Source organism: Tachysurus vachellii, chromosome 7 (genome assembly GCF_030014155.1).
Source record: "Tachysurus vachellii isolate PV-2020 chromosome 7, HZAU_Pvac_v1, whole genome shotgun sequence".
Lineage (NCBI taxonomy): Eukaryota > Metazoa > Chordata > Actinopteri > Siluriformes > Bagridae > Tachysurus > Tachysurus vachellii.
The window spans coordinates 22,353,964-22,422,639 of NC_083466.1; the positions used below are offsets into that span (position 1 = coordinate 22,353,964).

At 39.8% G+C, this 68,676-nt stretch overlaps 2 protein-coding genes across 5 annotated transcripts in view; both read right to left on the bottom strand.

The window, feature by feature from the left end:
* Positions 1 to 34,298: 34,298 nt before the first annotated feature.
* LOC132848911 (galactose-3-O-sulfotransferase 3-like) lies at positions 34,299 to 60,636 on the bottom strand. 4 transcript variants are annotated; one of them, XM_060874992.1, is made up of 3 exons: positions 60,433 to 60,636; positions 38,452 to 38,543; positions 34,299 to 38,360 (listed from the first exon to the last, which is right to left on the bottom strand). In XM_060874992.1, the coding sequence occupies exons 2-3, from the start codon at positions 38,535 to 38,537 to the stop codon at positions 37,160 to 37,162; spliced, it is 1,287 nt and encodes a 428-aa protein (XP_060730975.1). In that variant the 5' UTR covers positions 38,538 to 38,543; positions 60,433 to 60,636; the 3' UTR covers positions 34,299 to 37,159. The 4 variants fall into 4 exon arrangements, with proteins under 4 accessions (XP_060730975.1, XP_060730978.1, XP_060730976.1 ...); XM_060874995.1 differs by lacking the exon at positions 60,433 to 60,636 and adding an exon at positions 59,394 to 59,564 and having other exon boundaries at positions 38,452 to 38,537; XM_060874993.1 differs by lacking the exon at positions 60,433 to 60,636 and adding an exon at positions 59,394 to 59,564.
* A 1,864-nt stretch (positions 60,637 to 62,500) lies between these two features.
* LOC132848912 (alpha-actinin-3) overlaps positions 62,501 to 68,676 on the bottom strand; it is a 33,260-nt gene continuing 27,084 nt past the window's right edge. Inside the window, exons 19-21 of the mRNA XM_060874997.1 lie at positions 65,068 to 65,133; positions 64,778 to 64,936; positions 62,501 to 64,537 (exon numbers count right to left, since the gene is read on the bottom strand). Of these exons, the coding sequence (XP_060730980.1) occupies positions 64,379 to 64,537; positions 64,778 to 64,936; positions 65,068 to 65,133 (384 nt within the window). The 3' untranslated portion in view covers positions 62,501 to 64,378. The remainder of the gene's footprint in view (positions 64,538 to 64,777; positions 64,937 to 65,067; positions 65,134 to 68,676) is intronic.

Below are 68,676 nucleotides of genomic sequence, written 5' to 3' on the forward strand. Positions count from 1 at the left end.
AAGTGGTCCTAGCCACATAAAATGCATCTTGTGCAGCCTAGTGCAAATAGTGTGGGACAAAAGTGTACAAACAGACAATACAAAACACTACAGGACCGATACACAAAATAGTGCTGACTAGTGGGCATACTGTATATTATACAGTACATTGTGCAAAAGTTCTTGTAACATATATACACTTAAATTGAAGCAGCAGTTGGATGAAGTATTGAAATGTGGTGTGCAGCAATTGACAGAATGTGCAAGTGCAGTTCACACCATTGAGTATGTGTTTTTGTGTGCGTGTGTTTGTTAACAGTTCAGTTCTGGTTGTTGAGGAGTCTGATGGTTTGATGGTGTGTGTGAGGGGTGCTGATGCTGTTGGCTTTGCAGATGCAGCGTGTGGTGTAAATGGGAAGAGGGGAGAGAGACTCAAATGATCTTCTCAGTTGTCATCACTATCTGCTGCAGGGTCTTGCGATCTGCGTGCAATTCCCAAACCAGCTGCTCAGAATGCTCTCAATGGATCTAACTGTCAAACATGTTTATGATGGAGGGAGGGAGGTGGGCTTTCCTCAGGCTTTGTAGGAAGTAGAGACGCTGCTGGGCTTTCTTGCTAATGGAGATGGTGTTGGATGACCATGTGAAGTCCTACGGCAGAAGAATACCAAGGTATTTGGTGCTCTTGACAATCTCCATGGAAGATGCGTTGATGTTCATTGGAGAATGGTACCTCTGTGCTCTTCTGAAGTCAAGAACTATCACTTTAGTTTTGTGAATGTTCAGAGGCAGGCAGTTAGCTATTGCACCTCCTCTCTGTAGGCTGACTTGTCGTTCTTGCTGATGAGACCCACCATGGTCGTGTCATCGGCAAACTTGATGATGTGGTTTGATCTGTGCATTGCTATACAGTCGTGAGTCAGTAGAGTGAACATCAGTGGGCTGAGCACACAGCCCTGAGGGGCCCCAATGTTTGGTGTTCCACAAAGTTCTGTTTTAGACCCATTGCTTTTCTCCTGATATATGCTACCCCTTGGCGCAAACATTCAGAAACAATGTAATAGCTTCCACTGTTATGTTGATGTTGCACAGCTATATGTTTCAGCTAAGTCAGATGAAAGTTACCAGCTCATTAAGATTAAAGATTTGTAATGTTTGTGTAATGTAATTGTGTAATGTTTGAGCCTCCTTCCTGTTCTCTCTTTTAGTAATGCTGTAATAGCAAGTCTTGCTATGTTTGAGAAAATATCCATTGTTAAAAGCACAAAATTGAATTACTACAAAGAACATTTAGTGTTTAAATCCTCATTTTAAAATCCTGGTACAAAACAGGTTTTAAAACATCAGCAGCAGAGCATCAGCTTCCAGCACTCTGTCCTGACTTCCTGTGCAGGGTGACTCAGTCATGTTGGCTGTTCAGCATGATGACGCTCCCCCCCTGTCTGAATCATCACAGGGACCAGTTCTCATGAGCTCTTCAGCCTAGACGACTCAGTGTGGGTGTGAAGAAGACAGAGAGAGAGAATATAGGGTAGATATGAGATGTATAGGTGTGGGTGAGTGAGTTCACATGCGCACACACACACACACACACACACACACACAAATCCTTTTATCAAAAAATCCAGAGCTGTAGGTTTGTAGATCTAAAATAATAACAATAGTCACTTATTTATGTGAGGAATTTGTTTTAGCGACAGAAGCTCCACAGTGTAGCAGAATGAAATATACAATATAGACAAATTGTATGTACAAATGTACAAGTGTGAAATGTTCACTTGAAAATAAAATATATAAACAATCAATATATAACAATCATTATTATAATAAAGTATATAAACAATCAACATAAATGAATGTATGATATCTGCGCTGTGTTCAGCACGTAAACAAATCTTTGAACATCACTACACAATGAGGGTTACAGAATAAGATATGGAAAAACAATCACATCTTTAAACATATGCATACAATTATATAAATATAACAATATATTTTACAATTATAATTACTTTTTCAAATATTTGTCTATATCCATTTTTTGTTCTCTGAAACCACCATATGCAAATTAAATACCTGCATGTTCGTCACATTAAAACACTGCTGTCACTGCTGTGACTGCTAATTTGCATACTATTTGCACTTTACTATATTCATTAAGGCAAACATGCGATACAAATGTGAGTTTATTCATTAAATCAACCTGCAGTTACATCAGTGTGCAGATTTGAGAGGTGCACCGAAGACTTACTGTAGGAGAGAGGGAGAAAGTGTGTGTGTGTCTGTGTGTGTGGGTCAGTGGGTGAAGAAACAGAAAGAGAGAGATAAAATGTAAACACACACACACACACACACACACACACAGCAAATTTGTAACTGGTGACTCAATGACTTATGCTAATCCAGCTTTCTTTTTGAACTAAAGAAAAGCCTCAGGCAATAAAGTCCCCTCACAAATAAAATTCCTTTCTTTTAAAATATACTTTTACTTTCCAGATTGTAGCAGCTCTAACTGAAAATGGGTCCTTATTGTTTTTGCTATTTGACCTTGGGGATAATAAAACAGAGAATAAAAACAATTGTCACAGACGCAGGATAAAAACGGACCCAAACGCAGGACAGCTTAACAAAAACAGGGTTTATTAACTAAAAAAGAAACACGAAACAGGACAAAGACAACAGAAGACAATAGGATTCCGCTCTGCACAAGGCAACGCGGCTCAATTAAATAATACAAATAATCATGACACATGAGGGACAGGTGTGCAGAGGCGGGGAGGAAAAGACAAGGGCGGGGCAGACACGTGAAAAAGGAACATAAACAAAAGGCACATGGAAAAAGTCCGAGTAGAGTCCTGACAACAATATTATTAAGGCTAAAAGAAAGAAGCATAAGAAGAAAGCTACAGTTGTGCTCGAAAGTTTTCATACCTTGGGAGAATTTGCAGGATGTGTACCATTTTTTAAAGAAAACACGAGTGAGAAGGCAAAATAAATGTATTTATAGAACTCAATTTAATATGTAAGGCATAACAGAATGGAACAATCATCAAACAAGACCTGACAAAAAGAAAGATAAGGAAATAATCCCTGTTCAAAAGTTTGCATACCTTCAGTTCTTATCTCCTGTATTGACCACTTTAGCGTCAATGATGGCATGCAGTCTTTTCCTAATAATTGTGTATGAGGTCCTTAATTCTCAGAGGTGGTACAGCTGCCCATTCTTATTGGCAAAATGCCTCCAGTTCCTGTTCATTTTTTGGTTGTCTTGCACAAACTGCATGTTTGAGATCTACCCAAAGTGACTCAATGATATTGAGGTCAGGAGACTGTGATGGCCTTCAGAACCTTCACCTTTTTCTGCTGTAGCCATTGAAGGGTCAACCTTGCCTTGTGCTTTGAATTATTGTCATGTTGGAACATTTTAGAGCACTCAATGTGCAGCTTTCGTTTTGTAGAATGCACACCATGCTTTACAGTGGGGATGGTGTACTTTTCACTGTAGGCCTTGTTGACTCCTCTCCAAACATAGTGTTTATGGTTGTGACTATAAAGTTCAGTTTTGGTCTCATCACTCCAAATGACTCTGCTCCAAAAGCTGTGAGGCTTGTCTAGGTTCTGTCTGTTGTACTGTAGGTGGACCTTTCTGTGGCATGGGAGCAGTAACGGCTTTCTCCAGGCAACTCAACCATGCAGGTCGTTTGTGTTCAAGTACCTCCTTATTGTGCTCCATAAAACAACACCAACACTTTTTCAGAAACGATGTTTCTCTAGGACCCTGAAGCTACAGGAATACACAGAAACAATACATGCAACCATATAGAACTAAGAGCTAAAGAGTAAAAAATAAACCTTTTCAAATAAAGGGCATGTATGCAAACAGACGATACAATACACTACAGGACATACCCATAAAAAAGCACTGAGCATTATCTGGTCTGTTTGGTGTGTGAAACATTTAGGCTGCATTATAAAATGGAAAAATGGACTGTGCTAAAATTGCATGATGAGAAAAACAAAGGAAAGAACTCTAGCTCCTGTAACATCCTGAACTCCAAGCCCTAAAGAACAACGCTGCAGTGACCAAAGCTGGATATTTGGAGACAAATTCTTGGACAAGCCTTTCTTCAACAGAGAAAAAGGAAAAGTTAAAGAAGATTTGATTTATTTAAATACTGTTGAGTCAGAGAAAAGGACAGTTAGCTAGAGGTGCTTTACTTTCTTTAAGGTGGCTGATGATGTAAATTGATGATGTAAATGAGCTTGAGGTCTTTATGTTCATCAGTCAGTCAAGTAGTGCAGGAGGAGGCATGTTTGTTGAAGTACTGTAATTTATACTGACGTACTTGTCCCTTAGTGACATGTTTTCAGATTGCGTAGGAAACCCTTCCACAATCCTACTAAGTAATGTGTCCTAGTTTGCACGGGTCAGTTTTGAAAACACAAGATCAACTATCAGAGTTGGTCTTACCTTGAACGCAGGTATCCTTCAAAGTCCCTCAGTCTAACAAAGGATCCTCTTCAAGTTCTTCTACCTAATCTATTGTTTGAATCTTTAAATGAAGAAGTCAGACTTCAACCTTCTTGTCTTTTCAGGGTCCTCACAATTTTTATTAAAAGGAGTGTAATACAGATAAATGTGTGTAATATATGTAAAGTAAAATAAAAGAAAATTACAAATTAAATCTCATTCAAATAATCAAACAGTATTAGATTAAGTGAAAGTAACTCAAATGCAAAGATTATAACAAACCAAGAAACACTCTCCAAGTGTAAGCTTGCATTTGTTCTCTGATGCACACAGAGTATAACATGCACTGAGCATGCCTACACTAGAATGCACACACAATGTAATTCAAGTCAAGCTTTTATACATTTTCAAGCCTTTTACCAATACACCATTCTTATAGACTTTTAAACCAGCATACTTTTCCATTCCTCTCTCAAAGTCAGTGACCTTGTGGTCAGCGTATCCTATGAGCATTGAGGGTTGACTTTTTAAGAGAGTCTTAATATAGCATATTCAGCACATCTTATCTTTTAACAAAATAAGCAATATTATTGCATATATATTTTGAAAGCAGAGAAAAAAAAAGAAAACTTAATATTCTTGATCTTGATCCATTCTTCATTTTTGTCTCGGTACAGAGTCTGATACTTCATCCATTGATTTCTTCAAGCTTAAATTCTTTAATTCATTCACCAGTTGTTTTATTTCTTCTGCTGCCTGTTCTCTTCTTTTTTCTTCTCTATGTCTTTGTCTCCTAGCTCTACATTTTATGGTATATGTAGCCTGAATCTCACTTTTCTTTTGTATGGGAATATGAGAGCAGGGTTTTGAAGTGGGATAGTATTGGTAAGATTGCTTTGTTGAGCATGAAGTTAACCATTCATCATTCATAAAGGTCCCTTTCTTACAACAATGTGTGTGTGTGTGTGTGTGTGTGTGTGTGTGTTTAATCATCAGCATAACAACAGAACATATAGAACATACCGTCTGATGTTTTTGTAGATAAAAAAAAAAAAAAGAGCAGGTGAAAAACCTAGGCATCATCACAAGTAGTCCTGTCTGTCATAAAGAGAAAAGCCTGAAACTGGAAGAGGAGAGTATCAGTAAGGTCAACAAAGTTCTTGCATTGGTGCAAGAGTATGTTACGGGCTAATTTATCAAAATCAACAGTCAGGTGAAGAGAAAAGAAAACAAACAAACCAAAGTCAACAAATTATTTGTAACCACGAGAACAGCAGTTTCAGGGATGTTTACAAATATGGTTTTACTTAATACCTTAAACTTCTCAAATAGGATTTGGAGGCTGAGTGGTGTAGCTTGCAAAGAAAGGGCAGGGTTTAAATAGAGCTATTAGAAGTGAAGAAAACAGAAGAACAGAAAGAACCTCTGGGCATCATTAGTCACTATAATAACTATAGTTATTAGTGATTAATTGCTTAACTTTCAGTGAAATGAAAACCCAGCCACTCCTCTTTAGACTGTGCATCTAAATAAACTATATAAATTAGAATGAATAGAACCAAATGTTGAGTTGAGTTCCATGTAATAAGAGTAAAAGTGCAGTGTGCATGATGTCAGTGTCATGAGAGTCTTTATGGTCTCCTGAGGGATCTATAAGCTGGACACGTCCATGCAGAGGATTCTGATGATCTGAGGGAAGAAACTTCTTCTGAGCCTCTCGGATTTATCCATCAGACTACAGAAGAGCTTCCTAGTTATGTTTGCCAGTTTGTCTGATTTCAAATCAGATATAATCTACATTCTCTGATACATGAAGTTTAGGAATATTTTTACACCCAAGATACTAATCTAGGGGCATTTAAATAATTTCCCTCATAAAAATACAAAAATCTACTCACATTCTTAAAATCATCTTGCATTTATTACAGACTGACCAAAGTCACCATATACAGTGAAATTTAAAGTTTATTTAAAAATAAAAACAAACCTGTCAAAATATCATATTTTACATCATACATCATATTATACATCATCTGTTTTAGCAACCACAGCATCCTCTAAAATTTTGCATAGCAGATTATTTTATTATATCAAAAACACCTGAATTCATGTGTAACTCAATATTATTCAAATTAAATTGTAATGAGAAAGTCTCTCTCTGAAATATGAATCAGCTATCCATGACACGTACTAAACCACATATTTGTGTTAAAGCGTGTTTAAACCAAAACCGAGCACATGAATACAATACAAAGACGAGGACTCCACACTGCCCAAAGCAACCCACCGGAATAAAAAGGGAGACAATGAGGAACAGGTGTGCTGAGGAAGGAAGAAGTATATAAGGTCAGGGCAGACATATGTAAACACATGGTACAAGTAAAAAGTCTGGGCATGCTCCTGACAGTAGCCCTCTCTAACCCCCATACCCCCGAGACGCGCCAATCTCGGATCATGCTCGAAAGTCCAGGGGGACAATGATCATGGCGAGATCCAGGATAGGGGAGCGAGGCACACAGCAAGGCAGGTGCGGGGAGAACGGCACACAGTGAGGCAGGTGGGGGGAGCGAGGCACATGGCGAGGCAGGAGGGGAGTAGCGAGAGTGTAAGCTAGAGATTCAGTTAGCTGATGACAGTAAAACTAAAACCTATCTCTGTAAAAACCTCACTGATGCTACTGTACTTATAGCTCAGGTTGGAAAAAAGCAAAATCAACGTTTAAATAAAGGTGACTAATGAGCCAATTATTAAATTAGTACGACCTGTGATTTATTACTGTTTATAGGCTTTTATGACAGTTTTGATTAAATATTTAGCAGCTAATTTTCCAGTGTTTCTTGCCATTCATTGTTAAGTATTTTTATAATAAAAACAAGTATACATGTATGTAGTTATCCATTAGTGTTGGTGATGGGGTCCATGGCTGACTGGTGTTGGGACAGACTGGAGAAGCCATCCAAGTGGAACAAGCCCCATTCAAATAGAGTAATCTGATTCACCAAGCTGTCTATCCCCAGAGAACCCTAACAGCAGCCTGGCCTGATCTCAGTGGCTGACTGCCTCTTCAAATCCATGAGATCTGCAGGAGAGTCATATTACACATTTGCACATCCACAAAAACAAAGTGTCGCAATTCAGAGCCATTTACCTGGCTAAGAGAGACACTACAACCACTGTGATTAGCCAGTAAGAGTTCGCTTTTATCCCAGAGTCTTGTTACACAGCATGGAGAGATGGTGTATACTCTGAAAAGCAAAGCAAGGGAGGGGGGGAGCATTCAGAGTATTGTGAGATGGACAGACAGACATTTTCCCAAAGGGTTCATGGAGTTAATGCAGTATTGATGCCCACTGACCATCTGCACTCTTTCTCTTAGTGCTCTGTACTGTAACAGGAGATACTCCCTGTACATTCGTATTTTAAGCTGAGACTCTTCAGCTAAATCTTGCATGTCTTTGAGAAACAGCTTCTCACTACCCTGTCATTGTTCCCTCTCTCTCTCTCTCTCTCTCTCTCTCTCTCTCTCTCTCAGCAAGCCTGAGCGAAATTAGACTCCAGTAAACCGACAAATAGGCTTAAGGACAACACTGTCAACTCACATGAGAACCTTGTCGTGGAAATATTTTTGTTAACTTTTTTCGAGATTGGAGAGATATACTGTCCTAGCAGCAGTAAAACCTGGAAATGAACATGCAACATGCAAAGATATTTGGCTAAGAATGCATTGCAATAACCTAAGCTAAGAGGCAACTACAAACAGGAGCATTAAAAAAAAGGCTATACTAGTAGATAGATAGATAGATAGATAGATAGATAGATAGATAGATAGATAGATAGATAGATAGATAGATAGATAGATAGATATTACTTAAGTTCAATACTGGTGTATTAACCTCTGTAAAGATGAATGACTTGTGTAATGTATGGTGCAATATTATCTGTTTTGGACCAGCACATTCCCGAGTAGGTTGGATACAACTTGACCCTATCTACAAAGGCTGGGTTGGTTTCAGGGCACCACTTTTGCATCCAGCAGCTGACAAACTATCACATGCTCTTATCTAGTTTACATACAGTACATGTGCTTCACTGGCATGATGTCAGAGTGCACAACGACACTTGCAAATTTACACACCTCTGCAATATTTTCCTTATGTATATGTCTCAACTGTGTACATTTTAACACTAGCATGAATAGCTATCCTTGAACTATCCTTGAACTCTTGATTAGGATTTTTTTTTAAATTCCTTTTAAATTTTTTAAATTATTTTTTTTTAAAGCTGCACAATTAATTGTTATTATTGATTGATTTGTTGTTGAATAACATAATTTTCCCCAGTCTCTTCAGTTGTATGGATATGGTGCATGTTACATCGTTAAAGACATTCTGCCCATACACATACTGTAGTTGAAAAGCCTGGATTTATTCATATGCTCAAAAAAAATTTGGAGATTCAATTTATAGGACATATCACCCAGCTCTACTTTTTTTCCCCTTCCCTGCTGCTCCCTGTTTGGGGTCACCACAGCAGATCACATTGTCCGTAAATTAGATTTGGTACAGGTTTTACACCGGATGCCCTTCCAGGGGAATCCTTCTTATTTTTATCTAGGCTTGGGACCGGTACTGAGAATTAACTCTTCAGTGGCTGGGTTAGCACCCTGCCCATGAATTGAACCTGGGCCGGGGCTTATGAGAATGCAGGATAATGCCGCTAGACCACCTGGGGGCACGGTTAGGACCTTAAGATCATTTGCAATATGTACATGAAGCACTTCATGTACAAACTACAACTACAGCTGCTGATTCTCTTAAAAGCCTCCAACATTAGACAATTTTAAGCAACAAATGGGCTTAATATTCTTATATTTGTTTTACAAGAGCCTCCTAATGACACATATAATATTGTAACTATGTTGTGTGATGCAGAATGGATTGCCTCAAAAAAGGCCCCATAGTTGTTATAAACATTTATGGCATTTGGCAGACACCCTTATCCAGCATGGAGGGGAGTGACATCTGCTCCACGCAGACTCTCCACTGGCGTCCCACAAGGCTCAGTACTTGGTCCTCTTCTTTTCTCCCTGTATACTCACTCTCTTGGTGAAGTTATTTCCTCACATGGGTTCTCTTACCACTGCTATGCTGATGATACACAACTTATCTTCTCTTTCCCACCCGCAGATGCCACAGCTTCTGACCGGATCTCTGCATGTCTGGCAGAAATTTCATCATGGATGACTGCTCATCAGTTAAAGCTTAATCCTAGCAAAACTGAGCTGCTCTTCATCCCAGGTGATTCATCCCCAGGTCATGATCTTGCTATATCCTTGCACAATGTTCTGATCTCCCCTTCAGCCACAGCTCGCAACCTTGGGGTAACCATGGACAATCAACTGTCCTTTTCCTCTCATGTTGCTAATGTGACTCGCTCATGTCGGTTTCTTCTCTACAACATTAGAAGGATTCGGCCATTTCTGTCCACACAGGCTGCTCAGGTACTTGCTCAGTCTCTTGTCATATCAAGACTGGACTACTGTAACTCAGTGCTGGCAGGTCTACCTATGAACGCAATTCGTAATCTGCAAATGATCCAAAATGCAGCTGCAACCTGTTCTGGCATACCACCCTGCTGCTGCGCTCCCTCCACTGGCTTCCAAGAGCTGCACGCATCAGATTCAAAACACTGATGCTTGCCTACAAAGTCAAAAATGGACCAGCTCCCTCTTAACTCAAAGCCCTCATCACTCCTTGCACTGCACCCCGCACCCTCCGATCTACCAGCACTGCTCGACTGGTTCCACCATCTCTCAGGTTAAGAGGCAAGCATACTACAAGACTCTTCTCTGTACTGGCACCAAGGTGGTGGAATGAACTTCCCCTAGAGGTCCGGACAGCTGAGTCACTGGATATTTTCAAGCGGCGGTTGAAGACCTACTTATTCAGGAAACACTTCAACTAGCACTTCTTTCCTTATCTTTCGCATATTTAAAAAAAAAAAAAAAAAAAAAAAAAAAAACACCTTTGACACTTTTTCATTGTAACTTTGAACAAATGTTTTAAACTCATGGTATCTTAAGTATGTAACTTAGTGAGCCAGCATTAATATATTCAATGTTAGAGATTTAAGCACTTATGTACGTCGCTCTGGATAAGGGCATCTGCCAAATGCTGTAAATGTAAATGTAAATGTAAATGTAAATGTAAATCCAGAGTGACTTACATTTAATCTCAATGAGTAATTGATGGTTAAGGGCCTTGCTCAGGGGACCAGAAGTGGCAGTTTAGTGGACCTGGGACCCAAACTCATCATTTTCCATTGTGACCAGTGGCCCAACACCTTAACCACTAGCCTACCACATCCACATGGTTTGTGTTACGAGTGTGTAAATAGCATGTAAAGTGTGTAGTCCCATTCCCACCATCATGTTCTCAGTGTTCCTAATCCACAGTGACCCAACATAAAGCAGTTACTGATTGACACACAAGCAGTTGAAAAAAGACCGAAGCGTAAGCAATATATAAAATAAAACAATACCAAAATACCGGGCTGAGGTCCCCAAGGGGAAGAAGTGATCACTTGCTCAGGTACGTTAGCCACAAGCACAACTCACAGGTCCCGGTGCACTCACGTCACACCAGCACCCCCAGTGTACACAAAACGCACACCCTCCGTGTACACAACAAGCACACCCCCAGTGTACACAACAGGCACACCCCCAGTGTACACAACAAGCACACCCCCAGTGTACACAACAAGCACACCCCCAGTGTACACAACAGGCACACCCCCAGTGTACACAACAGGCACACCCCCAGTGTATACAAGAAGCACACCCAGTGTACACAACAGGCACACCCCCAGTGTACACAACAGGCACACCCCCAGTGTACAAAACAGGCACACCCCCAGTGTACACAACAAGCACACCCCCGGTGTACACAACAGGCACACCCCGGTGTACACAACAAGCACACCCCCAGTGTACACAACACGCACACCCCCAGTGTACACAACAAGCACACCCCCAGTGTACACAACAAGCACACCCCCAGTGTACACAACAAGCACACCCCAGTGTACACAACAAGCACACCCCCAGTGTACACAACAAGCACACCCAGTGTACACAACAAGCACACCCAGTGTACACAAAAAGCACACCCCAGTGTACACAACAAGCACACCCCCAGTGTACACAACAAGCACACCCAGTGTACACAACAAGCACACCCCAGTGTACACAACAAGCACACCCCCAGTGTACACAACAAGCACACCACAGTGTACAGTACACAACAGGCACACCCCCAGTGTACACAACAAGCACACCCAGTGTACACAACAAGCACACCCCAGTGTACACAACAAGCACACCCCCAGTGTACACAACAAGCACACCCCAGTGTACACAACAAGCACACCCCCAGTGTACACAACACGCACACCCCCAGTGTACACAACAAGCACACCCCCAGTGTACACAACAAGCACACCACAGTGTACACAACAGGCACACCCCCAGTGTACACAACAAGCACCCCCAGTGTACACAACAAGCACACCCGAGTGTACACAACAAGCACACCCCCAGTGTACACAACAAGCACACCCCAGTTTACACAACAAGCACACCCCAGTGTACACAACAAGCACACCCCCAGTGTACACAACAAGCACACCCCCAGTGTACACAACAAGCACACCCCCAGTGTACACAACAAGCACACCCCCAGTGTACACAACAAGCACACCCCCAGTGTACACAACATTCACACCCCCAGTGTACACAACAAGCACACCCAGTGTACACAACAAGCACACCCCAGTGTACACAACAAGCACACCCCCAGTGTACACAACAAGCACACCCCCAGTGTACACAACAAGCACACCCCCAGTGTACACAACAAGCACACCCCCAGTTTACACAACAAGCACACTCCCAGTGTACAAAACATGCACACCCTTTTGAATAAATGAGCATCCATTATGAACAAGCCTGAGGCAACTTAGGCGAATGTGAAAACTCCCTTAAATGGAAGATGAAACCTTGAGGGAACCAGGCTCAAAAGAGAACCTCATCCTGAATTGAGTGACCCCAGAGAGTGTGAATATAAATTATTAGAAAAACCAGAGAGTGTGATTATAAATAATGTCCTTTCTACAGTCTTATTCAGACAATTTGGAGTTGTGTAACCAGTAGCAACTCATAAATTAGCTCACCATGTAAGCTCAAATTCATTATAGATTCAACACCAACTCTTCTGTGCCAAAGCATTTAAATGCTCAATGATGGAGAAACAGCATATGTAGAATATAATATTGTGTATTGATTAAGAGGATATTCTCCTCAAAGTCCTCATTGGATTGGTAAATTTTAGCAAGAAAAAATGCAGAACCCAATGGCCAAAGCCTGGTAGAGGGAAAAAAACACTGGTCCGCCTACACAGCCTTGTAACTCACCTGAGATCATTTGCATTTACAATTTGTTGAGTCAGTCATTACGCAAGACATTATGCAAGAAGGACATATAGTCTACTATAGTAGACAAAAAAGATTTTAAAAAATCATTTCAAGCTAGAAATAACTTTAATATTCCTATTTGTTTAATAATAAGCATATGGTGAAGCATATTATACATGTACAGATACATATCCATCCATTGTTGTGTATCCACAGATACAAAGCCATCCAAAGTGGATTAAATTATGCTTTGTGAGAAACTAAAAGTAAATAGAAAAGAAAACAGACAGAAGTTTAGTGTGTTAGTGTGTGTACATACGAACTAGCTTATAGGAAATATTCCTGAGAGATTATACTTACGTGAAAGATTCGATAATGTTAATTAAAACAGTAAAAAGTGGAAGGATAAAGGCCAAGAGTAACGTGTTTTTTTATATTGTAACCTGCCTTGTGTATGTGTCATGTTCTGATTGGTTGATGTAGTCATGTGTTATTCTGTTCTGTTTCCATTGCTTCCTCATGTGTTTTTAATCCTGTACAGTATGTTTGCCATGTTCTTTGTCGATTGTTTTTTCTGCATGGCTGTTGCGTGTGTTCATGTTTCTCATTCCATTTTGTCATTGCCTTTTCCAGGATTACTTTTTGTTTTGTTTAATAAAATCTTCACCTGCACTTGGTTCCACTGTCTCATCGTTCTACACATGTGACACCATCAAAGCTGCTACTTTAATTAATAAAAAATATAAAACATATAACTGGACTATTGTAATCCATTGTAATGCATTACTAGGTGGTTGTCCTGCATCTTTAATAAAGAGGCTACAGTTAGTCCAGAATGCAGCTGCCAGAGTTCTTACCAGGACAAGAAAGTATGATCACATAACCCCAATTTTATCATCTCTACACTGGCTACCTGTTTAGAATTGATTACAAATTGCTGCTACTCAGGTATAAGGCCCTTAATGGTTTAGCTCCCATGTATCTAACTAGTCTTCTAACACGTTACAATCCTTCACGCTCCCTGAGATCACAAAACTCAGGACTTCTGGTAGTTCCCAGAATATCTAAGTCTACTAAAGGCGGTAGAGCATTTTTCTTATTTAGCTCCCAAACTTTGGAATAGTCTTCCTGATAGTGTTCGGTGCTCAGACACACTTTCCCAGTTTAAATGTAGATTAAAAACTCATCTCTTTAGTCAGGCGTACACATAATACATCCCATAATATGTGCTCTAATACATCTGACCAAATGCACATTATCATCTAGTTCTAGCTAATATTATGAACAGCAGCTACGTTAATCCCTTCCACTGCTTTTGTCTTTCTATCCAGACTGAGGCATCCAGAAATTGTACCATGAGGGTGACATTGTGAGAATCCTGAAGCATCTAGAGATCCACCAGCTCCAGTTAGACTCTGTGATACTAAAGAGGACATGCCAGCTCCATGTGGTCTTTTGCACCAATACAACATTTATCAGACTATATTTATAATCACACCCTCCAGTGCCACCCATATGAGGATGGGTTCCCCTTTGAGTCTGGTTCTTCTCAAGGTTTCTTCCTCAAGGGAGTTTTTCCTCACCACAGTCACCTCAGTCACCTCAGACTTGCTCATTAGGGATTAATACAAAAACATTTAAATATATCTAATATTAATCTTGAATTTTGTGATTTATCAATCTTTATATTATGTTTTAGAATAACCTTTTGTTTTAAGTTTATGTTCTGTAATGCTGCTTTGAGACAATTGTAAAAATAAATTTGAATTGAATTGAATTAAATATATATCACCATGGCCGTGGTGATGTGACAATAAAAGTGACTTGACTTGATAAAAATCTTTTGTTTGCTGCTAACTAACACAAATTTTTGAGAGTCAGTCATGCATGTGCAGATGACCTGGTTGTAAAAGACGTCTCACAGACAGATGTGAATACTATGTTATGCAAGAATAATAATATTTAAAAAATAATTTTATGCAAATAACCAATATTCAGTGTGCATACATGTACTTGTCACTAGCCAAGAAAACAAGCTAAAAGGTAAATCTAGCCAGATTACGAATGTATTCTCTCCTCATACTGTATTTCCATATATAAAAACATTTTTAAATGTTCCTAACTGCAGCAAATGATACAAATATGTAATGCAAAAATGTAGTCTGAAAGCTGGCAATGGTCAGACGATGACCAGAGAGCAGTAACAAGTCCAGGCATTATCAGTAACGTAAAGGTCAAATCAGAGACACTTTTAGTAATTCAAAAAGGCTTGGCAATGACTAATCCTAAGAGAATCAGTGCATATACCTCACAAGAGTGTGTGTGTGTGTGTGTGTGTCCCTTACAACTGTAAGAGTGTGCTATAATTGTGCTTGAGTCCAGCTGTGTCTACCAGGTGACTGCAAATATTATAGGTTCTGGGTGTTGTAGTTCCTGGTGGCTATGTTTGTAGGCTAAACTACATTCTGGGAGGTTTAGTCAAATTCTGAAACAAAAACCTGCGAAGCAGAGCAATTGAACTCTTCATAGCAAGGACTACATCATGGAAATACACATATTAAAAACAAGTGGAGTGAATTTCTATTATCAGGTATATTAACATCAGGGCATTTGCGTCATAAGAAGTTATTAGAGAAAAGGAAATAATTTAAAACAAATGAAAGTAATATGATAAGCTATGATTCACTGCATAGGAGCTGTTTATCAAAATTGGATTGAATTTGGCTATTAGACCAGCTTTTGACTGCCAGTCCCGGAATGTGAATGTGTGAAATCTCCCACTTTGCACCCACTGTTTCCAGGATTGGCTCCAGTTCCACCATGACCATGACCCTGATGAGAACAAACAAGCAATGAATAAGGATAGGACAACAAAGCAGAGCTAAAAAAAAAAGTGTAAAATGTGTGCAAACCCAGGAACACGCAAAATGAGCTCAAGAAAAATTTAATTTGAATAAAGGCATTTAAGCTTTGTTATCTGTCCCTTAACCAAATGTTGTCACGAAAGCTGGCAATTTGTACACAGTAAGATGAGGATCTAAGCTTTATCAGATTTTATATTATGCTAAAGTCAACTGGGGAAAAAGTGAAGCCATTTTAGTGGGGGAGTGGGGAGGTGGGCAACCTACACTTCCGGGAGGTTTAGTGTGGAAAAGAGGTGGTTTTAAGTACTTGGGTGTCTACCATTGTAACAATGAGTTTTTAAGTAAAAACTGGGAAGGCAGTGTAGAGCACGTGAACAGCAGACTGAGCAGGTGGAAGTGGCTGGTCCCAAGGATATCCTACAGGGGGTGAACGGTGGTCATCATCAACCTTAACACGTCGTCCCTCTGGCACAAGATGGCATGTGTGGATCCGCCGCCGAACCTACTAGCAAACATCCAGGCCCTGCTGGTCGATTTCTACTGGGACGGTCTACACCGGATTCCACAAAGCATCCTCCATTTTCCCAAAGAAGAAGGGGGTCAGGGGCTTGTCCAGTTACCTTGCAGAACTGCAACCTTCTACCTCCGGTTTGTACAGAGACTCCTCAATGAACCCAAGACTTAGTACAGAGAGCAGCAGCCAGTGGAATACTACACTCGGTCAGAGGTCTGGGGCTTGACAGAATATTGTTTTTAATGGACACAAAAATGCTGGACGTTTCTGGAATACCAGACCTTTGGATTACTTTAACAGTAGACTTTTTATAATGTTGGACTTTTTTAAAAAACAGAACAGGGGCTGCAGAAATCTACACTGGCTGCTGGAGAAGCCTCTGGTGTATGGCGGACGTCTAGACATCTAGAGTGTGACCGTCCCTGCACTGTCCAGGACTCTCATCTCCTCAGGGATTGTAACACTACGGAAGCAAGTGAACATCACAGGAACAGACCTGTCACAGGCAGAGGACCTTGCAGCGTGTATGGGACTGCGGTCTCTGCACATTGTTAATCAGCTTTTGCACCGCTGGAGGACCTTCCTAACATCAGAGGAGGGACACTTTCCCCAGCTGAACATCGCTCCTGACCTTGACGGGTGTGAGGGTCCCCTCCTGGAGTGCCGGGGTGAGGGGGAGATGGACTTTGGGACAGTGTCGAAGAAGCTGTGTTAAGGTTTTAAATAAGAAAAAACTGAGCGGGCGTGTAGACACCCCATGGAGAAATGTTCTTTGTTTTAATCATGATATTAAACCTGAGTGGAGGGCACTGTAGGGGGATTTTACATTTTACAACAGAGGATTTTACATTTAATTCTTTCTGTGAACTCTTTTATCTACATTCTAAACCATGATGCTACATGTGACTGTCCATTCTGTTAACAGATGAATTTTTACATAAAGATGATTTTTCCTGTTTTTATTCACTGCTCCAGGTTACAATCTTTCTTTGTTTTTTTTACAGAGCATTTTTATGTTGAAGTATGTTGAAGTATGTCAAAAGATACAGGTTCAGGTGCCAGCTGATCAGTTTGATCTTTGGTCAGTATAAATGAGCCAAAAAAAACAATGTTGCACAAAACTCATGATGCCAAAAGAATTTTTAGATGATTAAAAAATCAAGAATTTTGATTGATTTTAACTTCTACAAAAGCATGAATGACAGATACCGTATGTTTGAAGCAGTGTGGTGTCATGTTTTAGCCCAGTTTATATACAGTAATTAAATTTTATTATGTATTATTTATTTATTAAGTCACTCTGATTTCTACTATAAATGACTTAAATGCAAATAAAGTTAAAAGTCAGAAGTCTCTCTCTCTCTCTCTCTCTCTCTCTCTCTCTCTCTCTCTCTCTCTCTCGATAGATTGATAGATAGATATCTAGATAGATATTAAATGAATAGAATTTAGTTACACATCTTTCTCCAAACCTTACAATGTTGAATCTGTTAACTAACCACAGCCTGCTAAAACACTAATGGAATAATAAAGATTAATAAAGTACTCCATTGTCCGTCCGTCCGTCCTTTTTTTTTTTAATTCATTTTTTTTTTTTTTACATTTCATGTTTTACGTTTAACTGTGTAGCTGGGGTCAAGGTTTGGCATCTGTTAATCTGTTGCAGTTTGTCTTTATATTCCTTTCCTTAACTCCTTTTGCTTCATTCATTTTCCTAGTGCTGCTGATTTGCATGTCATAATTTGTTTATTTTTTGTCTCCTTGACATTGTTTTTCACATATCTGCTCCAAGGTCTGTCTTTCTCATTGCACTCTTTTACCTCTCAAGTAAGTAAAACGAGTTATGATTCTGACTTTAATAACTGATGAGTTAGCCGAACAGCTCAATATAAGCATAAAGTTTATGAACGTAATCATATGCTCCTGTAGCAGAAGCATTGCATTGTTAAAGCCACATCCTTGTTAATGAATAACCTCCATCTCTCACCTTCTAGCTCATTTGCTTAGCCAGGCAATTTTTTCCATAATAGTGAGCTTTACACTTCACCTAAACAACCACACATATGCAAAGCTCTCTTTAAGCTGCTTCATCCTCTGCTGTTCTCACCCACATATCAGTAGCAAAAAATCCTCCCTCCAACCCCTAAATCCACACACATCCTTTCTTCATCTCATACTCCCACATGCTGACCTGCACGCACTGTGATGTGTAGCCATGCTGGAGGAAATGCTGCATTTATCACATGGCTCTGTGTTTCTGTGTGTTTAAAAAGGAGATTTTAAAAGATACGAATATCAAAGGTGGATGAAAGAGCCAAAAATGTATGTAGTGAAAAAAATAGCCATTACACAGAGTCAGATTTATACTGTAGAGCCACCAATCAGGCTTGATAATAAGATGAGATAATAAAATCCAGTTAAAAAAAATGAGTGAGAGAGAGAGAAGTCTTCAGTATGCATTAACATTCGCTAATATTTGCCATTATTGTTATTACACGTGCAAATCAACATATTTGTGTTGCATACTGTCATGTTTTCTCTTGTACTTTGTTTTTCAGTGTGGAATGCAGCCATCAATGTCAGGTTCACAAACCCTTTAATAAGCACACACGTGAAGTTACTTTTTGCTAATTAGCTAATTAGATAGATAGATAGATAGATAGATAGATAGATAGATAGATAGATAGATAGATAGATAGATAGATAGATAGATAGATAGATACTTCATTGATCATGGAGGAAATGCAAGCATCCAGTGGCAACATAAATAGCAATAAGAGTATCACAAACACAGTGTTACCCCCCAGAAGGGATCGATGTTAGGGATAAATAGTTATTTTAATTTTAAACTATACAACTTTTTTCTGTTTTTATACTTTTGTAAAGCTGCTTTGTGACAATGCCACCTGTTAAAAGCACCATACAAATAAATTGAATTGAACTGAACTAATTTTTTATACTAAGAATAAAGCTCTTTATTATTTGTGAGCTTTCCTAATTTGTCACATTTTCTTGCTGTTTATTCTAGGAAATATGCAACACCATTTTGATCAATTGCAAAACAAGAAGTCATCCTGATCAAATTTAAAGCTCATTAAATTGCTGATTAATCTAACTCACTGCTAACTGACTGCTAGCAGTGAACGTCTACTAAGTTGCCTGGGTTTATTGACTTATTGACTACGCACTATACTGGGGCATGACTGAAATCTCATAGCTTCATAATTTCGAGTCTGGAAAGTCAGTAAGAATCTTTTTGTTTAGCTTGGTAACTTGATGAATGAAGAGGAGCAATGAGATAAAAATATTTTATACGATTTCAAATCTTTTTTCAAAAACAGTGCATCTGCTTGTGAATGTTGTGGGGGGGGAAAAAACTGTATTCAGTTGAGATAAAAGGAAAAGTTGGAGATGAATTTCTAACCACTATATATAGGAATGACAGTGATAAATGTGTGTAACTTTGTGGTTGTTAAAGGGTGAAAGGTGGGGTCATGTAATGCATCAACTCTTTAAAACTCATGTGATGTGAGAACAAACTAAACAAAGCAAAAAAGCTACAGTATAAAGCAGAGCACACTGAACATCTGTTATACAACCTTACAGAAACTCTAATGATAAAAAGCAGTGGAGTGAATAATCTTAAATTCAACATCTTACCAAAATCACTTGCACAAATCACTTGGGCGAGCTAGGAGAACATTTTGAATCCTTTCTTAAGCATACAAAGCCTGAATGTTTCTACACATGCAGTATAGCAGAAGTACGAGAAGTTGTTCAGCTATAAGATTACAATGACCATTTCCAACTAAGCAAAACACAATTCCAACACGAATGTGTAAACATTGTGCACGCAACAAAACTGACTCAGGCAACCGGCTGTTACAAGCACAACCAGATTCTGCAGATTCCAACAATATAAGCATGAGCACTCTTTTTATTAACCACCAGTTATTTATTTATTTTTTGCTGTGTTCCATCTTCTCTTACTCTGACATGGTAATACTGTATATATACACTCTATATACAATATATATATATATATATATATATATATATATATATATATATATATATATATATATATATATATATATATACACCTTGATACACCATATACACCTTGAGTTTTTGATATACAGGATATCATGTAGAGCATGTTGTTTTAAGGCAGATATGCTCAAAAATAGGTCTAGGGTTGAACTGTCTAACCTTCAACATAAACCTAGAGGATAATGATCTAAATGTTAACTCCAACATTATTCACAATCCAAACCTGACAAAGATTTTTAAAAAAGGGACATTTACAAGATTTACCAGACAGACAGTCCGACAAACAGATAGATATATACTGTATCCACAACATAAGCAATAAGCAATAGCAATATCCACAAACAAGCAATAAGGTATGCAATAAATTAATTTAAAAGTAATGCATTTAAATTTAAAATGTAAAAAGTCGAATGCAAATCGGAGTGTTAAGGTGCATTGTGTACAGCGTGTAGCTCTCGAAACATCCTTTCTATGCATTTTACAACACAATCACATGGAAACTGTCATAAACCAGTTTTTTTTGTCTCTGCTGGGATTATATGGGTTTGAGTTAACATTAATGGCATTTGCCAGATTATTCAGAGTGGCTTATATTTATCTGGTTTACAAAACTGTGTAGTTGAGGGTTAAGGGGCTCACAACTTTTTGATCATTAGTCCAATTTATTAATTACTTAGCTGCCACCGCTTTTATGTTTATAACCTCAAATTTATCATCTCACAAAAATCCAACAGGAAAACCCTTTACCTAAACCTACAGTGTTATAGTCTGTATTTTGGATACTCCTACATTTAATCCTGACATTAAAACTGCACATGCAAACCTCTCCTCTCGTTCACTTTGCTTTCATCGTGTTTCATCCTGACATCTAAGTGCTTGCAGGTCAGTGAACTCTAAGACTAAATTAGAAATGAGGTTACATGCCAGAAACGGCTGCTTTAATTCTCTGTGTGCTTGTTAGCGACCTGCTGTGTCGGCTCTGTCAAGGCTGTACGTTCTATGCGAATGCAGAAGGATGTGTCTCAGGAGACGGGGAAATTTCTTATGCTTTTCCTCCTGCTCCTTTCAATTAGGTGTTAATCAGTACCACTGATTCCCTGTCATCTGTTTGAAGTTTGTTTCATTAAAAGAAATAAGGCACATTTTCTCCTCCTCTTCTGTTAGCTGTACTCCTTTTCTGCTACAGACCACACACACACACACACACACACCCACACATGCTCACAGGCCTCATTACTGGAAATATAAGGAGTAAAACACAACTCGCCCTGTGCTGGTATAGGAAAACATCTTAAAATGTTTTATTCCTTTCATACTAAAGCAATTTGCCAGGAGAAATTTTTTTTATTTATTAAAGAATGACAAATCGTGGCTATTTTTAAGTTTGAAGCAAACGGTGGATTTATCATTGATTAAGTTTGTAATATTTTACCTGTTCTGTTTGTTCCTATTTTGTCTTTAAGGCAAAGTAACAAGAAGTCAATGTCTATCATTCCCTTTGACTTTGTTACTTTGCCTTACAGACAAAATAGAAACAAACAACACACACCGAGAACATTTGGCCTATGGGTGACACATACTGTATTGTGTTGCCTTTTTGTTAACTCTCTCTTCATTGTGTACGACCGTCCCTCTATGGATCATTGTTAGCAGCCTCTCTTTTGAGCCCAATTCATCACAGCTCAATTTGACTTAGAACAGTGCAACACAAATGGTTCTGCTTCCGCCTCTAGTGTGTTCTTGGGACAATATTTTCGGCCTTCATTTACTCATCTACTTCGACTATGGCTTTCTGCAACAATGTTACTCTGGCAGTTCCTAGCTCAGTTGTGTGCTTGTGGCTTATTTTGCATGCTGACTGGTTCTGGGTGAAAGTACCAAAGGTCATGCTCTTCACTCCCAGAGGACATTGCACAGTGAATGAAAAACTTTTCTTCTAGTATCTTTGCAACAGTCATAGCCTGCTGATCCCTGGTAGGGACGGCTTATGCATAGTGGGTAAAATGTTCTGGTATTACTCGTACATTGGTGACACCCTTTGAGTTGAGACAAGAAGTCAATGCATACCAGGTCTAATGGAAGACTGTTCAGTTATCTTATCCACCCACAGGTGACCTGAATCATCATGTAGAGAATGCATAACTTGTAAGTGGTACTTCTCAGGTAGCACAAGCTGTATCCTTTCCTTCCCACATTGATTGATAGTGGCTCTGTACAGCAAGCTGTTCAGGCCTTAACACTATGGGTTGAGTCTTTTGAGGGGATAGGCATTTTACCAAGCTGCATTTCTCATTTCAACGCACTGATTACTGTGTCTTGCTCTTGAGCCATATTTAGGTCTGTGGCTCCATTTGGTCAACTCCCAGCAGAGCAGGGCAGGAATATACAGGCGGTATGCGTTCTGGTGGGATACAAGTCAAGTCAAGTCAAGTCAAGTCAAGAAGCTTTGATTGTCATTTCAACCATATATAGCTGTTGCAGTACACAGTGAAATGAGACAATGGTTCTCCAGGACCATGGTGCTACATAAAACAAAGACAGAGATAAGGACTTAGTAAGTAGTCCTAGACACATAAAGTGCAACTGTGCAACCTGCTGCAAACAGTGCAGGACAAGACAAATAAGACAGACAAGACAGTGCATGACAAAAGACAGTGCAAACAAAGAAGAATACAAGACAATACCAAAAAGACAATAAACATAAACAGCACCGACCTGTGTAAAAACTGTACGTTCAACAAATACTGTGCAGAAATACTGGAATGAACACAGTATTATAGCAGCAGTTACCTGAGATATTGTACAGGATTGTGCAAAACAGCAAACAACTTAAATGTGAGACAGCATGTGCGAAGAGCAAAAAACAGCATGTAAACAGTTTGATGGACATATATTGGAAGTATATGTATTTGGTGTAGGTCTGTGCAGTCCATACAGTTGATGTGCGTGCATGTGTGTTGTGCTCAGTACAGTTCAGTTCAGTTATTAAGGAGTCTCATGGCTTATGGAAAGAAACTGTTACAAAGACTGGTCGTGAGGGCCCAAATGCTCAGGTACCTTTTTCCAGATGGCAGGAGGGTGAAGATTGTGTGTGAGGGATGTGTGAGGTCATCCAAAATGCTGTTGGCTTTGTGGATGCAGCATGTGGTGTAAATGTCCATAATAGAGGGAAGAGAGACTACAATGATCTTCTCAGCTGTCCTCACTATCCACTGCAGAATCTTGCGATGCAGATCCCAAACCAGACAGTGATGCAGCTGCTCAGAATTCTCTCAATGGTCCCTCTGTAAAACGTAGTCAGGATGGGGGGATGGAGATGTGCCTTTCTCAGCCTTCAAAAGAAGTAGAGATGCTGCTGGGCTTTCTTGGTGTTGAGTGACCAGGTGAGGTTCTTTGCTAGATGAACACCAAGAAATTTCATCAAATTTCGATGTTCAGTGGAGAGTGGTCACTCTGTGCTCTCAGGAAGTCAACCCACCATGGTCATGTCATCGGCGAACTTGATAATATGGTTTGATCTGTGCAATGCTAAACAGTCGTGAGTCAGCAGAGTGAACAGCAGTGGGCTGAGCACGCAGCCCTGAGGGGCTCCAGTGCTTAGTGTGGTGGTGCTGGAGATGATGTTCCTGATCCGGACTGACTGAGGTCTCCCAGTCAGGAAATCCAGAATCCAGTTGCAGAGGGAGGTGTTCATTCCCAGCAGGCTCAGCTTTCCAATCAAGTGCTGAGGGATGATTGTATTGAATGCTGAGTCTATGAACAGCATTCGTACGTACGTGTCTTTATTGTCCAGGTGGGTGAGGACTAAATGAAGGGCCGTAGCAATGGCATTGTCCGTGGAGCAGTTTGGACGATATGCAAACAGTAGGGGGTCCAGTGAGGGTGGTAACTGGGTCTTCATGTGCCTCTTGCCAAGTTTCTCAAAGCACTTCATAACTATGGGTGTGAGTGCGACGGGACAATAGTCATTGAGGAAGGACTTTATAGACTTCTTTGGGATGGGGACAATGGTGGTAGTCTTGAGGCACATAGGGACAACAGCGCTGCTCAGGGAAATGTTGAAGATGTCAGTGAAGACATCCGCTAGCTGTTCTGTGCATTCCCTGAGCACCCTGCCAGGAATGATGTCTGGTCCAGCAGCCTTCTGTGTATTAACTCTGCATAGAGTTCTCCTCACGTCAGCCATGGATAGACAGAGTACCTGGTCGTTTCGGGGAGGGATGGTCTTCCTTACCATTACGTTGTTTTGCACCTCAAATCGAGCGTAGAAGCCATTCAGTCATTCATCTGGGAGGGAGGCATCACTATCACAGGCAGGTGAAGCTATCTTGTAGTTCATAATTAAGTGTATGCCCTGCCACATGTGCTGGGTGTCTCTGCTGTCCTGGAAGTGGCTGTGGATTGTCTGGGCATGAGCACGCTTTGCTTCTGTGATGACTCAGGAAAATTTGACCCTTGCTGTTCTTAGGGCCACCCTATCCCCTGTTCTGAAGGTTAGGCTTCTAGTTTTCAGCAGTGCAGTGGGGGCGGGGCTCCGCACGATACGCACCAGGAATGTTCGTGTAAACAAGATCCAGCGTGTTTTCCCCTCTCGTTGCAAAGTCCACATACTGATGGAATTTATGGAGCACTGACTTGAGATAAGCATGATTAAAATCTCCGGCGATGATAAACAGTCTGTCAGAGTGAACATTCTGCAGGTCACTAATAGCCCCATAGAGTTCACATAACACCTCTTTAGCATTAGCGCTGAGGAGAATGTACACTCCAACAATGAAAACCGTGGTGAATTCCTGTGGTAAATAAAATGGCCTGCATCTAACAGTCACAAACTCCACTAGCGATGAGCAGTAACTAGAAACAAGCACAGAGTTCTTACACCTTTCCGTGCTCATGTAAACATACACCACCACCACGAGCCATACTGCACAGAGCTGCATTTCTGTCGGCACAAAATGAGGTGAGCCTGTCTAGCTGAATGGCGGCGTCTGGAACTCTGTTGCTGAGCCACGTCTAAGTGAAAACAAAGACGCAGCAGTTTCTAAACACAGAGTTTCTAAACTCTCGCCGTGTAGTGAGTTTGAGTCGGATGTAGTCCAGTTTATTGTCCAGGGAGCAAACATTAGAGAGTAGAATGGATGGGAGAGCCAGCCGGCTTGGGTTTGTTTTTGCCCGCTTACTGTGCTTCCGCTTCCTCGTGCACCGTTCCTCGTGCTTCCTTTTGGCATCCCCTCTCCTGGTCTCTGATATCAGGCAATGCCTAGGACTGGAGGCCTGGTCTCCGCAGCAAGCCGAGGTCATGAAAACTTTCCAGCACATCATCGTGCAGGTTGGTTGTTGCACAATTTCTGTATTTTATTAGCTGTATTTATTTTGCCTAACTACTGTAGTCTACAAGCTTAGTAGACTTTTCACCTCCTGTAGAACTGGCTAATTGACAGATGGGAACAATGCTTGTAAATCGGTCATGGACTTCCCTTTAGCCATAAGAAATTGGGAAAGCATGTCTGCAATTCCAGCAGGGGCTACTGGTGGGGATGGCCCATATTTTCTCACCTTCAGCAGGCTACAGATCTTCAGGGCTATGAGTGGCATCAACAGTCTCTCTGATCTGAAAGAGTACAATAATGATACCAGAGATTGGACCAGGCCTGGTATCTCAAACACGCACTCCTCCGAAGATTTTCACCCTTTGTGCAACATTTTCAATGTGAGCCACCTCAGTGTTTTCTGGCACTCCAGACAGTAGAACAGCATGTGTCTGATCGATCCCTGCCTTCCTACACCATCTAATAAGTTCAGACTGAAGGAGAGGGTTACTTTTTAAAGACAGGTTTCAAGTCAAGTCAAGAAGCTTTTATTGTCATTTCAACCATACAGTATATAGCTGTTGCAGTACACAGTGAAATGAGACAACATTTCTTCAGGACCATGGTGCTACATAAAACAAAGACAAAGCTAAGGACTTAGTAAGTAATGCTAGCCACATAAAGTGCATCTGTGCAACCTGGTGCAAAAAGTGCAGGACAAAAGACAGTGCAGGACAAAAATACAAGACATTACACGAGAGACAATACATTGGGATGGGGTTATCCACAAATCTGTTGGCTAGAGGGAAGAGAGACTCCAATGGTCTTCTCAGCATTCCTCAATATCCACTGCAGGGTCTTCCGATCCAGGATGATGGAGTTTCCAAACCAGACAGCGATGCAGCTGCTCAGAATGCTCTCAGTGGTCCCTCTATAAAATGCAGCCAGGATGGGGTACCTAAGATTTTTCAGCCTTCGTAAGAAGTAGAGACGCTACTGGGCTTTTTTGGTGTTGGAGCTGGTGTTGAGTGACCAGGTGAAGCTCTCCGCTAGATGATGCCGATGATACCGATGATCCGTCAATGTTCAGTGGTGGGTGGTCACTCTGTGCTCTCCTGAAGTCATCAATATTCAGAGACAGGTTGTTGGTTTTACACCAGGCAGTTAAATGTTGCACCTCCTCTCCATATGATGACTCATCATTCTTGCTGATGAGACCCACCACGGCCGTGTCCTCGGCAAACTTGATGCTATGATTCGATCTGTGCAACATATATCGAAGAATATATATTGGTTTTATTCACAAAAATATCAACTTGGGTATCTTGTAAGTAGCCAGAGGGTATCTTGTAACCAGAGGGGGAGTAGATACCATATAAAATATGTCTCCTGGCTATACTTTACTTTCCTTCCCCGGCAGCACAATACTCTTCTTTGCTTAAAGAATCTGAAGAATCAGGGGCATAATTTATACAACAATCCCAAGGGAAACAAATAAATGGACAATATAGTAAAAAATAAGGTTGTTGTGTCCGGTGTTTAAACAATTACTCACAGACAAACACGTACTAAAATAAAAGGGTTTTTCCTAAAATTGGTGGATCTTCGCTCGATTAAACTCACAATATGAACACTTATTGTTTAATAGAACAATAGATCTTTTTTAGGAGATCTGTTTTCCAAAACTTCCAGAAACTCCAAGCACTCCAAAAGCTCATAACAGGCTTCAGAGCACAAATGGCAGTTAATGTTGCAACACAGTTAAGACATTAACGTTCATGGTAAAAACATACAATTTCACCAATTGCAAAATCAAATCTTTCAGAGGCTGAATGTCTCTTCTCCAAGGGAAAGTACACTCAAACTTATCTTAATCACTAAATGGAAATTCACTGAAATAGCATGAACACTTTTAAGTAGACATTAAACAATTATAACCCGCGGCTTGGGGTTATAACTCTCTCATCATTTTGTGTTAACAAACTTCTCACAAGCGCTCTCTCTTCTCCTTGCACAGAGACTTTTCTCTCTCTCTCTTTTAAATACTAATCATAATTCCCAAAAATATTTAACAGGCGGAATATGTTGACCAAACATCCAATAATCAAGCACACAAACCTTGATTAAAAATTCATACGTTTCCGAATTGCACATGCGCCAAACTTCTCACTTGGAAGGGTCATTCACGCATTTAAATAAACTGCTAATACAGAAAATAAATAAAGGAAAATATACTAAAGGAAAAAGAAATGCTTTAAGTGAGAAGTGTGGTGCATGTGCAGTTGGAAAATATGAACATTCAATGAGTGATGAATGGAGGGACGGTTGGAGGGGGGAGTTAACAAGAATCAATATTTGTTGGTTGTTTTTTTTTTCATTTAATTTTCTATTGTCTGCAGTAATAAGATGAAGAAGAAAGAATAAGAGAAAAAGAAGATGAGAGAGAAAGAGTTCATGAGACTGTCTAGAAAAGCCTGTGGTATAATATAGAAATAAAAATGTATCAGAACAATGTATCTTGTGATTTACCTTTCCAGCTGGACATTACTTTAGGAGATATTGTTACTGAAACCTAATCAACACCTTCTGACTAATCATCATTTAAAATTAACTGAATTATGTTCTTTGCTTTTAAATGTTCTTACCACAACACAATGGTGATGATCCATGGTGATGATGATGATGATGATGATGATCACAGATGCTTCAAGGAGCGAGAAGCTGTTCCCACATTACAAAACCGCTACAGAAACAACAAAAAACTTTTGTTGAAAAATCCTGTCTTGAATGAACACTTGACAGGATTCAGTGTGTCAAACAATCCATGTAAATGTGAATTTGACACCACAGGTGTTCATTTAACACCAGGGATTTTTCCAAATCTTTCCATCTGACATTAGTGAGTAACTTAATGCTGTGAATTCTGCTTAAGCTGAAAAGGATCTTTGTGGGATTAAAGAAGGTTAATGAAACCTAAAAAAAATAATTTTGTGGCAAAGGCATGCTTCTGTCATGCGTTTTATAGCTCATTAAAAGTGGATTACGATTTTGGGGGTAAACTCTGCTGGCCTTGTGTGTTTATTTGGCCAACAGGAATATCTGGCGTGGATCACATACTGATGTAATGGACATAACACCTACATTACTGCCCCGTCATCAGATCTGATCCAGTGCTTCATCACAAATACAGTTTAGGCTTTTTTGCCTGTTCATGTATTTAAATAAATGACAGAATTTTTCTTAAGTACAATATGTACAGTAGTGTTTTACATATCAATATAGTGCGACTAGTGTTATTAAAGCGTCTCCATAAAAAAACTTACAATGTTGATGTAAAATAGATTTACAATTACATTCTCTGTAATAATCACCCAGATTATTTTTCATATAATTTTTCAGTCATGCTCATCTCAATGTTTCTTCTTCATGACGTCTCAGGGAGTTCCCTTTCAAGGGATGTGGTGTCTGAAATCTCTGTGTAAAATTATGCAAATCTATTGGCTAAGGAGGTCATGTAACGAAGCAGGGCATGAAAGCAAGTCCATAAAAATCAAATCTATTTCACATTACTCCAGCTTTAGGAAATTCTCTGTATATGTTGGTGTCTATTGTCTGTCTTATTGTCTAAGACTAGGGCAAAAGATTATATGTAAAGACTTTATCATGGCAAACAGCCGGTTCTTTATGGAGCCAATTGAGTCATTGCAAGTGATTGCTTTTCGCAATCTCTGCTCTTCTAATCCATTTTCTGCCTGTTTAATCTCTATATAGCCATTGCTGTCTATTCAGCCATTGTGGGCCTAGATGAAAATGGGTATGTGGCGATGCCTAGCATGGAAGAGATGCATGCAAGCAATCTCTTCCCTTCATCGGCTGAATGGAGAAAGTCTGCACTCCCTTTAAGGCCCTGTCGGGTCTTGCTGGCCTTATAGGGAAGGCCTACAGTCCCACAGGTTAAGCTGTTGTGGTGTTGCAAACAATGGCAGTTCTGCAAGCGTACTAAGCTGACCTGCTGAAGGGACTTGTCTGTGGTTGGAAAGCAATCCTAACACCCGAGGGCTAGAGTTTCCTGTGATGCCCCTTTGGGGTCATCTCCACTGCTGTCCACACCTGACCACCCATTCTCCTGCTCTTTAAGTGTCGCTGGCTCCTGGGTTAGCCCCTGTCAGCTTGCTGTTTCAGGGCACCAGGCAAGGTAAGCACAGCAAGAGGCTAGCACCTTTCTCAGACCAAGAGGCCATAAAGAGTATTTCCCTTCCAGGTTGAGCCTCTGCCTTTACAGCTGTCTTTTCTTGGTTCCCATGCTGGAATTTACAAGTTCAATATGTCAATAGTCAAGGTCAGTGTGTCACAGATCAGGTCCAGGAACTGGTTTGCTACAGTATAATAATCCTAAATGCCTATCTTCACAATTAGGCAATTGTGAAAGAGCACAGAAGGTTTGCTTTCTCGAGCAAAGTGTACCGGTGCCGGGTTCTCCCTTTAGGCCTAATCTTATCACTTCCCCTCACAAAGTGCGTGGAGCCTGCTCTGGCATCATTGCACCCCAGGGCATCCATGTACTCAATTATCCAAACAACTGGCGTATCTTGGCTCAGTCAAGAGGCATGAGGCTGAGATGTCATGCTTGCCCACATGAGGTCCCTAGGCCCCTTATGTGGACAGACCCCGGTTCTCACCTTGGGACCCACTGTGAAGGTGTGTCATCATCGCATGGCTCTTCTGATGGATGCCTTACTCTTGGGTTTGGGGAGCAGTCCTAGGTGGGGGGGAATGTGGGGGCTATGTTTCTACCACTGAAACACTTCCTCATGAAACTCAGGGGCTGCCTTTGGTGGTCCCCTACATCAATCATTAGGGCAGTCTGTGTTTGTGTCCTCTGTTTAGATTGGCACACCAGATCTTTCCCTAGGTAAAGAGTTTTCTCTTGCTGAGAGTGATTTATACTCCAGAGTGCATGATCAGGGTGCAGGTTTCTGCTTAGGCATAGGCCAAGGCTTGAGAAATAGCATCTCCACCTGTAGAAGGTATAATAAATATGGCAAATTTTGGCCAGGTCGAAGTGGCATTGTTCACCTCTAAGGAGTCATTCCACTGTCTCCTGTGGCTTTCCTTTTTTTGGCATGGTGCAAATGACACTTTCCCTGATAGCTCTGCTCTGCTCAGGAGATTCATGTCAAGAGGAACCTCCTCTATCATGCACAGGGGATGATTCTCCACCCCTGCCTTTAAGATTTAGATCCTTATGGTCTAGCCCCTGAGAGCCCCTCTACAGCTCCTAGACTCCTATGTTAAACTTTTGCCTCTGGTGTAACTGGCATCATCAGCATCTAGTTCACTGATATGTGAGAGTTCCTGTAGACACAACTATTTGAGGGACTATCACTCTTTACATTAAATTATAAGTGGAAGCCACTGCTGAGAGTCTAATGCCTGTTCTCTGGCCTCTCACATTTTGCACTGTGCCAGGCATCTGAGGCTTTCCTGCAAACAGTGTCTCACCTCTTAGGACCTCTTAGTGGGTCTGGAGGGGCTGCTTTTTGTTAAATGGTTTGTGAGGTTTTAACACCTGAAATCTTTTGTATTTTAAGTTTTAGAAATTATAAAGTTGACTGAAAAGCATCTGCTGCACACTCCAATCTCCACTGAACCTATTTGAACCTATTTTCTACCGCTTATCAGAACTAACTCGGGTCACGGGGAGCCTGTGCCTATCTCAGGCGTCATTGGGCATCAAGGCAGGATACACCCTGTACGGAATGCCAACCCATCGCAGGGCACACACACACTCTCACACTCTCATACTCTCATGTGGCTTAGCGACAGAGATCCAGACGCCGCCATTCAACTGGACGGGCTAACTGTCCCGAGCCATCAGAGATGCAAAGCGTGCACATGCCCAGACAATCCACAGCCACATCCAGGACAGCGGAGACACCCGGCGCATGTGGCAGGGCATACAGGCGATCACAAACTACAAGACAGCTTCACCTGCTTGTGATAGTGACGCCTCCCTCCCAGACGCACTGAACAATTTCTACGCTCGGTTCGAGGTACAGAACATGCGCGTATCGTCCAAACCGCTCCACAGACGATGCCATTGCCACAGCCCTCCACTTAGCCCTCACCCACCTGGACAATAAAGACACTTATGTACAATGCTGTTCATAGACTTTAGTTCAGCATCGGGAATCGGGAACAGCATCTCCAGCACCACCACACTGAACACTGGAGCTCCTCAAGGCTGCATGCTCAGTCCACTGCTGTTCACTCTGCTGACTCATGACTGTGCAGCAATGCACAGATCGAATCATATTTTCAAGTTCACCAATGACACGACTGTGGTGGGTCTCATCAACAAGAACGACGAGTCAGCATACAGGGAGGAGGTGCAACAACTAACTGCCTGGTGTAGAGCCAACAACCTTTCTCTGAATGTGGATAAAACTAAAGAGATGGTTGTGGACTTCAGGAGAGCACAGAGCGACCACTCTCCACTGAACATCGACGGATCATCTGTAGAGATCGTCAAGAGCACCAAATTTCTTGGTGTTCATCTAGTGGAGAACCTCACCTGGTCACTCAACACCAGCGCCATCACCAAGAAAGCCCAGCAGCGTCTCTATTTCCTAGGAAGGCTGAGAAAGGCACATCTCCCTCCCCCCATCCTGACCATGTTCTACAGAGGGACCATTGAGAGCATCCTGAGCAGCTGCATCACTGTCTGGTTCGGGAACTGTATGATCTCGGATCACAAAACCCTGCAGTGGATAGTGAGGACAGCTAAGAAGATCATTGGGGTCTCTCTTCCCTCTATCATGGACACTTACACCACACACTGCATCCGCAAAGCCAACAGCATTGTAGATGACCCCACACACCCCTCACACACACTCTTCACCCTCCTGCCGTCTGGAAAAAGGTACCGAAGCCCCACAAGCCATCAGACTTCTCAATAACTGAACTGAACTGAACTGTACTGAGCACAACATACACACACATCATCTGTATGGACTGCATAGACCCTCACAAAACACACACACTGACACATCATACTGTTTACATGCTGCTTACAATCCATCAAACTGTTTACATGCTGCTTACAAACTGTTTACATGCTGTTTTGCACAAACTGTTCAACATTTCAGCCGTTTTTGCACATATTGTACAATATCTCAGCCATTTCGCACATACTATACAATATTTCAGTCATTTGCTGTTTTTTGCACAATTCTATATATTATCCCAAGGACCTGCTGCTAAGAAACTGTGTTCATTCTAATGTTACTGCACAAAATATTGTTTGAACATTCAGTATTCACATACAGTATTTACACTGGTCGGTTGACGCTGTTTCTATCACTGTTTATTGTCTTTTGTGTATTGCATTTTTTTGTACTTTTTTTATTGTCTTGTGTCTGCACTGTCTTTTGTCCTGCACTGTCTTGTCTGGCTTGTTTGTCTTGTCCTGTACTGTTTGCACCAGGTTGCACAGTTGCACTTTATGTGGCAAAGACTACTTACATGTCCTTAGCCCTGTCTTTGTTTTATGTAGCACCCTGATTATGGAGAAAAGTTGTCTCATTTCACTGTGTACTGCAACAGCTATACTGTATATGGTTGAAATGACAATAAAAGCTTCTTGACTTGACTTGACTCACGCACTCACACACTACGGGCAATTTAGAGATGCCAATCAACCTACCATGCATGTCTTTGGACCGTGGAGGAACATGGAGTATCCGGAGGAACCTTAAAAAACTGTAAACATTAAAGTTTGAAAACTTTCTAAATGTCTTAAAATCTCTAATCATTGTGTTTTCATCTTTGAACATTTGAAGTCTTTTGGCAGGAAATAATTATTGTTATGTCTGTAATGAACTCAGAAATTACGCTGAACTATTAGTTTCTTAGGAGCATTTGGTTGCACAATTCCACTTGAATATAAGCCGTTATAAAAAGGATATTATTTACATTTACATTCTTTACTATCCAGTTTCACCCAAAAGAGGATAAGGTCTGGTTCCTCATATCATCCCAGAGTTTTCCTGTACCATCATTGCCTCAGGTGTGATCAGGGTTAGATATCAGAGATATATAGTAATTTAATTTTGAACTTTAAATTTTTCATCCTATGTTTTTATGGTCTTTTAAAGCTGCTATAAGTCTGTTTCAGTTGTTAAAAGCAATATACAAATAAACTAAATAGGAAATTGAAAAAAATGGAATTGAATTAAATTTGAAAAAAATTGAATCGAATTAAAATGTCCATGATGTAAATGTACTGTAACCTTATAGTGTAGCTCCTGTCAGTCTGTTAATATGAATTTCAGATTTGTTCATTGAAAAGTCAAAAGTGTTTTATCTCATATCCGAAAAGCTTTTTTTTTAAGCTTACAATTCCAGGTCAGTGGTCATTACGGACCATGATACCATTCTCTGCTGTTGTGTTATAAAACCGTTACTTCATAAAGTTCATTATAAAATGGTGTTTTATCAAAATTTGTACAAATTTTTATTCTAAATAATTATATTTCTGTAAAACCACTTTGAATCAATGTCCTCTGTTAAAAGTGAAGAATTGAAATTGAATTGAATTCTGACTGAATTTGAATGCAAATGATTACAAGAGCCACATGTTTTCAGTGATCTTGGTTTTATTTTCTTTACATATCAACACATAATCAATAAATCTGATTGTCAGAAGCATCTTGTTTAAAGCTCCTGGTCAAAATGAACATGTAGAATTAAAATAAACAACTCCAGGTTTCTCTGATAAAAGCTTACACACAACACACTCGTGTCACTTTTTTAATGTCCCTCTGATAGGATGCACAGTAGTACAGTATAGAGAACCCTTTAAAGTTCTTATAGAACTTACAGTTCTGAATGTGAGAACAAGGGGTGAAATGTGAATTTTAGTGTACAAGAGATAATCAGGTGTTTGTATAACCTGTCACACCTAGTGTGAAGAGAGAGAGACAGAATTATTGCCTAATCATTAATACTTACTTAATTACTCGATACATTAATTTACCTAAAGTGGATATTTTAGTGTGTTGTGTAAATGTATAGTATTTTTTTTTTTTGCAAGTTCTCACTCGGATTGGTTTATGACTCTTGCTCTTAATTTTTTAATGTCTATACATACAGTATGTGTGGAAAATTTTAACTTGAATTGTAATATGAGAAAAGTAGCATTTGTCACATTTGTCAGCATTTAGGAGGTGTCTCATTTGCACATGGATTAATTAAAGGTGTAGGAGTGGTGTCTATTAGCTATTAGAAGTTTTAATCTGTACTATTAGAGTAAGTCAACAGAAAATACAAACTAATTTAAAGGCTGATGTAAGTGTAACGCTGATTTGTAGCATAATAAGAAGGAATCAAGTCTAATGAATGATACAGCAGCAGCTTGGCTCACAGCTACTGCTAGGAATATAATAATAATAATAATAATAATAATAATAATAATAATAATAATAATAATAATAATAATAATAACAGATGACTTGTCACAAGTAGTGTGAAGGAAAACGGATTAATTTAAAATTGTTGCAATACAAAATTACACACTCACGCATGTATGCACGCACAAATCACATAGCAAGATTAGAACAAAATATTAAACGAATTAAACAGATTCAGTATTAAATATAAATTAATAATGACATCCTGTACGTTTCCTATGAAACCGCTTTAATGCTGAGACTGCCAGCAGCTGTATGTAGTCTTACAGCAGTGTGTAAGCACAGTGCCTATTATGCTGTACTACTTGTCACAAGGAAAGTTTCAAGGTCACCGTGTTACTGCAAATTGCTTCCCGAAACTAGTGAGTCTAGTGAACTTTTTTCCCCTGTCCCTCATTAATTCCATCGTCTGCTCTGCTCCAAGCTGATCAGCCTGCTCCTGCAATGAGTAAAAGGAGTGCAAACCTACATTCTATTGACCCTATACGAGGCTTGTGTGCAAACCTACATTCTATTGACCCTATACGAGGCTTGTGTGCCTCAAGAAGCTGTCATGGTTTAAACAAATGAGTTTACATACACCGTCTGTTATTTGACTGCCCTTTCTAAAAGGTAGTCAGTGAATTCAAGTCTTAATGCTTTTCTCCTTTTATTGTATCTAATTATATAATGTATTCAGGGCAAACACAGGCCCTGTGATGCCCCAGATTCTGTACTCTGGAGAAAAAAAAAGACAAAAGACATGGACCATAACATCTAACTAAAGACAAGACACAAGACATAGTTGGCAAAGAAAGTTAGCCATATTGCCTGCCAGTTCATTATGCAGCACTTCTAGCACAAGCATTTAGGCATTACAGCCTGGATAGCACACTACAGTAATACCTCGAGATACGAGTGCTTTGACATACAAATTTTTTGAGATACGAGCTGTGATTCGACCATATTTTTGCCTTGAGATACGAGCAAATTTTTGAGATACGAGCATCCGAGCCGCCGCCGCCGAAACAAAGATCCCAACACTGCATCGCCTTCCCACTGCACACGTCAAACGGCGGCCGAAAAAATTTTAACTTGTGCGACTACACTGCATCCGATATGCCGACTGGACAGGTTTTTATTAAAACGACCGGCAGATGTTAGCGAGGAAAGAGTGACAAAAAAGGCAAAAACAAGTGAAGAGAAAAGCGATAAAGAAAATTAAGCAAAATGAATGTAAAGAAAACAGAAATTGTAGCAATTAAGTTCAGTTAAGTTAAGAGAAATCAAGCATTGCGTTAGTTCTGGCAGGCCAATTCTTTTAACATTCTCTTTTATTACTGTATGTTTTTATACAATATTTGTCATTTATAAATACAGGTACTGTACATTTTTCATATTCAAAACACAAACAAAACTACTGGAGTGGAATTTTGCGAGCTGGAACGGATTAATGCGATTTCAATTAATTCAATGGGGAAAATTGCTTTGAGATACGAGCAAATTGAGATACGAGCAAGGTCACGGAACAAATTAAACTCGTATCTCGAGGTATCACTGTGTTTTCTAGGGTGTAGCTTAGCAGGAAAGGTGGTTGAGAAACCTCTAACTTAGACTGTTATCTGCTAAATTTGCTAAATGTCCCTGTAATGGTACAGAATCTTTGTTTTCAAATACCACTATGATGTTTGTAAGTTCGTACCATATGTGTGTGCAAGTACTATGCATGTCTGTGCATGTCTGTGTATGTTTACATGAGAGAGTGCCATATTTTTAGTCCTATAGCTAACAAAACACATCACACATACACATACTCTGGTCTTCATAGCTTCACAGATCCAGCTAGCAAAGTCCTCATTAGAGGATTTTTTTAAGCCCTACACAGAAATGGCACAGGTAAACAGGTCCTGAGGAGGGAGATTTAGATGGCTGGCATAATCTTGGACTTTCACTGTTCTTCACAGATATTTCCCTGCAGTCTGGGTCAAGATGAAAGAGGAAAATGACAGGGCTTTCTGTGTGATCAAAAGTTGAGGTTTTTAGTGGAAGAACTATACAGATGCTCTGGGACTCTTCCTAAGTGTGGTTGAACGAACTAAAATGGATCGGGAGGGGTGTTGTTGCTGGCTAGAGGGATTCTTCGTATTATGCTTGATTGTATTTAAAAAGTACTTGTTCCTGTAATGCAGCATCTGCGTGTGTAGCAGTCGCTTTGTATATTGCACTTCCGGCATGATCATTTTCAGGCACTTGTCCTGTGACATGCCAGACTCGGGTAAGTCGTAGCCAACAATAGTCACTTTGGAGCTGGGCTGCCAGGGCCGCAGATCTTTGTTGGTAATCTCCGCAGCTGAGCGGAGTGGAGGCAGTCTGCCACCATAGCAGCCACGCACCATCTCTTCTTGGGCATGACGAAGCAGCTTTACTTCCCTAGCAACACAAGCTAGGCCCAGTTCTTTCAGCTGCCTCCAAAGTGAGACGTTAAAGTGGTCATACAGCACAGCATCGATGGAGTTCCATTCCCGGATTTTGTTCAGTTGTGCTTCAGAAAGGTTGCTTCTAGACAAAGGCATGCGCATGTTTTGCTTGATGTAGAGCACATCCTCTAGATCCCATGACAACAGATGTCGCATCAAGATTAGGGATTCATCAAAATGTTCTGCAATCATGACCAATGAGAACACATTCTCCACTTCTGCAGCAAATCGCTTCGCATACGTCGGCACTTCTTTGTACGGTTTATCCTTATCTCCACCCAAGTCGAAGGTCAGTGTATTCCTAGCATACATTGAATCTTTCTCCTCAGGATGATAGTAAGCCCAAGGCTTTTCCAGAAAAGCTTCCAGAGATCCATTGGGGACCCGCTTGAAACTATCACAGTACTGATTGTAGTAGCTGAACAGGGACTCAAACATGGCACCAGGTTCACGCAAGATGGTAATGTAGAAGGTGTTATTGGGCATAATGCGTTTCAACTCAGAGTGGCTAAAGCGCATGTGGCTAGTTACAATGTTCGGAGGCATGGTGTAAGGGTGGACAAAATGTTTGCTGAAGATGCGCGGGTAGCAGAACTGGTGGTCACATGGTGTGACCGGCAGCGCCACTGTGAGGTTGTTGCGCTCAGCAAAGCGGAAGAAGATGTTCTGCACAGTGCTGCTGGCTGTTTTGTGCGTCTTGAGGAAGACTATGTTGGAGTGTTTGACAGTTTGAGAGTTGATGGATGAGTAGGTCAGTCGTAACACTTCCATGGTCCTGTAGGGTCAGGAAAAGCACAGTAGCTTTGGTTTTAAGTAGAATAAAAGACCATTGACATCTGGAAAACATTTGGTTTATATGGTCTTACCAACTCAGGTGGCCTCCCTGATGCAACAGCAAACTGACAGTACTAAATGCCACCAGAATCAGGAAAATCTTCTTCTGAGACATCATCTGTTACTGAGAGGGAGAGAGAGAGAGACAGACAAATTCAAATTAGCATCTAGAGTTGGATGGTAGTCTATGTCAACTGACAGGGCCAGTTCAGCACAAATGAATTCTGGGATAGGATCCAAGCAGGTCTGTATTCTCCTTACTCTCACTAGCATCACATGGCGTTAGCGGACACCATATTACCCCTATCTTATTTCCTTTCCCATTTACTTCAACCATCTTAAATAATGCTTTAACACAACACACAACATCCTGTTTCCTGGTGATCAAACCCAAATATCAAGGTAAATTAGTTTAATTACCATTATTGAGTTATTTTTATACTCAATGCAATGTAAAGGCACAGCTAGTCTAAGTTTTTACCTTAGACTGTGTTTACTGCACACTTAGTTAATGTCATTGCTGACTGACTGACAGTTTTCCACCATGGTTAGTATATTACAAGTATACAGTATGAAAAATACTACACTATTATCTGTATTGTTGAGAATAAAGAAAATGGGCCTTGGCAAGGACCACATTTGGGATTCATTTTTGTGTCATCAGACATTATCACAACTCAGCTGAGCAAGGTCCTTAAACCTCAAGTGCTCAATTGTATAAATGAGATAAATGCAAGTCACTCTGGTTAAAGGTGTCTAATAGTACTGTAAATATAATGTAAATTACTTCCTTACTTGAAAGTAAAGCCAAGTAACTCAGATATATTTAGATCCAGTTAGTAAGGCAATGTTTTTAGCTTGTGTTATTCTAGCTAGCTAAATTTATCCATGGTAGTGATGTCTGGTAATGTATCACCAATACAGATGCAGAACGAGTGACCCGCAAGTTGTTACGACCCCGAGTTATGTCTAGGGAGTTCTCAGAGTCAGCAACTAGTGATGACCAATGTGGATGTGAATGGACGGACCAGACTAACCAGTACAGAGTGATAATTTCTATGAATTTCCGACCACAGTAATGACGTATGCGGACACAGTGCTTGTAGTGAGTTTGTCTTTATTGTACAAAGTGGTAATTATATTTACAATAATATATACACAATTATATACAAATGTTTTGTACTGCTGCAACAGCCGGGACTGGAAAATCAGCGGCGCCAAAGAAAAGAAACAAACAGAAAGTCAAAACCCGCTTACCTAGCACTGTTTTATATTAGTCACGCTCATCTACAAACAAAAGTGAAACCAAAATCCTAACTACGCTATACTTCCCTCACTAACTAGAATACAGGGGGAGGCACCGCCCCTTACCTGAAGTCTCTAGACACGGATGTATACTACGTGGTGTACAATGTATGAGCGCGCTCCTTCTTACCTCTTCCAGCCCCGTACGTAGAACAGTATTATATACAACAAACATAAATCGCAACAGCAAATCTCACAGCATATAATTCTCAAACAACTTTCCAACAACTATCCAACCACTCGCCAACAACTCGCCAACCAACAACCCAACAATGAATAGACATGACGTTCACGTTTTTATGGTCGCGGTCTTCTTCCGGGGGCGGTGTCCGTACGCTGCATCTCTGCCCTGCACCGACCGGTATTGGGTAAACTGCATTGCATTCGCGCAGCCAATCCGCTGTAACACAAGCAATTACAATACAGCTGCAAAAATACGTGCCTTGGCACGTAACACGCCCCTACACAAAAAAAAAAATCCTCAAAACACAGTAGTTGATTTTTTTTCTTTTTAAACTAGAAAGAGCATCAGCAATTTTATTTTCAATACCTTTTTATGCTTCATTTCTAGGTTGTATTCTTGAATTACAAGAAACCATCTCATGAGCCGTTGATTGTGGTTATACATTCGGGACAAAAATACAAGCGGATTATGATCAGTATATACCACTACAGGCAAGACACTTGAGCCAACATATACCTCAAAGTGCTGTAGGGCCAACAGTAAAGCTAAAGCTTCTCGCTCAATCGTGGAATACTTTACTTGGTGTTTGTTTAACTTTCGAGAAAAGTAGCAAACCGGACGGTTTACTTCCTTCGCATCCTCCTGTAACAACACTGCTCCGATTCCCACACCACTTGCATCAACCTCCAGTTTAAAAGGTCTGGCAAAATCAGGGGCAACTAGAACAGGAGCAGAACACAACAAGGCTTTCACATTTTTAAAAGCAATTTGACAAATGAGGAGACCATCTGAATGTAGTAGTGGGACTTAGTAAGGACGTTAAAGGCTCAACAACCGAAGAAAGGTTTTTACAAAACCCTCTGTAATAACCAACCATTCCTAAAAATCTACGTAATTCCCGTCGGGTTGTGGGAACTGGAAAGTCAAGAATGGCCTTAACTTTAGCCTCCAATGGAGAAACATGTCCTTGGCCAACCCTCATCCCAAGATAAACCACAGTGGCTTGTGCAAACTCACATTTTGCCAAGTTTACCGTTAACCCAGCTTCTGTTAGTCTAGTGAAGACAGCACGAAGGGATTCCATATGACCAGTCCAATCACAGGCGTGTATGACCAAATCATCCAAATAGGCAACACAATTTGATATATCAGCAAGTACAAGGTTAACCAGTCTCTGAAAAGTAGCAGGTGAATTTTTCAGCCCAAACGGCATTACTGTATATTGTAAAAACGCATCTGGAGTGACGAAAGCAGATAGTTCTGAAGCTCTCGGAGTCAGTGGAACTTGCCAATATCCCTTAAGAAGATATAATTTTGTGACAAAAGTGGCTTTACCTACAGTATCAATGCAATCATCAATTCGTGGTAACGGAAATGAGTCAGTGACGGTTACAGCATTGAGTTTTCTGTAATCAGTACAAAGTCTAAAAGTGCCATCTGGTTTTGGCACCAACACACAAGGTGAGCTCCACGGACTACAACTAGGAATTGCCAACCCATTTTTCACCAAGTATTCCACCTCTTTACGCATGATTTCACGTTTTGCCACATTCACTCGATAGGGATGCTGCTTTAACGGAACATCCTTTGTTACTTTAATGTCATGCTGTAAGACAGACGTCTGTGTGGGTACATCACCAAATATCGAGGGAAATTCCTTAATTAAAGCTACGATATCTTTACGCTGAGGGTCAGGTAAATGAGCAACCAACGAAAGAGTATCCGATTGAAGAGTTTCTAAAAGCTGGGAATTTATCAGCCTCGCACCTAACTGGGTGGACGATCGATTAATCCGGGCCCGTTAGAGTCTGAAGACTCAACAACAGACACTATTGCTACTGTCGCTTTCTTTTCCCCTAGTGCGAGTTCTGGAACGCTATCCACAGACACTTCACGATCTACAAATAGCTTCAACATATTTATGTGACACACCCGACTTTTTCGTTTCCGGTCTGGAGTCTCAATGACAGTCTCACTTAACTTCTCCCTGATTAGATATGGACCTAAAAACTTGGAAGAAAGAGCAGATCCAAGAACAGGTAGAAGAACAAGTACCTTGTCACCCACTTTAAACTCCCGATGTATTGCTTTGCGGTCAAAGTGACGCTTCATCTTGGCTTGAGATTCGCCTAGCATTTTCTTCGCCAATTCACATGCTTTGTGCCAACGCTCACGAAAAGTACTCGTGTAATCCAAAACATTTTTCTGTTGCGGTTGTTTGTTAGACATAAAAGTCTCTTTTAATACCTTCAATGGGCCTCTAACAGAATGTCCAAACACTAGCTCTGCTGGACTGAACCCCAAAGACTACTGCACTGTTTCTCGTGCAGCAAACAAAACCAATGGAACTCCTTCGTCCCAGTCTTTCCCACTGTCCATACAAAATTTCCTTAACATGGATTTCAAAGACTGATGAAACCGTTCTAATGCTCCCTGTGACTCAGGGTGATATGGACTTGACATTTGGTGTTGCACACCTAGCAGCTTCATGACTTGTGAGAACAAATTAGACGTAAAATTAGATCCCTTGTCCGTTTGGACAATCCTAGGTAGACCAAACACAGTAAAAAATTTTGTAAGGGCTCTCACTACTATCTGTGCAGTAATACGGCGCAAAGGGATAGCTTCTGGAAAACGTGTAGCAGTGCACATAACAGTAAGTAAAAACTGATATCCTGCCTTTGTTTTGGGCAACGGCCCTACACAGTCAACCAACACCTTTTCAAAAGGTTCCCCCATCACTGGAATAGGATGCAGGGGTGCCGGAGGGATTACCTGATTTGGCTTTCCTACCTTCTGACAGGTCTCACATGACGAACAATATTTAACAACATCTTGACGTAGTCGTGGCCAAAAAAAATGTTGTAGCACTCGCCTGTAAGTTTTTGTGACCCCTAAGTGCCCAGCCCAAGGATTATCATGAGCTACACTCAGGACCAAGTGTCGATACTTTACCGGGACTACAATTTGAAAAACAGCATCTTTCACCTCATTTATTCTAGATGTCCACTTACGCATTAACAAACCATCTTCAAGAAAGAAAGCTACTTGTTTCTGGCTCATTTCATTCGAGTCAAGTACAGAGTTAAAGAAACAGCATAAACTTTCATCACAATGTTGAGCAGAAATTAATTCATTTCTAGTAACATTTTTACTAGATAACGGGCTTGTGAGCAGCTGGGTTTTAACCTCTGGTTTAATCAATTCCTCACACACTTCCTGTACTAAGAAAGAGTCAGAAAGATCCAACACATCACCAGAATACTTTGCTTGTGAACGCATGATAACACATGAGGAAAAAACCTCAGGAAGCTTCTCTGCAAATTCATCAGATTGGCAGTCCGCACACACCTCTGTTACTTCTATTACTGGAACCACTTTCCCTCCCGCTAAGTCATTACCTAAAATAAAATCTACTCCAGCAACTGGTAAGACTGGCCGAACTCCAACCTTAACTAACCCAGTCACCACATGAGATTTCAAAGTTATGTAATGTATGGGAACACGAACATACCCCATCTCCAAACCTTGACAAAGAGCATGGGATCCAGTAAACGTTTGTTCAGTCAACGGAAGTACTCCTTCACGCATAAACGACTGAGCAGCTCCTGTGTCACGTAAAATGACAATTTCCTTTTCCTCACCTTCTGAAACACCAACACTACCTTTAGAAAGAAAAGGTTTGTAACACTCATCAGCATTCACCACGGACTTCTGTGAAATTGTTTTTACAAAACCCACACTTTTTGGTTGTCGCTCCTCACGACCAGTACTCTTTTCCGGTCTTTCCTGCTTTCGTTTTAAGGCAAAACAATTAGCAGCCACATGGCCAAGTTTGTGACAATAAAAACACTCACCAGCGATTGATCTTGTTCTGCTATAACCAGGTGGACTTACTTGTCTCTGTTGTGCCGCTTTGGAGTTCTGTTCCGCTGGAATTTGTTGCTTAGGCCTAGATAAGAACAACGTCTTATGTGTTAGAACAAACTCATCAGCTAACACAGCAGCTTGAGAAAGAGTGGTAACCTTACACTCATTCAAAACAGAAACTCGCTCTGGTAGACAATTTTTAAAGTCCTCCAACAGCATTAATTCCCTTAATGACTCCTGATTAGTAACTTTACTGGCTGCAGTCCATTTGTCAAAAAGGAGAGACTTCTCCCTTGCAAATTCCACATATGTTTGTATCTGTCCCTTTCTAAAAGTACGAAACTTCTGACGATAAGCTTCAGGGACAAGCTCATAAGCACGAAGGATTGCAGTTTTCACTGTGTCGTAATGCATGCTATCAGGTACAGACAATGATGAACAAACCTCCTGGGCTTTTCCTACCAGCTTACATTGTAGTAATAATGTCCACAACTCCTTTGGCCACTTTAGAGAATTAGCAATTCTCTCAAACACACCGAAGTAGGTGTCAATTTCCGTTTCTCTAAAAGGCGGGACTAGCGCAATATGCTTCGTAATTTCAAAAGAAGTGCCTGATACCACCGCATCTCCTGGACTGGGTATAACTGGAGTCGGAGCCGGAGACTCAGGCTTAGGAACAGGGAGTGGAAGCTGACTCGGCTGGGTAGTAGACTGAAGAGTGAACTCCTTCACCCTCATATCTAACTCCCGTAACCGAAGTTCCCTCTCCAGTTCTAGCTCCATCCGTCAGATCGTGATTTTTAACTCACGCTCAGCCTGTCTCTGCTCCACTCGCTCCTCCTTGTCCAGTTCCAAACGGCGTATGCGCACTTTCATACGGGCATTGTCTAAAGACCCAGAAGTTTGGGGAGAGAATGCTTCAAACCTAGGTAGAGTCGCCTTGATTTTAGGAAGGGGCAATTCAGCCTCCTCTTTTTCGGTGTCAATAGGAGTGCTCACGTTTACAACCGCTCCAGGGTCAGCTGGCAGACTTAAAACATGTAACTCCAAAAGTTTTTCCACCACAAGCTTTTTAATTTCCTTTTTTAATAATTGTCTGGACAGCGACATTTCAAAGTGAGCCGCAATCTCCAACAAATCATCCTTTCTACACTCATTCACCCTCTCTAGAGAGGGAGCACTTAGGAAGGCTTGTAGCTCAAACACAACCAAAGTGTCTATAAGAAGAAGACCCAATGAGCCCTTCCACTCACTACACACAATAATCACCGCTATACAGGAACCTATTAGAGATCCCGGATGAGCCCCCACTTGTTACGACCCCGAGTTATGTCTAGGGAGTTCTCAGAGTCAGCAACTAGTGATGACCAATGTGGATGTGAATGGACGGACCAGACTAACCGGTACAGAGTGATAATTTCTATGAATTTCCGACCACACACAGTGCTTGTAGTGAGTTTGTCTTTACTGTACAAAGTGGTAATTATATTTACAATAATATATACACAATTATATACAAATGTTTTGTACTGCTGCAACAGAAGTCTCTCGCCAAGCACTCGCCAAGCACTCGCCAAGCACTCGCCAACAACTCGCCAACCAACAACCCAACAATGAATAGACATGACGTTCACGTTTTTATAGTCGCGGTCTTCTTCCGGGGGCGGTGTCCGTACGCTGCATCTCCGCCCTGCACCGACCGGTATTGGGTAAACTGCATTGCATTCGCGCAGCCAATCCACTGTAACACAAGCAATTACAATACAGCTGCAAAAATACGTGCCTTGGCATGTAACACAAGTCACATACAAAAAGTGACTAACAAATTGGGATGCATGAACAGTCTGACATACTAAAATCGAATGAACAACAATAGCCCTCTAACAAATTAGCACACGTCTTCTTTCTCCTGTTTCTGTCTCTGTTTCTGATTCTAATCCTGATTCTGGTTGATTGGTGGATCGACGGGTGACATCACACAGGATAATGAAGATTGACAGGAGATGGCCAATGGTATGGATCTGAAAAGATAGTGGAGCAAAGAGAGAGAGAGAGAGAGAGAGAGAGAGAGAGAGAGAAAGAACAAACAAAACAGCGAACCCACAAACATAGCACGTAACACCCCTAACCTTACAATTTGGTTTACAGTAACAAATATGACTAGATATTAACACTGGACTCTGAAGAGTGCATCAGCAAACAAAATTCTCTGCACCCGACTTGTGCTAAATTTCCAGGTTGTAATTTTGAATGACCAATGACCAGCGTATTAGACGCTGATTCTGATTATACATGCGAGAGAGAAAGACTAATGGGTTATGATCCGTGAACACAGTGACAGTCAGAGATGATGAACCAATGTAAACTGCAAAATATTGTAACGCAAGTAGTAATGCCAAAGCCTCCTTTTCTATGGTGGAATAATTAGATTGATGTTTGTTGAACTTACGGGAGAAATAACACACCGGATGATTAATGCCGTGTTCATCCTCCTGAAGGAGAACGACTCCTTCACAAACAGCACTAGCATCAACCTCTAACTTAAAGGGTAATGCAATATTGGGTGCCGCAAGAAAAGCTTAATGATTTGATTTAGTATTTTACATGTAACTCATTCAGAAAATCACGTTTTTGACTTGAATAAAAAGATGTACCTAATACGGAAAAGAGGTCTCATAATGTATAATAATATAATATAATATAATATAATATAATATAATATAATATAATATAATATAATATAATATAATTAATATAATATAATATAATATAATATAATATAATATAATATAATATAATATAATAGACAAATACACATTCATGTGAACCCAACAGCCAGGCCAGATAAGTGGGGCTGAAGGTTTGGGACAGACAGGAGACAAAGACCATCCATTTTTTTCTTGTTGTAACGCGAGCTTTACCCAGCGTGCCGAGCACTGGGCTTCCAGTCCACTGGGACACTGCTGGATCAAGTATCGAGCTAAAGCTCATAAGAAAGGGATTAAAGAGTGAGCCCAATGGAGACTGCCTCAATGCTGGAAAACACAAGAAACACCCCCACATTCCCCTTTTAATTAAACAGGCTGATTGGGTTTCTAACGATCCACAGAGATAGAACAGCAGAAAGGAGGGAAATTTGAGAATCACTCCGAGGCACATGATGTATTCCTGAGAGAGAACCAGAAAGTGGTCTGGGTTTTACAGACAACAAAGACAGACAGGAGAAAGACAGCAAGAAAAAATACTTTTAGCCTCAATTAATGATGCAAACTTTAAAATGTATAAAGTTAATAAATAATATTAATAAAGGTAATCATACTAGCTACTAATTATTTTGTTAAACAGTGCAGGTGGTTATTTAATATAATAATAATTCAAATATATTCTTTGTTTTCAAAACAAAAGACGGAGGTATGGCCTCTCTGCGGTGCAGAGCGTTTTAGTGTTTCTTAAAAACATCTTGAGCAGTTTCTGTTTTCTTTCTGTCTCTTGAGAAATTTTCACATTTTCTGATTGTTGTGGGTAAGGATGCACAGATAATAATCACATAACTGGCTGTTAACAAACCTGTCAGGCATGTCTGTCATAAACAGTGTAGTAGATCTAACCTGTGTACAGTACATACTGTATAAATCAGAACATCCTGCAGTGGATGCTATCTCAGATACGCCATGATAAAAACATGCTGATACTAACAATGCTGTTCAATGTTTTCCAAAAGCTCTGCTGTTTAATAAAGCAGGAAATTCCCCTTGTGCGTCATCAGGTACCATCAGGTATCTTCTAAATCTCTTATATCTAGATGTCTGCTAGACAGAATTAGAGAGAGAGACAATTTTTTAATTTATTTCCTTAAGATCTTGATTTCTATTCTCTCACCTCCGTGTTTCTATACAATGGATGTTATAAATAATGTTTATTAATTAATGCCTGCAGAAAACTAATACTATATTCTAAATTGCTGAAATTGCAAGCACAGGATTGTGTGCACACATACTGTATACAGTCATGCCAATAAAGCTTGTTGTATTATGTTCTCTGTATGTTTCTGCTGATCGAAAGTCAAATACAGTAGATATATACATTAAAAAACAAAACACTGTTATCATTTCAGATTTCTCTCTAAAACTTTGAAGAGGTTTTTCACTTCATTTTTATTCGTTTTAATTGTACATTAAGGATATCACAGAATTAACAGCTTGCCAAACTTAGTGCTCCCAAGAACCGATCCATGGGGTAAATAAACCAACCAACAATTTTCCTTATTTTGTTGACTCACACATTCATTCAGACTCAAAGTAAGACCCAGTGGAAAGTTTGCTTTATCTGGGAGAAGTTTTTTCTTCCTTCATTAATCTCTGATCTTATCTCAAGCAGTTGAAACGATTAATTTCTTTGTTGTTGAACAAATAGTTGGAGATCAGGGCACAGAATACTCAAAAGTTACAGGAATTTATACAGCACACCGGCTTTCAGTGATGATGACGCTGTACGGATTGAGAGCCATGATTTCATTGTGTATATGTGAAACACAGTGTCAGGAAAAGAGCGCTGAGAAGGTCTCCATTGATTTCCTCAACAGTCAATAGTGCTTGAGTTACTGAGTGTCTGACACTGAATCTAGACCAACTCAGCAGTAGTTTAACAAACCTGTTAAAAACAGAAGCCACAATATTAAAGAGAGCTTGCTTTCAGCTGGGCATGATTTCTCCCTGTTCATTTACCCATTCAATATCACAGAACGGAGCTTTCTAACCACAACACCTCAGATTAACTACAGAGCATGGATCGTTAGGTACAGGCCCTTTTTATGAGGGCTTTAGTGTAGTCCTTTAATGTAGTAGTGCAGAGGGAAAAGACCTCTGTTTACCACAAAGCTGTACTGAAAAGAAACAAGGCTTGTGTTTTGTGTGTCTATACTGTCTGCAACGCTTTTGTATGAAGGTCGTACATGTACGAACACGTACAAATAATAACCCAAGCTTTCCATACATTTAGGCGTATTCATTTTTATTTAGTAATAAATGAATGTATGTATATATGTATGTATATAAAATGAAACCGAATATCTGCCAGATAGTGTGTGTGTGTGTGTGTGTGTGTGTGTGTGTGTGTGTGTGTGTGTGTGGTTCATTTCACAATCCTGACTTTAGCATTCAGTACAGTACAATTCCACTAACGTGAGCAGGAATGAGTTGCTCTGCTCATCATGTTAATGGTTACTCACGCTAGCTGCTGATGTTAATTAATAAGAGGCCTGAGGAGCAACAATAAGAGAACGATACCTCGACTCTGACATTTGCAGACATTGTGCAGATGTTACGTTGTATGGATTTGACAGATTTTTTTAGAGCATCCTGGTCAGTTAAATGGTCTCAGTTTGCTTGAGAGAGATTTTTAAAATCAGACCTATAGCATCACTTTTACTATATTCTTATGATTTGGATGATCATCGTGCTCAGTGTGTACAAATGTGGATACTTTTTTTGCATTTAAATCCCTCTCTGCCCTCCATGGTTAATCCCCTGGAGGACAGTACATGCCCTGATGGCACACTCCAAATCGCCTAGAGCCCGCCAAGTATTATCATTGCAGTGGGTTCAGGGACTTGAGGCAAAAAAAAAACTTAGGATCACACAACCATTTCAGTGTTAAGGATAAAGACACAAATTAACTCCCAGGGATGAAGAAAAGTTGTTTAAAAAAAACTGGTGAAGCAGATGGAGTCATCAGGTACCAAAGTACATCATTCATGCACAACCAAGGAGCTCCTGCTTCAGGACCAGGATGTTGGGCTATGAGCTGAATATACAGCGGAAAAGGGCTAAGCTTGTAATTAGATGTACAAGATCCCAGCATTATGAGTTATGAGTGGGTTTTGACCGAGAAATGGGTGTGACTGGTTTCTGGAAAGCTCTTATAGCTGCAAAGGAAGAACAACCCAATATGAATGCCCATAGTTTTGTCCATTAATGTTCAGTACTCAGGGATCCACGTTATTTCAGGTGTATAAACCCCAAAGCATTGTGGAAAATGAGGATTATTTAGAAATATAAAGCAAGACCTCATCAACAAGAAACTTAAGTACAACTGGATATTCCAGCTAGCATCAGCATCAAAAGTTGTACACAACAAAGAAAAAGGTTAAAAGACAACACAATGACAATATTAAAATGGGCAATGACAGTATTATAATTTGCAGTATTAGAAAGCCGGAGGAGGGAGCTAAAGTGGCAGCAAACTCTGCATGACAAAGATATTTATACCTTCTGTTTTCTTAGTAAAATAATGACAATTTGTGAGAAAAAAGAGAGAGAGAGAGAGAGAGAGAGAGAGAGAGAGAGAGAGAGAGAGATGTGTGTAATCTGTCCATTGATGTAGTTACAGCGCTATTGTTGCTGTAACATTGTTACTTTAAAATAGGTATACTAAATTAATCACAAGAAGAAAATGATTATTATTGTTGTTGTTGTTGTTGTTAAAAGTCTTGCTGAGTAGCAGGAAAAAAATGTGTGATATAATTTCACTTAGTTTGCTAACCCAGAGCTATGATCCAGCATCCTACTGCCTCAGGACTCAAATAAAGCCCATTAAAATGACATTGCCTTTAAAACACAATAAGAAGAAGGATGAATGAAACAGAACAGGATTTACATGAGGCTGGCTGAATGGTTTCTGTTTTGTACTTCTGGTGTAGGAAAGCAGTAAAGCTGTAATGTAATGTAATGCTAAATGTTTAACCAAAACTGATTTAAATTCTCAGACTGCTCTGCTTAACCCACATCAGTGCAGGTAGATTGATTTCTGCCTAGATGAACAGAAAACTGGACACATGCCCAACCAAATCAGCAACACTTTGGTGTTACAACATGCAAATGGGACCACGTACAGTCACAACCTGGGTGAAAGGTTCTTCATGCCACAGTCAGCATAAACCAGGGAAAATGAGTTGCTCTGTCTGTAACAGTCATCTGATTGAGCTTGGGAAATTCTCAGATTCTCAAATCAGAGGAGTGTGAGGAATGGCACGTCATTTATGTCATTTTAATCCTTGAACTCGATGACAAATATGTACTGGAACAAGCTGAGATGAGACGCAGTGCCTTACTGTATTTGTCCTGAACCTCACTGAGAAGATGAAATGGCTTTGATGCTTTGAAATGAAATCTTATTGATGCCACAACAGAAGCTAATTTGGGTTTGTTCTAACACTGAGGTCGGAGTTGAAACGTGGGGACGGCAACTCGACGGATGGAAACGTAACACGGCTCGCTCTGACAGGGAAAGTCTTTGTTGGAAGATTTTTTTTTTGTGCGTCGTTTTGTGTTCATTGCCCCTGAGAGAGGCTTGTTTTTCGTCATGAAACGGCAGCAGTGCAAAGGTTCATGGGAAAACTACCTGTATGGAGTAAAGTCACAGTTTTACCATGAACTGTGAAGCTATTTTATGGTTCTTTGTAGCGTGAAATGCGGGTCATATTTCTACATTCCAAACAGATTATAAAGATGCATCCAGAATACAACACCACACACTCACACGTCTCACAGGCTTCTGCATCACAGCTATTATTCTACAGGAACAAAAGACTATGTTTATTTTTAGATGTAGTAATACAGACATGTAAACTTTATTCAGTTATTCATTTATTTTCCGCGATTCAATCATAAATTCTCTTTTAATGCGAACACGTTTTAATCTAGAAATATGTTCAAGCATTTAAAATGAAATCTGTATAATAAAATGTGCCTTCATTAAAAAAAGGATCATTTTAACACACCAAATTTTACAGGAGAGGTTTTCATGGGTTAGGGATTCTGAGGAAAATGACAAGTTGGGTTTATGAAGAAAAAGAGAGAGAAAGAGATGCGGGGTCTAGTAATCCATGTAGTTATTGATTGTTACTATAATATAAGTGATAACAGGGGTTTTTTTTACTTTTCATTTTAATGTATATTTTTGATTTCATTCTATTTCTCATTTAAGTGTTTAATGAATGATACCTGTAGGAAACACAAAAAGAGTTAATATTACACCAGACAGACAGCAGAAAAACAAATCGAGTGTGTGAAATGATTTGGTCCGGTGTAGTAACATTCATTAGGGATAAATAGAATATAAATTTAATTTGAAACTTTTTATTCTGAGTTTTATTATTTCCATAAATCTGCTTTGACACAATTTCCACTGTTAAAAGTGTGATATAGAATTGAATACTAGTTAAATGAAGTCTATAATTTAACGATTAATGCCACACAGACTACACAGAGCTTCCTATGAACTATTACTGTACCATCACCTATAGAATATACAGGACAAGTGGAAAGTTCTAAACTGAAAACTCAGCACGAGAAGCGCACACACACACACACACACACACACACACACACACACACACACACACACACACACACACACAGCATGTCTAAAGTGCTGACCTGAAAACTAGTAGATGAGCTTACAGTGCATGAGGCAGCAGAACATGCAGAATATTAATGAAGGTGTGGAAAGAAAAAACAAAGCTAAAAGGGTAGGAGAAAGACAGGAATGTCCAGATGAGGTCAATAAGGACTTCTGAAGAATATCATTTAAAAGGTGCAATGATTATAGGAGTTTAAAGAAAAAGTCATTCAAACGATGAGCATATAGAATATAAAATAGACGCAGGGTTTTAATGGTGATGGTGAATGAGATCTAAAGCTCACCAATTGAGACATCACTTAACAATGTAAAAGGCTGTGGCAGTGTTTGCAGGATATCTGATTTGTTCCTGTGAGCAAAATGAACAGCTGTGTAACCACATTACTGCACCGGCTTCATATCTGCCCTGCTCTGTAGTCCCAATTGTGGCTTTAATGATTTTTTTATTTATTTATTTATTTATTTAAATTTTTTTTGTACTTCATGTTCTTTCATCCCAATGTCACATCCCCTGATTCCTCAAATCCTGTAATGTGGCTTCCAGCTTCAGAAATTAGCATTAGACACTTCTGCTGCTATCAAATTGACGTATACAAAAGTTTAGCATCTCACTGTAGATAACTAAAGTAAACGCAATGCTCTGGTCCATGAATCTAATGACTCTAGGAAAAGAATCAATAACAGGAATGCTGTGATGCATCAGATACGAAGCGGAGTCATTCCTCTTAAACGAAAAAAAATGCCTCGTATTTTAAATTTAGTAAAGAACGATCCTTATTATATATTTATTGCAAGTTTATACTGTACTTATATTTAACTAGTGCTTAATAAATATCTTCTCTCAGAAAGTTTCACTGTACTAATAGACATTTGTGGTTAAGTAACTTGGCACTACACTTTAAAATACAATTACATTTCCTTACTAGAAATGTTTCTTTATGATATATATTTGCAGTCCAGTTTTTTAACCAGTTATCTATCATTTATCTGAAGATCGATCATTTTCTAATCAGCTAAACTGTGTTATTATGTTATCAAATATTCCATTCTGCAATAAACAGTCAACATTCTTACAACATGAGTGTTAATGTAAACTGGAATATTCACAGAAATACAGAAATGAACTGCATTTAACTTTTACAGTAAAATGCTGAATGCTGTAGAATTGCAGTATGTCATAGAAATAATAACATACATGAAAGAGTGAGTTAATGAGTTGAGTGGAAATGTGCAAACAAGAGCACCCGAGGAACTAACATCTCAGTGCAATTTCCGAGAGATGTACAGGCTCCAGTTGTGTTCCATGTCATGAAGATTATGGACCTTCAGTAAGATTAGGCCAAATGTGAGGATCCTGAGACATTTAGAGATGTACCAGCTCCAGCTTCATTAGGATTCTGGCATTCTATGAGGAGATGCCAACTACATGTGGTCTTTGAGGACAACAACCTCCTCATCAATACACATTTGTCGGACTGTATATTTATAATCACTGCCTCCAGTGTCACTCATATGAGGATGAGGTTCACTTTTGATTATGGTTCCTCTCAAGGTTTCTTCCTCTTCCATCTAAACACCATCTAAACACCCTCAAAGGATGGAAATGATAGTGGACTTTAGGAAAGACCCCTCAACACAACTCCCACTCACAATATCCAACAGCCCGGTGTTATCTGTGGAGGCCTTCAAGTTTCTGGGCACTACCATTTCCCAAGACCTGAAATGGGAGTGCAACATAAACTCTATCATCAAAAAGGCCCAGCAGAGGATGTACTTTCTACGTCAATTAAGGAAGTACGGTCTTTCACAGGAGCTGTTGATGCTGTTCTACACTGCAGTCATAGAATCTGTCCTGTGCACATCCATCACCATCTGGTTTGGTACAGCAACAAAACAGGACAGAAACAGACTGCAACGCACAGTTAGAACAGCAGAAAAAATAATTGGCGCCCCCTGCCCACTCTCCAGGACTTGTACGACACAATAACCAGAAACCGGGCAGGAAAATTCAATACTGACCCTTCGCACCCTGGACACAACCTCTTTCAGCTCCTCCCTTCTGGCAGGCGCTACAGAACCTTGCTTACTAAAACTGCCAGACACAGGAACAGTTTCTTTCCTGAGGCAATCACCCTGATCAACAACTCACCATAATTATATTTACTGCTTCTTATCATAAGTACTGCATTATCAGGACTGTCAGTCATCACATCATCTGTATATTACACACTACTGCTGCTGTATATTGCACAAAAAGCAGAATATTGCACAATATTGTTATTTGCACTCCCATACTTTATGTACATACCTGATCGCTCATATTCTACATTCATATTTTATATATTTTATTCATTCTATATTCATATTTTATTCTAAGGGAGTTTTTCCTCATTACAGTCACCTCAGGCTTGTTCATTGGGGATAAATACAAACACATTTAAATATAAGCCTAATATTAATCTTGAACTTTTTTATTATATTAATATTTGGTATACTATATATTAATTATATTAATATATTATATTAATATTAATAGTATTATATTAATATTTTGTATTATATATTAAACGTCTGTACTATATTTCTTATGATCTGTAAAGCTGCATTGAGAAAAATATCCATTGTTAAATGCACTGTACAAAAAAAAAATAATTTGAATTAATGATCTTCAAAAAAAATCGACCAAAATCTGTTCAGTCTATTAAATCACCATTATATCATTTATTGTCTCGTTTATTTATTTATTTTTTTAAAGAATCAATCATTAATGACCTTGTAAAGATGATGTAAGCTAATAATTCTATAACACTAAAGACTACTTTAGATTGTATTCTGCTCCGTAAAGTGATGCACTGAGGGTTTAGGGAATCATTACATAATACTGAATAGTGCATATATATAAATATATAAGTTAACAAGACGGAGACAGAGTTTACTGTCATTTTCTTTTTACTTATTCTCTCAGTACAGACAACACAATGTCAGCAGAGGGAGCAGACAGAGCTCTAAACAGATGCGGTTAAAACAGTGTGCTAGGGACAGACAGAAACATGACAGTGATACAGTAACAGGATATGAAAGTGGAAAAGACAAGAGCGACAGACACCTCACACAGACGGCTACATAATAAGTGGAAGCCGAGTTTCTGCCTCTCGATTGTATCGGTGTGTCTGCTTCTTTTAGTCAGAGAAACAATGGAGTGTCTGTTAGCCGATAATCTAACTTATATTACACAGCTGTCAAATTCTCAACTCTGATTGGTTGACTCATCTCTCGGAAATTGCCATTTGGCCTCTAACACACACACACACACACACACACACACACACACACACACACACACACACACACACACACACACACACACAAACACACACACACATAACACAGCAGCTCATTTTCACTGTCCTTCACTTGCACTGTCTCATTTTATACCAACATGAGACTTTCACTCCTTTTCATTCACCACCTATCACCCATCACACACACAATGGCTGTGGAGAAACCAGCAGTAAATATTTAATCACAAGCCAGCCTAATCAGGTTCCCGTTTTAAATGCCAACACACACATGCATGCGCACCACCGTTCCTCATCTCCATACATCGAATCCACAGCTGTTGCGGTTTACTGTATGGTGGTTTTCCCTCGTTCAGTAAACAATTTCCATGTCAGGATTATGACAGGATATAAGACTCAGACTAATCTAAAAAGAATGAATCTGCACATGTTCACAAACAGCGGGAATCAAATTCATTGTGTGTCAATAATTGTGTGATTCTGATTCATGGAGCCTGGTGCTCGGGCGCCTGTTGTGTCATATACACGCACACACAATGAGCCTGACCTTAATAAAGATAAAAGCTAAAGAATCCATACTGTCAGTTCAGAGATAAAAGCTAAGTGACCTTTCCTGTCAGTTCTTACAGAAATTATTCTCTCAGAAAAACTCATCTCTGATCCTCTGCCAGCCCTCACAAGTCCGTATCACTACATACTGTCGCTCTGTCTCTGTCAGTGTTCTAGTTAAAGTCATGTCAATTCAGTTTAACCAAGCTAGTGCATGTTAATGAGAAAATGTGTATGATCTCAGGCATATGATCATATGTTGCTTATACAGGTCACCATCACAAACTTCATACAATGCCAATACGGACAAAAAAGCAAATAAACGCTGCTAAGTGACATTTCCAGTAGAATGAACAATAAAGATTTAATTCGGTTCTCTTTGTCAAGCACTTTTAACAATAGACATCGACTATGAGATTGAAATTAAATACCAGTGGGTGAGTGGAAAAACTCACTGAGATGACATGAGGAAATTTTTAATAGGAATCAGATTAAAATGCCAAGCCAATATTTTCTAGGTGATTAACCAGTGATTTTTAGCAGGATTACACAATTCAAATTATTGTTCTTCTGTAACTGTATACTAGAAAGTCAACCGGTACTCACTCCTTTTATGATTACGGCAGAAGGTTCAAGTCAGTATACAGCTGAGGTTACTTTGAATGTAAAGGAGAGATTTGGGCATAAACTTTGGGATCATCAACAGCAGCAGAATGTGAGTTTCTGAGTCATTTATAGCGCGGAACATAAATAAACACAGCAATTCTTCTACTTATATTAAGAACGATAATTTTCTTCACTTAGTTTTTATTACATTGACTTATTTATTTCTTTATTTACATTTGCTTAGTTATATATTTATCTACTGTATTTCTTTATTTACTGAAGGTGAATCATCATCATCATCACAGTAAACACACATAAATCACAAAGGCTGTACCAAATAATCTATAATGAAATTTAATGTAATATATTTATACATTGTTTTTATCTCAAACCTTTAAATAAGGGGTAAAATAAATTCTGTAAATAAATTCTGTAACTATATCTATAAACGGATTCATTTCATGAAAATGTCTGTTATGAATTTTTGTTTATTAAAATGTGGCCAAGTGTATTGACACACACACATGGAATTTGGTTCCAGCTGTTTGTGATTCATAAACCTTTCTACACCTGAACCTTCACCTGAAAATCAAAAAACAAACCAGTGGCAAAGTGGATTCTATTTATAGGGCAATTAGAGAAACACTTTGAATATTTCTCTCTCTCTCTCTCTCTCTCTCTCTCTCTCTCTCTTCATACAATGCCGATACGGACAAAAAAGCAAACAAACACTGCTAAGTGACCTTTCCAGTAAAATGAACAATAAAGATTTAATTCGGTTCTCTTTGTCAAGCACTTTTAACAGTAGACATTGACTATGAGATTGAAATTAAATACCAGTGGGTGAGTGGAAAAACTCACTGAGATGACATGAGGAAATTTTTAATAGGAATCAGATTAAAATGCCAAGCCAATCTTTTCTAAATACAGTCATTTTAGTATTTGTGTGCTTTGATTTCCACGACTGTAGTTATTTATTTATTTCAATCACAGACTCCCTGGCTGTACAACACTGACCACCGGAGGTCCTCAGATCAGTCGCAATAGTAACAAAAAATCAAGCAGGTAAAACATAAACAATTTCGCTTAAATCAGTTCAAATATTGAGATCAGCTGACATGAGGAATCTGTTTAACTCTGTACGTGTTTTCTTGCCCTATTTAAATGCACGGTTTTGCATCCGCTGCACAAAAGGCAAATGTTGTACTGCATTACCAAAAATATTTAGACAGGACAACTAAAAAAAACATTGCATGTCCTGCACAGGAAGTGAACAATCAAGGTGACGCATTTACCACAGTAATTATCTAGTAATTAATTATCTAATTAAAGTACCTTATTATTCCCTTTTATCTAGATCACAAATATTTATGTTGGCTTTGTAGAAGCCAACATTCTGTTTTCCTATTTAAGCTTAGACAAAAATATATAAAATTTAATTCGGATATGTTGTAGACGCTGGTCTGAAGTTTGTTGCTATTACTTTTCTAAGCGATCAGAGTACCGATACTTCCGGTACCGGGTCTCAAAGTGGCCTTTTTTCCCATAGACTCCCATTATAAACTTTGGAGGTTTATAACTTGGCATGCTTTCGAACTATCTACAGCAAACTCGGCCAGCTGCTTTAGGGTGATAATCTGAACAAAATTTTAAATTGGTGTACTAACCTGCCTTCCGGTTGTGCCACAGCCCCGCCCCCAAAATATGCAAAATCAAAAAATTTTGCACAACATGGGCATGTGACATATCAAAACACTCAGCCCAATGAGGGGAACCTCCTCAGGAGAATTCTGATGACGTCACATGCTCGTCTCCACTTGCCTCCAAATGTTTTGGCACCCTATCTTTCTGTCCACTTGCCTCCAAAAGTAACACTGACCCTTATGTCCACTCGCCTCCAAAAAGCACCGGCCTTTGCGAATAGTTGTCTCGTCAAAGCCAACATCAAAGTTTGTTGCGACGAACTTTACAAATCTAGTTTATATTAAAATAATTATTTTACCTCTGAAGCACATTTCCAAGCTATTAAGTGGAGTCTTCAACTTAATAGCCAATACACATTTTGTAATATACTGTATCATAAAGTCTCATATTGTATCGCAAAGTCTTGAATTGGAATGCATAGTAATGTACAGCATTGTAAAGTATCATATGATATGTTACTGTATCTGAAAATGTTGCAGTGTATCGCATCATGTAAGCATCATATTGTATCATAATGTATCGTACATTACTGTAGATATTTTACCGTATCTTAAAATATTGCAATGTATCGCATCATATTGTATCGTATTGCATTGTAATGTATCGTAATGTATTGCATTGTATCGTATTGTATCGGAATGTATCGGAATGTATCATATTGTATCATAATATATTGCATTGTATCGTAATGTATCATATTGTATCGTAATTTATTGCTTTTTATCGTAATGTATTGTAATGTATTGCATTGTATCATAATGTATCGTATTTTATTGTATTGTATCGTAATGTATCAGAATGTGTCGTATTGTATCATATTGCATCGTAATTTATTGCTTTTTATCGTAATGTATTGTAATGTATTGCATTGTATCATAATGTATCGTATTTTATTGTAGTGTATCGTAATGTATCATAATGTATTGTAATGTATCATAATGTATCATAATGTATTGTATTGTATCGTAATATATTGTAATTTATCGTAATTGTATCGTATCATAATTGTACTGCGTTACAATTACAAGCATGTACTCACCTGTTACCCCTGTGTGGTGTGTCAGGTAACCCGGAGAGAAGTGAAGCATTAATGAAGAATGACAGCGAAAATCAAAAAGACAGGAAGGTAGAAGAGAGCCATGTTGATAAACACACACACACACACACACACACACACACACACAAGCAGCTGGATGATCCGGTGCCGCTCAGCCTCCACTGAGTGACGGACTGGCCGCAGTGGACACGGATAATATGTGAGTAGCAGAAAGAGTGGGATGCCAGATTGTTGCTGATTGGTCCACCTGCTTTAGCTCACGAGTACGCTAAGCTTTAGCCACACTACTGATGACACGATGTCTCAGGATGCTTGATATAAACGATATAATCGGCTTGCGATTCCGTTCAAACTCAGCACAGACTTTAGGGCTAAACATGTGTTAAGGTTATAAATGAATGAAATAAGTAGATGTATAAATGAACAGAAGGTGACTGCATCATCATATGACGGAGTCACAAGAGCAACGCATCATTTCAGCATGTAAATCTAATTCAAAGCAGGTTTCGGTTTGACTTCGAAAAGAGATGTTCTTTATGAGTTGCTTAAGTTGTTTGTTTTTGTTTGGGTTTTTTTTGTTTCATTTGTTGTATTTTTTCGGAAACTTTAAACCCACAATAGGGGACATCATACACACACTCATACATGTAGACTATAGTCTATAAATGCACACTTTTATATCTGGTGAATAAAATATGTTACAGTGCAGAGACCCGTGAATATTCCTTATCTAGTCTACACACTAGTACACTGATTAATGTGTGCACTAGTACACTGAACAATGTGTGCACTAGTACACTGAACAGGGGACACAGAACAGTACAATATGATGTGCACATCACTGTCCCGGCCACATCTGTTCTGTATACAATGCCTATATGCTATGTAACACACATATACACACACACACATACACACATACACACACACACACACAGACCCAAACGCATGTGATCTGTATGCTTTACACTGGCCTATGTCACACATACACACACACACACACGCGCGCGCGCGCACTCACCTCTGTCATTAGACTGCCCATGATAAACATGCTTCATGTAGTCTGTTCGCCCCGGTTTGTCTTCCACAGACACACTCACAGTGGGTCTTTTTTTATTCCTCCGACGTGTTATTCAAGGCGCCGTGACGTGACGTAAGAACCCGTTTTCACGCTGATGGCCGCTTGCTCCGGCGACGAGTCCGTGCGCGCAAAACGGCGTGCGCGCACCACCGGCGCGACCCCTCCTCACTCCCCCCCCCATCCCCCATTTCATTTACCAATGCTCGTGCAGACACACACGCACACACACACACACGCGCGCGCACACACGAGCGCACACACACTCAAGCACACACAGAGGCACGAATGTGCGCACGAATATTCTATTTCTGCTGTCGCTTATTATTTGATCTAATTTTTTCATGTCATCTTCTTATCTCATGGATCACGTGACGAATAATCTCCGATCAGTCAGCAATGCTATTACAATCAACAATCCTGTCTCATAGACCTAGAGCAGAGGAAAAAAGATTTAGATGTGCAATAAAGAGAGAAAGCGATGATCAATTAGAAGCAGCTTTCATTCTTTACATGTACTGTACAATGCAGTGAACTTGACTTCTCTGCATATCCCAGATTGTTAGGACCCTGTGGTCAGATCAGTGTCAGCCTTGATAAGGAGCAGAGAGGGTTAAGAGCCTTTCACCACACTGGCCTTTAATAACTAACACCAACAGTAATGAAGCTTACAGCCACAAACACGTGCTCTGGGTGTAGACTGGGTTTCTTCAGTATGATGGATTAATATATGATCAAATGTCCCTGTCCAGATCACAACTTATAAACAGTGTTAGTCTGAACACAGTTCTCATGAATTAACACTCACAATGCTGGATTTACACATACAGTGTTGAATATGTGTCCAGATGGTCTCAGTGTGTAGTAATCCATCACTTTGGATGTTCAATGTAGGTTGATGATCTCCCTTTGGATTTACAGACACACACGCACAAACACACACACACATACACACACATACACACACACATGCACACACACACACACACACATACATACACATACACACACATACACACACATGCACACATATATACACACACACACAAACACACACACACACATACACACACACACATACACACACAGCAGTAACATTGCATTTCACACATTTGAGATCAGTATCAATAAATCATAAGTGATATGGAGGTGAGATGGACACAAGACCGTCCTATGCTTTTAATATCACCTCTGTGAAATTTATGACTTAATAAATCAACTAATTCATAGCTACTAGCTTTCATGTTACTTCAGTTTAAGAGTGAACTTCCCCATCTGTTTTAATGCCATTATAGTATAGTTGTATACAACAGATACTGTTCAGATATGATTATGATTCTCTCAGTGGGTCATTTGCAAAACAGCTCAGCAATACGAACCCCAATCAATTAAAATATAGGTTACGAATAATCTGTGAAGTGAAGTGTTCCCTAAACTCTGCAATAACACTGTGCAGTGCAATGAACCAGTTAGTTATGCTGACAATAAAACTGTAGGCTCAAATGACAAATCATTACAACTGTTTTCACCAGCATAATGATACCATATTGTTATTGTTAACATACTGTATTGTTTGTGTTGATATGACACCAGTAATTTGTGGTAGTGTTTGATACTCTTGGCATTTTGGCATCTAATTAAACACAAGAAAGCTAAAAGAGAAATACTGCTTATGACAGGAACTAATTAAGGAGTTAGAATTATTAAGTTAGGGCAACAATTCAACTAGTTCAACTCAATTGATTTTTTTTTTTTAATGGACTGTGGAATTGTGTTTTATTTTATAATTATTAAAAAAAACAATGGCCTTCATGGGGAAAAATGCTTCTGAGAAACTGGCTGAGGTGGTGTTTAGACTCAAACAGAAGCTGGTCATTGTGCTGTACACACACCCTCTACTGGGCAAAAGTAGAAAGGTCACTCACTGTGTACTCGTACTTAACCGCACCTGCGTGCACACACACACACACACACACATACACACACACAGAGAAACACGCTTTATCCAGACTTCATGAAACGTTTTATTTGGGAGAATTTGGCTTTCATTTAACAGTGGCATGGTGAAAGCGTGTGATCATGGAAGTGAATGAGGAGATGAGGATGAGGAGGGACACAGAAAGACAAACTAAGATCAGAGTTTTCAGCCACAGAGACACACAGCAGCTCCTGAAATTTAAGACTGCACACGGCTGATTAGTTCTGTTCTCACAGCAGATTGTATCCAAGCATCATCTCAGTATGATTATTAGCATCTTTGGACATGGTACAATTCCACTTGCTCTCAGGGGCCACAATTATCAGACCCTACTTCCTTTTTTATTGAGAACCTTCCAAAATCTCTCAGTTGATCAAATACATTTCTTCCGTCTCTCTGTTTTGCCGTCTCCTCAATTCCGTCCTTTTACAGTAGTTCCTACAGAGTTTGTTCACTGAGCTCTCAGAACTGCAAATCCCTACCAATCCACCAAGTTATATAAAAAGTTAAGAGGATTTATAATTAACATCAAACCCAGCATCACTTTTGTTCATTCCTGAGCATTGTGGGTGTTAAATCAGCACTGTATTGTATCAAAATAACCAGGCAGACAAAGCAAAAAAAAAAGAGTACTTAGCTGTGTGTTCATTCAGCCATGACAGTTTTTTATTCACTGCTTTCCAAATCTCAGTCTGTCTGAAACCACAGCATCGTCTTCAGCTCTCTAACCTGCATTCTTTGTGAATTCAGACACATTTTTCACACCAGGATCTCTGCATTCATTTGCTACTGTTAACACCTTAAAATTCCCAGACTTCGATTCCTCACTCTTATAACGTCACAATTACTCAGATAATAATAACTATATGATTGATTTCCTTTTTGCACTTTCACAAGAAATACATTTGTGAACTGACCAAATGAAGACATACAAAAAAAGAAAGAAGAGAAATAGAAATAGAAGTGATAATGATTTCTACAGACATGACAACAGCATGTGAGACTGTGAGAGCCCAGGAACATTTAGACTGCTTCGGTACATAGTGAGTATAAAGATGAAGCTTACAGACTAGAACCTTAGGAGGGGGTTTGCTCTGGAAATCTGCTGAGTGTGACTTGGAGAAGATTACACAGAATTGATGCGAGTACAGCAGCACGAGGCACAGTGACAGCACCGGGCAAGTTTAGACACTCGAGGCACAGGACCATAATTAGGGCTTTGTGGAAGTCACATGAGTTTATTGCGTCATTTGTGTTGTATCTATGGTGTTTTGTTTTTTTTTTAGATTCTGAAACTGATCAGACATTAAAGAATCAGAATCAAAATCAGATTTATTAAAGTGTGCAATTCCAGAGAAGCAAAGCATTCCTCCTTTAGTTCTGCCTTCAGTTCAGGGCTCTGCGGCTCAGGGCTGGCGTGGGAGGAGGATCACAGCTCACACACATGAATGCGTTTAGGGGGAAGAGAGAGATAGAGAGAGAGAGAGAGAGAGAGAGAGAGAGATACAGAAAGGGAGAACAGGTCCAAGGAGGAGGATGACAAGAGGAGGTTACAAATGGTACAATCTCCAGTGGTGAATGAACACGTACAGAGTATCGTGGAGAAAATATTAAGACTGTAGGTGTTACATTAGAGCTGGTGATTCTACTGTGCTCTTTCTCCTTATTAAACACTACAGCAAGAGATTAAAGGCGGAAGAAAAAGGAGAGAAATAAATCTATATGCACACAGGACATATGTAGAAGAAAAGGGAGGGATTAAGAAGGCAGGGTCATTATACATCACTTTCTTAGATTATGATTTCACAGGAAGAAAGAAGGAGAGTGACATGAGGGTAAAGAAAGGAGTAAAGCAAGAGGCGATAAGGAGATAAATGGCAGGGAAGAGTAAAGAGGAGAGAAGAGGGACTTTTATAAGTCGCTCTCGCCATAGAGGGCACTGGAGAAGGAGATGTAGTCGAGAGCGCCTGCAGGGATGTCCGGCCCGACGTACTTGGTCATGCGGCTGATGCAGTACTCGGCCTGCTCTGGGGGAAGCTCCCTGCGCAACTCCTCCACTGTGATGTAGGACTGTGAGAGAGACAGATAGCACGAGAGAGAGAGAGAAGCAGGAGGAGGGATGATGTAGAGAGTACGAGGAGAACTAAAATGAGTGCAATATTCATTATATGGCATGTTATTACATCTAACAATATCAAACTATAATAAAAAAACTATAAAACTGTTTAATGTTATGTTGCCTCTATAGACATAGCTGCTTCCTGTAATGTAATGTAAAGCACCAGTCATCGTATTGTTGGGTTCGCTCACCTTGTCGGAAGCCAGGATCTTGAAAGAGGCCATCACTTGCTCGGCTGTGTCCGTCTCGGCTGTCTCGCGAGTCATGAAGTCGATGAAGGCCTGGAAGGTGACCACGCCTGTATTGTTGGGGTCCACCAGAGTCATGATGCGGGCAAACTCCACCTCACCCTGTGTCACAGGAACAAGCTCTGATAAACCGGTTAAATCTGTGTGTGTGTGTGTGTGTGTGTGAGTGAATGTGACAGGTGACAGCACATATTAACAGAGGTATGTCTATGTCTATGTGTGCCCAGTCTCACCAGATCGTAGCCCATGGAGATGAGACAGGCGCGGAAATCGTCGGGATCCATCATGCCATTTCTCTTCTGATGAGAGACAGACATGTAATAATTATAGACGCGGCATAAACTACATCCACACAGAGAAACTGGAGCTGTGATTAGCTGTGTTAATCATTTACATTTTTAGTCCAGCTGTCACTGCACTTGCATGAAGTGATTTTGCAGACCAAATTAAAAATTATCATCGCAAATGACATACCGTTTGCATCTGCAATTGCGTTTCCTACTTGTCGTGTACGAAGTCTGCCAAAGCTCAAATGCAATCACAAAACCGTTTGCATTTGCATTTCCAATCTCTGCATGTAAACCTGTCAATCATTGTTGGGGGGATTATATTATGGGGTGTGTTTGTGTCTGAAAGTGACATTATTTACAGTCGACCGCCGTGTTGAGCGCCTTGCGGTCAGCGAACAGGACAGAACACGTGTGAATTCGACTAGTTACGATGGATGTGATTGGTGTAGTTGTTGACATTATGGTACTCGCACAACAAGCCGAAGACGGTTTCTTTTCTACTGACTACCTCTTACTGAAATCCACATAATTTTAGACAGGTTAAATGAGATTGTGACCTTAACAAACAACAACATTAATAAAGTTGTTTTTGCCAAACTCAGTGAAGTGAATGAAAGTCTTTCTGTATATATGTTTTATATATAAAATAAAAAAAGGCAAAATATTACGTAAATAACTAAAGCAAAGCATGTGAAAATGCTTAGAGATTGAAATCAATTTTACAGTGTTTTTATTTCTTAAACATAACATTTCAATATTTTATTTATTTTATTTATTTGTATTTAAATATGTGTTGAATTTCATTCATTCATTCATTCATCTTCTACCGCTTATCCGAACTACCTCGGGTCATGGGGAGCCTGTGTCTATCCTCAGGCGTCATTGGGCATCAAGGCAGGATACACCCTGGACGGAGTGCCAACCCACCGCAGGGCACACACACACACACTCATTCACTCACACAATCACACACTAGGGACAATTTTTCCAGAGATGCCAATCAACCTACCATGCATGTCTTTGTACCAGGAGAGGAAACCGGAGTACCCGGAGGAAACCCCCGAGGCACGGATAGAACATGCAAACTCCACTCACACAAGGTGGAGGCGGGAATCGAACCCCGACCCTGGAGGTGTGAGGCAAACGTGCTAACCATTTTCAGCTTTTAAAATTAAGAACAAGGGCGTGTTTCCCTCCAATTTACATTTTACATCATTTATCCAAAAAAAGATGCAATTTAATTAATAAATATTTCTTTATGATAAAATTTGCTAAATAAAACATTTTTAAAGCACAGCTGAACGTTGGGACAAGATGTGAGCCTTAATAAAAGAGCGGAAATCGGACCAGTACTGGACTGACTCCAAGATAAGTGATAGATAGTGTCACTTATATCACAATTAAATCTGTTTACAAAATTATAATTGCAAGAATAATACTTATAGATGAGCTTCAAGGACATTTATTTGATTTTGTTAGTGATTAAGTATTTATGAGGAACTTTCCAAATTTCACTCCACAACAATTTCAGTATCAGCAGGAGGCTGAGGGCAGGTATTTTTAAGAAGCATCTTTAGACAAGAGGGAATAGCATCCATAACCACAGCATAGTCTTTAGGAGAAACTTTAGGAGAATACTATATTAAGACAGAAATTCAGAATAGGTTTCCATTACACTGTGTTAAAGAGTAAATAATAACCTGCACGATTGCACATATTCTGTTTGGGCCGACGGTCAACTGTGAATGACATCACTTCCAGATACAAACACGTCCAATAATATAATCCCACCCCCCAACAATGATTGACAGCTTTACGTGCAGACGTTGGAAACAACTGTGGTTGTTTTCTTTGATTATGACAAGGACAGAGGGGACTGGTGATGAGTTGGCGGGACTTAGGCTCATAAACAGCTTCCAGTAGACCTTCTAGTAGACCTTGGTAAGACAAGATGAGCTTGATCAGGAGATGAGCCGGCGTTGTGCATTTGAGCCAATGATTGATTATGTTTTGGTTTTACATGTCTTTTTTGTTTGAATCCTGTCTATAAAATCTTGATGTAATCAATGATCGGGGCCCTTCCTCTCTCATGATACATGAGGAGTGTGGGGTCCTGCTGCACAGCAGAACACAATAAACTGTGAAACCTTTTTACTCTTGCCCGTGCCTACCAGTGTGATACTTTATACTTTAAATCTCTCAAATCTCAAACTTCCACGACAATTTGGCGTTGTCGGCAGGATTCCGCAGTTATTAAGATCGGCTATGGGAACTCCTGAGGAGGCGTACTGCAGGCGCCTTGGAGGCTGTTAACTTCACCTCGAACCGCCAAAATTGCCCATAAGCGTGAGAGGACTCGGGAGTTCACCGTGAGCCGGCTCAACGCTGGAATCAAAGTAATTGGACACGTGGAAGGTGAGAGAACTTATTTTTATTTGTGTTAAAGAACACTGCTAAGTAATTGTAAGGTTGTAAGAGTTTTCAGAAAACCATAGTTAAGTTTATTAAAGTTCATTCATTCATTCATTCATTCATTTTCTACCGCTTATCTGAACTACCTCGGGTCACGGGGAGCCTGTGCCTATCTCAGGCGTCATCGGGCATCAAGGCAGGATACACCCTGGACGGAGTGCCAACCCATCACAGGGCACACACACACACACTCATTCACTCACGCAATCACACACTACGGACAATTTTCCAGAGATGCCAGTCAACCTACCATGCATGTCTTTGGACTGGGGGAGGAAACCGGAGTACCCGGAGGAAACCCCCGAGGCACGGGGAGAACATGCAAACTCCACACACACAAGGCGGAGGCGGGAATCGAACCCCCAACCCTGGAGGTGTGAGGCGAACGTGCTAACCACTAAGCCACCGTGCCCCCCCTTTATTAAAGTTGAATAGTAAAATTATATTGTTGGTTGTCTCGGTGTGGAAAGGGCTGTAAAGACAGGATTTAGACCTGGATCTGTGGACAGGTCAGGGACCAGGATAGGCACCTAGTGCATGGCCTAGGAATAAAAAGTAAAGTAAAGCACAGCACTAATCTGGGGTTAGGTGCTAAAGGTGTCTTGTTTGCGAGGTTTAAGAAAACCCGCAAACGCATAAGGATTTGAGATTGCATTTGAGTTTTGGCAGTTCCTTTTTAATTTTGTCGGCAAAATCACTCCATATACTTGCATATTTAACGCTAAACAATATTATATAAATAGCATTTAAAGTTTCCATGTGGACTAGCACACATTTTAGGCTCCATAATAATTCAGCTCATGGTAAAGTGCTCTGAATAAAAGCATATCATTTAAGGATGAAATTATTTTTGATTATATGTGGTAAATGATGCATCTTTTAAATAAACATGTTCAAAGATAGATACAGAAAGTTTTCCTTTTCTTTTCTATTTCCTTTCTCATGATTTTCTTTGCATCACAAAAGTGCCAATGTGTTGCTTTGTTTATTAATTCACTTTGTAATGCTGCTGTTAATGATTCTGTTACTGTCTGTAGAAAAAGATTAAAGGAATTAATACTAAATATTTTAAGTAATATT

Coding starts and splice junctions, on each gene's coding strand:
- LOC132848911 (XM_060874992.1), bottom strand. CDS start 38,537: ATGATGTCTCAGAAGAAGATTTTCCTGATTCTGGTGGCATTTAGTACT. Junction 38,361..38,451: donor CAGGGAGGCCACCTGAGTTG/GTAAGACCATAT, acceptor CTGACCCTACAG/GACCATGGAAGTGTTACGAC.